The sequence below is a fragment of the Heptranchias perlo genome, unplaced genomic scaffold (assembly GCF_035084215.1).
Source record: "Heptranchias perlo isolate sHepPer1 unplaced genomic scaffold, sHepPer1.hap1 HAP1_SCAFFOLD_97, whole genome shotgun sequence".
NCBI lineage: Eukaryota > Metazoa > Chordata > Chondrichthyes > Hexanchiformes > Hexanchidae > Heptranchias > Heptranchias perlo.
This window is the reverse complement of record NW_027140014.1, coordinates 1000978-1073066: the sequence shown is the minus strand read 5'-3', so window position 1 is coordinate 1073066 and position 72089 is coordinate 1000978. Positions and strand designations below refer to the sequence as shown.

At 45.4% G+C, this 72089-nt stretch overlaps 2 protein-coding genes and 1 non-coding gene across 3 annotated transcripts; 2 read left to right on the top strand and 1 right to left on the bottom strand.

Annotated features, from left to right (window-relative positions):
- The first annotated feature begins 35685 nt into the window (after window positions 1–35685).
- Window positions 35686–35757, top strand: trnac-gca (transfer RNA cysteine (anticodon GCA)). Its single transcript has one exon. It is a non-coding gene; the product is annotated as a tRNA-Cys (tRNA).
- Window positions 35758–50948: 15191 nt separating this feature from the next.
- LOC137320054 (probable G-protein coupled receptor 139) lies at window positions 50949–52832 on the bottom strand. The gene is made up of 2 exons (XM_067981856.1): window positions 52763–52832; window positions 50949–51862 (listed from the first exon to the last, which is right to left on the bottom strand). Exons 1-2 carry the CDS (start codon window positions 52830–52832, stop codon window positions 50949–50951), a joined length of 984 nt encoding a protein of 327 aa, XP_067837957.1.
- A 6478-nt stretch (window positions 52833–59310) lies between these two features.
- On the top strand, window positions 59311–60216 carry LOC137320053 (probable G-protein coupled receptor 139). The gene has a single exon (XM_067981855.1). The coding sequence runs from the start codon at window positions 59311–59313 to the stop codon at window positions 60214–60216; it is 906 nt and encodes a 301-aa protein (XP_067837956.1).
- The last annotated feature ends 11873 nt before the right edge of the window (window positions 60217–72089 follow it).

The window sequence follows — 72089 nt, the reverse complement described above, 5'->3', positions numbered from 1 at the left end:
AATCTGTGTGTATCCAGTCTGTGTATTTCCAGTCTGTGTATTTCCAGTCTGTATGTTTCCAGTCTGTGTGTTTCCTGTCAGTGTGATTCCATTCTGTGTTTAACCAGTCTGTGTGTTTCCAGTCTGTGTGTATCCAGTCTGTGTGTATCCAGTCTGTGTGTATCCAGTCTGTGTGTTTCGAGTCTGTCCGTATCCAGTCTGTATGTTTCCAGTCTGTGTGTATTTAGTCTGTGTTTATCCAATCTGTCCGTATTCAATCTGTGTGTTTCCAGTCTGTGTGTATTCAGTCTGTGTGTATCCAGTCTGTGTGTATCCTGTCTGAGTGTTTCCACTCTGTACATATACAGTCTGTGTGTATCCAGGCTGTGTGTATCCTGTCTGTGTGTAAACAGTCTGTGTGTTTCCAGTCCGTGTGTATCCATTCTCTGGGTATCCAGTCTGTGTGTTTCAAGTCTGTGTGTTTCCAGTCTGTATGTTGCCAGTCTATGTGTATCCAGTCTGTGTGCATCCAGTCTGTCCGTGTTCAGTCTGTGCGTATCCAGTCTATGTGTATTCAGTCTGTGTGTAACAAGCCTTTGTACATCCCGTCCGTGTGTTTCCAGCCTGTGTTTATCCATTCTGTGTGTATCCAGTCAGTGTTTATCCAGTCTGCCCTTTTCCAGTCTGTGTATTTACAGTCTGTGTATATCCAGTCTGTGTGTTTCCAGTCTGTCCATATGCAGTCTGTGTGTTTCCAGTCTGTGTGTATCCAGTCTGTGTGTGTCTAGTCTGCGTGTAACCAGTCTGTGTGTTTCCAGTCTGTGTGTGTCCAGTCTGTGTGTTTCCTGTCTGTGTGTATCCAGTCTGTGTGTTTCAAGCCTGTGTGTATCCAGTCTGTGTTTGTCCAGTCTTTGTGTATCCAATCTGTGTGTTTCCAATCTGTGTGTATCCAATCTGTGAGTCTCCAGTCTGTCCGTATCCAGCCTGTGTGTATCCAGTCCGTGTATTTCCTGTCTGTGTGTTTCCAGTCTGTGTGTTTCCTGTCAGTGTGATTCTATTCTGTGCGTAACCAGTCTGTGTGTTTCCAGTCTGTGTGTATCCAGTCTGTGTGTATCCAATCTGTGCGTGAACGGTCTGGACGCATCCGGTCTTTGTGTATCCAGTCTGTCCGTATCCAGTCTGTGTGTATCCAGTCTGTCCGTATTCAATCTGTGTGTTTCCAGTCTGTGTGTATCCAGGCTGTGTGTATCCTGTCTGTGTGTAACCAGTCTGTGTGTTTCCAGTCTGTTTCTATCCATTCTCTCCGTATCCAGTCTGTGTGTTTCCAGTCTGTCCGTATCCAGTCTGTATGTTTTCAGTCTGTGTGTCTCCAGTCTGTATGCATCGAGTCTGTCCGAGTTCAATCTGTGTGTTTCCAATCTGTGTGTTTCCAGCCTGTGTATATCCAGTCTGTGTGTATTCAGTCTGTGTGTAAAAAGTCTGTGTGTATCCAGTCCGTGTGTTTCCAGCCTGTGTGTATCCAGCCTGTGTGTATCCAGTCAATGTTTATCCAGTCTGCCCTTTTCCAGTCTGTGTGTTTACAGTCTGTGTGTATCCAGTCTGTGTGTTTCCAGTCTGTGTGTATCCAGTCTGTATGTGTCTAGTCTGTGTGTAACCAGTCTGTGTGTTTCCAGTCTGTGAGTATCCAGTCTGTGTGTTTCCAGCCTGTGTGTATCCAATCTGTGTGTATCCAGTCTGTGTATTTCCAGTCTGTGTATTTCCAGTCTGTATGTTTCCAGTCTGTGTGTTTCCTGTCAGTGTGATTCCATTCTGTGTGTATCCAGTCTGTGTGTATCCAGTCAATGTTTATCCAGTCTGCCCTTTTCCAGTCTGTGTGTTTACAGTCTGTCCATATACAGTCTGTGTGTTTCCAGTCTGTGTATATCCAGTCTGTATGTGTCTAGTCTGTGTGTAACCAGTCTGTGTGTTTCCAGTCTGTGAGTATCCAGTCTGTGTGTTTCCAGCCTGTGTGTATCCAATCTGTGTGTATCCAGTCTGTGTATTTCCAGTCTGTGTATTTCCAGTCTGTATGTTTCCAGTCTGTGTGTTTCCTGTCAGTGTGATTCCATTCTGTGTTTAACCAGTCTGTGTGTTTCCAGTCTGTGTGTATCCAGTCTGTGTGTATCCAATCTGTGCGTGAACGGTCTGGACGCATCCGGTCTTTGTGTATCCAGTCTGTCCGTTTCCAGTCTGTGTGTATCCAGTCTGTCCGTATTCAATCTGTGTGTTTCCAGTCTGTGTGTATCCAGGCTGTGTGTATCCTGTCTGTGTGTAACCAGTCTGTGTGTTTGCAGTCTGTTTCTATCCATTCTCTCCGTATCCAGTCTGTGTGTTTCCAGTCTGTCCGTATCCAGTCTGTATGTTTTCAGTCTGTGTGTCTCCAGTCTGTGTGCATAGAGTCTGTCCGTGTTCAATCTGTGTGTTTCCAATCTGTGTGTTTCCAGCCTGTGTATATCCAGTCTGTGTGTATTCAGTCTGTGTGTAAAAAGTCTGTGTGTATCCAGTCCGTGTGTTTCCAGCCTGTGTGTATCCAGTCTGTGTGTATCCAGTCAATGTTTATCCAGTCTGCCCTTTTCCAGTCTGTGTGTTTACAGTCTGTGTGTATCCAGTCTGTGTGTTTCCAGTCTGTCCATATACAGTCTGTGTGTTTCCAGTCTGTGTATATCCAGTCTGTATGTGTCTAGTCTGTGTGTAACCAGTCTGTGTGTGTCCAGTCTGTGAGTATCCAGTCTGTGTGTTTCCTGTCTGTGTGTATCCAGTCTGTGTGTTTCCAGCCTGTGTGTATCCAATCTGTGTGTATCCAGTCTGTGTATTTCCAGTCTGTGTATTTCCAGTCTGTATGTTTCCAGTCTGTGTGTTTCCTGTCAGTGTGATTCCATTCTGTGTTTAACCAGTCTGTGTGTTTCCAGTCTGTGTGTATCCAGTCTGTGTTTCTCCAATCTGTGCGTGAACGGTCTGGACGTATCCAGTCTTTGTGTATCCAATCTGTCCGTATCCAGTCTGTGTGTTTCCAGTCTGTTTGTATCCAGTCTGTGTGTATCCAATCTGTGTGTTTCCAGTCTGTTCGTATCCAGTCTGTATGTTTCCAGTCTGTGTGTATCCAGTCTGTCCGTATCCAGTCTGTATGTTTCCAGTCTGTGTTTATCCAGTCTTTGTGTATCCTGTCTGTGTGTTTCCACTCTGTGTGTTTCCAGCCTGCGTGTATCCAGTCTGTGTGTATCCAATCTGTGTGTATCCAGTCTGTGTGTATCCAGTCTGTGTGTATCCAGTCTGTGTGTATCCAGTCTGTCCGTATCCAGTATGTGTGTTTCTCGTCTGTGTGTATCCAGCCTGTGTGTATCCAGTCTGTGTGTATCCAGGCTGTGTGTATCCAGTCTGTGTATTTCCTGTCTGTGAGTATCCAGTCTGTGTGTATCCAGTCTGTGTGTTTCCATTATCTGTGTTTCCAATCTGTGTGTATCCAGTCTGTCTATATCCAGTCTGTGTGTTTCCAGTCATGTCCATTATCACTATTTCCATTCTCGCTGTTTCCATTCTCGCTGTCTCCATTATCGTTGTGTCCATTATCGCTGTGTCCATTCTCGCTGTCTCCATTATCGTTGTGTCCATTATCGCTGTGTCCATTCTCGCTGCGTCCATTCTCGCTGTCTCCATTATCGTTGTGTCCATTATCGCTGTGTCCATTCTCGCTGCGTCCATTCTCGCTGTCTCCATTATCGCTGTGTCCATTATCACTGTGTCCACTCTGTGTGTATCCGGTATGTGTGTATCCAGTCTGTGTGTGTCCAGTCTGTGTGTCTCCAGCCTGTGAGTACCCAGTCTGTCATTCTCCAGTCTGTATGTCATTTTTGTTTGTGTTCAGCATATGTTTGCCTGTTCTGAGTGTCCACTCTGTTTTCGTCCTGTTTGTATGTGTCCAGTCTGTGCATGACCAGTCTGTGAGTGATCTGCCAGTGTATTTCCAATTCTTTTGAGACAAGTCTGTGTATCCATTATCGCTGTATCTATTCTCGCTGTTTCCATTCTCGCTGTGTCCATTCTCGCTGTGTCCATTATCGCTGTTCTTTTTTGCCTCTTCCGGTCTGTATTTTCGTGTCCAGTCTGTGCATGTCCACTCTGTGTACTTTCAGTCTGTGAGAGTCCATTCTGCGACATGCCCAGTCTGCGTGTGTCCAGTCTGTGTGTGTCCAATCTGTGCATGTCCAGTCTGCTCGTAACCTGTCTATGCGTTTTGAGCCTGAGTCTCTAGCCTTTGTTTGTCCAGGCTGTGTGAGTCCAGTCTCTCAGTATCCAGTCTGTGTGTATCCAGTTTGTGTGTGTCTAGTCTGTTTTTGTCCATTTGTAGCGTTACTAGTCTCTGCGTAATGAGTCTGTGCATGATCAGTTTCTCTGTGTCCACTTTATCTATATCCGGTCTGCTGTGTTCAGTTCCTTTCACAACCCCTCACATAATGAAGCAGTCCGTGCCCGCGTGCAGCAACTCCTGGACAACATCCAGGCTTGGGCTGATAAGTGGCAAGTGACATTCATGCCACACAAGTGACAGGGAATGATCATGTCCAACAAGAGCGAATCCACCCACCACCCCTTCGCATTCAACGGCATTACCATCGCCAGAACCCCCACCATGAACATCCTGGGGGTCACCATTGACCAGAAACTTAACTGGACCAGCCATATAAATACTGTCGCTACAATAGCAGGTCAGAGGCGGGGTATTCTGCGGCGAGTGACTCACCTCCTGACTCCCCAAATCATTTCCACCATCGACAAGGCACAAGTCAGGAGTGTGATAGAATACTCTCCACTTGCCTGGATGAGTGCAGCTCCAACAACACTCAAGAAGCTCGGCACCATCCAGGACAAAGCTGCCCTCATGATTGGAATCCCATCCAGCACCATAAACATTCACTCCCTTCACGACCGGCGCACAGTGGCTGCAGTGTGTACCATCCACAGAATGCACTTTTAGCAAGTTGCTACGGCTTCTTCGACAGAACCTCCCAAACCCGCGACCTCTACCACCTAGAAGGACAAGGGCAGCAGGCTGTGTCATTTCTCGCTGTTTCCATTCTCGCTGTCTCCATTATCGCTGTGTCCATTCTCGCTGTGTCCATTCTCGCTGTGTCCATTATCACTGTGTCCGTTATCACTGTGTCCATAATCGCTGCGTCCATTCTCACTGCGTTCCCCTCCTGCACGTTCCCCTCCAAGTCACACACCATCCCGACTTGGAAATATATCGCCGTTCCTTCATCGTTGCTGGGTCAAAATCCTGGAAATCCCTTCCCAACCGAACTGAGGGAGAACCTTCACCAAACGGACTGCAGAGGTTCCAGAAGGCGGCTCACCACCACCTTCTCAAGGGCAATTAGGGATGGGCAATGATATCTGGTCTGTGTATGTCCGGTCTGTGTGTGTCCAGTCTGTGTGTGTCCAGTCTTTGTGCCACCAGTCTGTGTGTGTCCAGCCTGTGTGTCCAGCCTGTGTTTTCAGTCTGTGTGTGTTCAGACTGTTCGTGTCTGGTGTGTGTGTGTCCAGTCTGTGTTTGCCCAGTCCTAGTGTCCAGTCTGTATGCGTCCTGTCTGTCTCTCCAGTCTACGTATATCCTGTCTGTTGGTGACCAGTCTGTGAGTGACCTGTCTGAGTGTGTCCAGTTTCTCTGCGTCCAGTTTATCTGTGCCAGTCTTTGTGTGTCCAGTCTGTGCCTGTCCATTCTCGGTGTGTCCAGTCTGTCTGTGTCCAGGGTCTGCGTGTTCAGACTGTACGAGTCCAGTCTGTCTATGTCCAGTCTATGTGTGTCCAGTATGTGCATTTCCAGTCTGTGCGCATCCAGTCCGTGTACACCCAGTCTGAGAGTGTTCATTCTGTTTTGTATCCAATCTGTGTATGTCAGTCCTGTATTTGTGCAGCCTGTGTGTGCCCCGTGTGTGCAGTTCGAACTGCGTGTTTCCAGTCTGTGCATGCCCAGTTTGTGTGTGTGCGTGTCAAGTCTGCGTTTGTGCAGTCAAAGTGTCCAGTCTGTGTGTGTCCAGTCTGCTAATGTCCATCGGATGCGTGACTAGTCTCTGTGTATCCAGTCTGTGTGTGTTCAGTTTATCATCATCCAGTTTATATGCATCCAGCCTGTGTAGATCCAGTCTGTGCATGTCATGCCTCTGCGTGTCCAGCCTGTGTTTGTTCAGACTGAGTGTCCATTCTCTCTGTGTCCAGCCTGTGAGTGTCTGCAATACCAGTACCGTCTGCGTATGTCCGGTCTGTATGTGTCCAATATGTGTGTGTCCAGTCTATGTGTGTGCTCTGTGTGTGTGTGTTCTCTGTGTGTCCAGTCTCTGTGTGTTCCCAGTCTCTCATTATCCAGTCTGTGTGTGTCCGGTCTATGTGAGTCCAGTCTGTGTGTCCAGTCTGTGTTTGTTCAGCCTGTTTGTGTCCAGTCTCTGTGTGCCCAGTCTCTCAGTATCCAGTCTGTGCGAGCTCAGACTGTGTGTGTCCATTCTCTGTGTCCAGTCTGTGTGTGTCCAGTCTCCGTCCGCCTATTCTCTCAGTATCCAGTCTGTGTGTGTCCAGTCTGTGTGTCTCCAGTCTGTATGTGTTCAGTCTGTCAGTCCTGCCTGTGAGTGTCCAGGCTGTGTGTCCAGTCTGTGTGAGTCCAGTCTCTGTGTGTCCAGTCTGTGTGTCCAGTCTATGTGAGTCCAGTCTTGTGTCCAGTCTGTGTGTGTTCAGTCTACGTGAGTCCAGTCTGTGTGTCCAATCTGTGTGTTCAGTCTGTTTGTGTCCAGTGTGTGTGAGTTCAGTCTGTGTGTGTTCAGACTATGTGTTTACAGCCTCTGTGTCCAGTCTGTGTGCGTCCAGTCTGCGTGCGCCCATTCTCTCAGTATCCAGTCTGTGTGTGTCTTTTCTGTGTGTCTCCAGTTTGTAGGTGTCCAGTCTGTGTGTCCTGTCTGTGAGTGTCCAGTCTGAGTGTGTTCAGTCTGTGCGTGCCCAGTCTATGAGTATCCAGTTTATGTGTACAGCAATTGGTTCTTGTCTACGTGTCCCCTCTGATTGTCTGTGTTTGTCCAGTCTGTGTGTGTCTAGGCTCTGTGTCCAGTCTGTGTGTGTCCAGTCTGTGTGTGAGCGGTCTGTGTATGTCCATTCTGTTTTGTTCGGCCTGTGTGTGGCCAGTCTGTGTGTGTCCCGTCTGTGTTTGTCCAGTCTGTGAGTGTCCAGTCTGTGACTGTTCAGTCTGTGTTTGTCCAGACTGCCTGTCTCCCATATGTGCGTGTCCAGTCTGTGTGTGCCCAGTCTGTGTTTGACCAGGCTTTGTGTGTCCAGTCTGTGTGTGTCCAGGCTGTGTGTGCCCAGTTGGTTTGTGTCCAGTCGGTGTTTGTCCAGTCTGTGTGTGTCCAGGCTCTGTGTCCAGTCTTTGTCTGTCCAGTCTTTGTGCGTCAAGTTTGTGTATGCCCAGTCTGTGCCTGACGGTCTGTCCGTATCCAGTCTGTGTCTGTCCAGTCTGTCATTGTCCAGTCTGTGTGTCAAGTCTGTGTCTGTCCAGCTTCTCTCAGTCCAGTCAGTATGTGAATTCTCGTTGTGTCCATTCTCACTGTGTCCAGCCTCTGTGTCTCCAGAATGTGAGTGTTATATTTTGCGTCATCCGGTCTGTGTCTGTCCAGTCTTTGCGTGTCCAGTCTGTGCATGTCCACTCTGTGTACATTGTGCATGTGAGAGTTCATTCTGTGACATGTTCAGTCTCTGTATGTTCAGTCTCTGCGTGTCCACTATATGCATGTCCACACAGTGTACATTCAGTTTGTGAGATTCCATTCTGTGATGTGCCCAGTCTGTGTGTCCCGTCTGTTTTTTTGTCCATTTGTTGTGTTATTGGTATCTGCATAATGAGTCTGTGCATGGCCAGTTTCTCTGTGTCCACTTTATCTATATCCGGCCTATTGTGTTCAGTTCCATTCTCAACCCCTCAGATAATGAAGCAGTCCGTGCCCGTATGCAGCAAGGTCGGAAAGTGGAGTTGATTTTGAAGATCAGCCATGATCTGATTGAATGGCAGAGCAGGATCAAGGGGCAGTATGGCCTACTCCTGCACCTATTTCTTATGTTCTTATGTTCATTTTTAGAGGGAGGCAGGGAGGACAGGCAGGAGCAATGAAATGATAAAAGGGAGACAGGCAGGAAGTCAGAGTGAAAGAAGTAGACACACAGACACAGACTCAATCAGGTGGAGCCAGAAAGAGAGGCAGGGAGAGACAGCTAAAGGCAGAGAGAGAGACATAAACACACAGACAGACATAGGGAGAGAGAAAATGAGCCACCATTCATATCCAGCTAAAATCGAGATTTTTCCAACAGTGTTGGAGAGCGAGAGGAGAGGTGAGAGTGGGCGCAAGCGAGCGAGAGCGAGCAGAAGATCAAGGGTCCATACACTTGCCCATTGGATTGGACTGGGCAGGCCTGGGTGGAAGGCAGGTGTTGAGACCAAAGCCACCCCACCTCCACCCCCACCCACCTCCCTCCCTGCACGCCATGACTTTGGTCCCAGCTTTGTTGAGGTGCAAGCCGCTCACATTGAACACAACCCTCCCTCTCTCACTCCTGCCCCACAACTGGACCCAATGCCCCAGAAATGAAGATCTCCCTCCCTCGCTACCTCCCTCTTGCTGCACCATGTCATCAGCATTAAACTGTCTTATCCTACTATTCCTTTACTCACTGGCCCATGGCACTGGGAGTAATCCACAGATTACTACTATTATTAACCTCTGCTGTAAATGTTATCCCCTTCTTACTTCATGATTTGATTCATTATTGACCCATTTTTGAAGATAGTTCTCCCTCAATCAACGATAAACCAGTACAATTAATATTGCAAATGTTACACTCTTGTTCAAAAAAGAATGTAAGGATAAACCCGGCAACGACAGGCCAGTCAATTTAACCTCTGTGGTGGGGAAACTTGTAGAAACGACAACCGGGGACAGAATTAACAGTCACTTGGATAACGGTGGATTAACAAAAGAAAGCCAGCACGGATTTGTTAAAGGCAAATCGTGTTTAGCTAACTTGATAGAGTTTTTTTGATGAGGTGGCAGACAGGGTCGATGAGGGCAATGAGTTTGACATTGAATGGCAGAGCAGGATCAAGGCGCCGAATGGCCGACTCCTGCTTCTATTTCTTATGTTCTTATCAGCACCATACAGGTACAATAAACAATGAGTAAATGGGAATGATTTACTCCCGTCTCATACTGTACGGCCCTTGTGTGTCTCAGTGTTAGCTCCTGTACTTGAACAGTGCACAGAGGAAAAAAGGGAACGATTCACTCTTGTCTTGTACTGTACGGCCCTTCGAGCCTGCTCTACCATTCCATCAGCGGCCTGAACTCCACTTTCCCTCCCGATCCCCATATCCCTTGTGTCCCCGATATTCCAAAAATCTATCGATCTCAGCTTTCAATATACTCAACGACTGAGCATCCACAGCGCTCTGGGGTAGAGAATTCCAAAGATTCAAAACCCTCTGAGTCAAGATATTGCTCCTCACCTCAGTCTTGAATGTCTGACCCCCTATCCTGAGACAATGCTCCCCTCGATCGAGACCCTCCTGCCAGGGGAAACACCCTCTCGGTGACAGCTCCTACACATGTACAGTACACAGCGGGTAAATGGGAACCCACCACCTCTGGGTAAAAAAAGTGTTTCCTCATGTCCCCTCTAATCCTTCCGCCAATCAGCTTAAATCTATGTCGTCTGGTTGTTGACCTCTCCGCAAGGGCAAACAGATACTTCCTGTCGACTGATCTGGGTCCCTCATAATTTTGTACACCTCAATCAAGTCTCCACTCAGCCGACTCAGCTCCCAGGCAAACAACCTCATCCTATCCAATCTCTCCTCGTAGCTGCAATTTTCAAGCCATGACAACGTTCTTGAAAATCTTCTCTGCATTCTCTCCAGATCAATTATGAACTTCCTGTAATGCTGCGACCAGAACTTCGCGCAATACTCCAGCTGTGGCCTTACCAGCGTTTTATACTGTCCCATCATTACATCCCTGCTTTTGTATTCGATACCTCGGCTAATAATGGCGAGCGTTCCGGATGCCTTCATCACAACCTTATCAACCTTGTCACCTTCAGGGACCTGTGCATATGCACTCCAAGGCTTCTCACGTCCTCGACCCCTCTCAATTCCAACCCCATTTACTGCGTATTCCCTTTTACTGTTTGCCCTCCCCAAGTGCATTACCTCACACTTCTCCAGTTTGAACTCCATCTGTCACTTTTCCACCCACTCCACCAACCTATTTATATCTTCTCGGAGTCTACAGCTCTCCTCTTAACTATCAACTGCACGCTCAATTTTTGTGTCGGTTGCAAATTTGCCAATCATGCCCCCTACATTCAAGTCCAAATCATTAATATATACGACAAACAGCAAAGGACCCAACACTGAGCCCTGTGGCACACCACTGGAAACGAATTTCCATTTGCAAAGACATCCATCGACTTTTACCCTTTGTTCACTGTGACTGAGCCAATTTTGGATCCAATTCGCCACATTTCCGAGTATAACATGGGATTTTACTTTTCCGACCAGTCTGCTACGTGGGACCTTGTCAAATGCCTTACTAAAATCCATGTAGATAACATACACTGCACTACCCTCATCAATCCTCCTTGTCACTTCCTCAAAGAATTCACTCAGATTTGTTAGGCATGACCGTCCCTGCACAAATCCTGAACAAATAATCGTGAGGTCGTGGAATTCACTTGTAGGGTTAGTGGTCGAGGCAGAAACTATCTCAACATTCTAGCCTGAGTTGGACAGGTGGATGAACAAACATCAGACATTGCTCCCATGATAAGTGGACAGTCGGAATCCAGCAACAGACATGATTCCAGGTGTGACGAATTGACGTCTCCAGAACACCTGAATGAGGCGCTCTCTCTGCCTTGGTAAAGGACAGACAGGCAGCGACCCAATTGCATTGTCCACAACCACAGAGGTGAGAATCAAGTTTATTCAATCAAAAATTATTCGATTTAAATTTCACTTTACAATTCGGAAATTTGCAAATTGGAAGTAAAATGGCAGATCAGGCCGGAAGACCCATTGGATAATCCACAATGTTAACACTTTGAAGAGTCCAGCTGGCAGTTTCAGCAGATGTGTGTTTCTGATGGGGAGGGGGAGGGAGGGGTTTGAGGGATATGTTCTGGAAACCAGTGTCCGGTTTAGACCGGTCAAAAGCAGCAGCTAAATTTGCATAATTGATTTGTTTCGATACTAAATAATCGCCATGTGTTTGTTCCAATCCGAGACCGCCTGGCTGAGATCATCGGCCAAGTTAATATTACCCCAAGTACCTTTGATCTCAAACAGTATGATGTCTGAAATGAGGACCAGATGGCCGCTACCATTGGAGATTCCGTGCACATGTCAAGTGGACAACCTCTGCGAGGTTCCCATAGATGGAATTACGTTTTAGTCCTGTGCGGTTACTTAACGGATTTGAATAAATTAATAATGAGGGTCACGGGACTCGTAATAAGATTCTTCAATTGCTCTCGGAACTTACTCTGGGACACTGCATAAATAAACGTGTTTGTGCATGAACTCAAATACCTGAGCATATAGCCGGTCTGCTCCATGATAGTGAAAGGAGCATTGTAATTTGTTTCGGTAAGTTGAGCGTCTGTAAAATTTACAAATATGAACATGACGAATATTACCGCCCATAAGATCATGAAACTAGCAGATATGGTCAGCAGCAAAACGATGGACTTCCTTCGATTTTCCACCTCTGGATCATGCTGATCCTCACTCTTATTTTTTCCACGGAGTCCCCTCCTCACTCTATTGGCCTGCACAATGTGCCTGATGGTTTGAACATTGAGCAGTAAAATCAAGAGAAATGGGAGAAATGGGGTAAGAATAATTTCAAAACACGTGAATGCTATCCATATGGTTAAGGTGTAGAAGCTTGGTTTTATACAGCAGTACCATGGAACATCGTTAATTATCTCACGAGGTTCGAATATAAAGTTGAATGGAGCGTTTTCTATAACACTAAAGGAACACACAACTGTTATAACCACAGCCGCAGTTTTCTCTGTGCAATATTTTTTGGAGAAAGTTTGGTGACAGATGGCCACGAATCGGTCAAATGTGAAAGCGACAGTTAACCAGACAGACCAATCGATGGACATGAAAAGTAGGGCAATATTGACGCTGCAAATAGGAGTGTAGTTCAGGAATGAAAATGGGAAATAAGAGTCCATAATTTCAGACATGACCACTCCAAATATCAGTACAAGTAGATCAGCCACCGCCATGCCCAACAGGTAACGGGTAATGCATTTGGAAAGGCCACAGTTTCCACGGAACAGAACCACAATCGTCATCAAATTAGCTGTAAATAATAGAAAGGGCAATTAATAACTGAAAATGTATTGCTTATTTTTTGGTCACTCGAAACTCTCTCTCTCTCTCGCTTTAAGTTTAGGATTTCTTAAAAGATAAATCCCTTTATGTTTATGGAATCACAGAAAGGTTACGGTACGGAGGGAGGCCATTCGGCCCATCGAGTCCGCGTTGGCTGTAAGCAGGAACAATCCAGCCTCTCCCATTCCCCCCCGTAACCCGCCTTCGCCGCCCGACCCCTGTCGCCGTGCATTTTTTTTTTCCCTTCAAGTATTTCTCCAATTCCCCTTTTGAAAGTTATTATTGAATCTGTTTCCACCGCCCTTTCAGGCAGTGGATTCCAGATCATCACAACTCGCTGCGTAACAGAATGATTCCTCATGTCCCCTCTGGTTCTTTTGCCAATTATCTGAAATCTGTGTCCTCTGGTTACCGAACCTCCTGCCAATGGAAACACTTTCTCCTTATTCACTCTATCAAAACCTTCATGATTTTGAACACCTCAATTAAATCTCCCCTTAACCTTCTCTGCTCTGAGGAGAACAAACCAGTTTCACCAGTCTCTACATGACTTTTGATCCTCATCTCTGGTACCATTCTAGTAAATCTCCTCTGCAGCCTCTGTAAGGCCTTGACATTTTCCTATAGTGTGGTGCCCAGAATTGTACAAAATACTCCAGATGAGCTCTAAACCAGCATTTTTAACGCTTTAACACAGCCTTCTTGCTTTTTTACTCTATGCCTCTCTTAATAAATTATATAAACAATTTTACAAAGCTTGTGAATTTCAAATAAAATTGCTGGACTATAACTTGGTGTTGTAAAATTGTTTACAATTGTCAACCCCAGTCCATCACCGGCATCTCCACATCATCTCTTAATAAAGACCATGTTTCCATATGCTGCAAATGAAACCCATCAAAGTAGACATGTGATGTTATCACACCGACGGCAGCAGCAGTGCTACAGATAAAGACTGTTAAAAATTAATAAGACCTGATTAGAACAGGCTTACCGGGAACACCTATCACTGCAAGGATAGGGTAGTAGTTTTTTTCAACCTCTCTGATCACTGGCAGTCCCATTTTCGGAGAGAAGTTACTTTGTTTGTTGCCGTTATAGACTGGTAGTTCTTCTGTTTTCAAAAGAGTCTTATTTATACCAGAGGGAAACCTCAATTGAGGCACAAGCATTAGTTACAGTCCAGATAACAAACAAATTAAGCCAAGCTACATTGACTTCTACTGCCCAGGGTGGAGGACGTTTTGCAGTGATATTTCCTCGTTGAAAGAGTAAGCAGTCCAGAATATTATTTGCAATGAAAAAATATTTCATATTACAACACAATAAGACAGAGAATGGAGAAGTCCAACTCCTGCATGAGTGAAATTGTGGATCAGGTACGGGAGGATATCTCTGAGATTCTGTCACAAGGACGTGAGGGCATCTCTGCGATAGCGTCATCGGGACTTGAGGGCATCTCTGAGATAGTGTTGCGGGCAAGTGCGGCAATGTCTGCGATGGAGAGAAGTCCAGCCTCCGTTGAGCTTCAAGCACGGCTCACAAATGATGCCATTCAGGCCCTGACAATGGCCGTTCAGACTCAGGGTGAACAAGATTGTCGCCTTAAATAGGCAGGCAGATACTCTCGCACTGGCCTGAAAAGGCTTCATACATGTCCTCCAAACTGATGTCCAGCAGGGTGGTAGTAGTGGTGTGGGCTTGACCCAGGGGAGGGATGATTGCGAAACGGGACGTGGAAGTGGGGACGCCAGTCAAAGCGCTCCCAAGTCTCAACCATTGCCCCCCAGACCGTCTCAACCAATACCACAATGCTGCCTCCTCCCCAGCTGGCCGAGTCTGCCCCTGCACAGGTGCAGATGGAGCAGTCTATTGGGGGCCCCTAACGGTCACCGAAATCCAGAGGGCTCAAGCCCAAAGCATCAAATCGGTCAGGGCATGAACAAGAGCAACCTGACACTACCTCTGCTGCAGCCAAAGGGGAGGCATCACGTAGGAGTAGTCGAGAGGGTAAGGCGAAGATTTTGTGTGCACAAAGGGGTTGCAGAATGTTGTTTGACAGTCGGTCATGGTTTTTTATTTATATTTGCTTTTTGTTAAACTCACATTAAATATTATTATTGTCACTACTACTGCCACTTCTTCGCCATGCTTGACTGGCTTGTGCAATAAGGCCCTTTCATGGGGTTCACCATGAACGCCAGCATTTGATTCCACCCATTGGGTCACTCTACAGTGGGTCCATGTGTCGTTGCTGGACTCTTTTGTGCAGGGACGGGTGGGGAGGTTCTGGGCTTTTATGGGCGCTCCTGTGTCCAGATGGTGAGGACTGGACTCTCCACACTGGCCCGATATTAGTGCAGCTCCAACAACACTCAAGAAGCTCGACACCATTCTGGACAAAGCAGCCAGCTTGATTAGCACCCCACCCACCACCCTAAACATTCACTCCGTTCACCACCAGCGCATAGTGGCTGCAGTGTGTACTATCCACAGGATGCACTGCAGCAACTCGCCAAGGCTTCTTCGACAGCACCTCCCAAACCCGCGACCTCTGCGACCTCGAAGGACAAGAGCAGCAGGTACATGGGAACAGCACCACCTGCACGTTCCCCTCCAAGTCACACACCATCCCGACTTGGAAATATATTGCCGTTCCTTCATCGTCGCTCGGTCTAAATCCTGGAACTCCCTTCCCAACAGCACTGTGGGAGAACCTTCACCACAGCGACTGCAGCGGTTCAAGAAGGCGGCTCACCACCACCTTCGCAAGGGAAATTAGGGATGGGCAATAAATGCCGGCCTCGCCAGTGACACTCACATCCCATGAACGAATAAAACATTTTTCGGGTATATCCACTCAGTTCTGGTATAACCTCTCAGTCCAGTATATCCTCTGACTGCTGGAACAAATCATGAGAAATGAAACGGATCAGATAAGCAAAGTAAGTTCAGTGGAACATCTCGGCAATAGCAATCATAATATAGTGAGGATTAAAATAATGATTGAGAAAAACGGCCACAAGATTGTCTCCAGCACTCTCTGCTTGCATCTGACGGCCATAAAGACGCTTCTCAGAAAGGCAGACAAGAGATGAATCGCAGCTGGACCTGCTGACGGGAAGTGAAACGGAGCAGATCAGAAATGTCAGCTGTCGGAGAACATCGAGGCAATAGTGATCATAACATAATAAGATTTAAAATAATGATTGAGAAAGACGGCCACACGCCTGTCGGCCCCAATTTATCCCTCTATCTGATGGACAAAAATAGATTTATTAGCATTTTCCACTTTCATTTGCTCGATAATTCACACTTTGGACACTCACACCCTCTTATTTCATGGCCAGGATGTGTATTCTGCAATTTACACACTTTTCCATTCGTTAAGACCCAATTCTGTACCGCAACCTGCAACTGAATATATTGACTGAACACATGTTAAAATCACTTCACACACTCACTCCTCCTGTCCGCACTTGCCTAATGCCTGCTGGGTGCTTATTTATTACATTGATGCGATACTCTGTCCACTTACATATGTGGCACTGATAGCATGACCTTGTGAACTGCACATTGATCCTGGTGTTTCTTGTGATGACTGCAAATATCGAAATAGCTGGGGGCAGAGCACAGTGAGAGAGCAGCAGAAATTCAGGTGTCGTTTGCCTGGTGCTTCTTGATCCACGTTCTGTGGTAAGGATACATCACATCATCTGTATTGCCCTCATCTTCCCTCTCTGTTACCTCCAGTTGCTGGGTTTATCCTTGCACCATTTTTTGAACAAGGGTTTAACATTTGCAATTCTCCAGGCCTCTGGCTCCAACCCCGTATCTATGAATGTTTGAAAGACTCGGGCCAATACTTCCGCAATGTCGACCCGAATTACTGATGAAGCTTTTGTTCAGGTTGGTTATGGCAACACTGGTGACTGCCAGGTACTGAGCTCCGTTACCTTGAATGTGCAAGAAATCGGCACAGATGTGTGGGTGTACCTCAGTGGTACAGCATTTAACTGCAGCTTAAGAGTTCTTTGGTTCAAATCCAGACGTTCCCTTTTAAGTTCTTATCTTGGGACTGAAACCGTCACTCTGCCTTCTCTGTAGCAGCAGGATTGATGTTTACATCGAATTTACAGCAGGGAAACAGGCCGACTAGTCTCGTTTGGCTCATGCCGTCCTTGATGCTCCACACGAGCATCCACCCTTTTACTTTTTAACTGCATCCTGTTGGGAGTAATACAGTGAGTATGCCTTCCTTGCAGAAGCAGGATTGTTGTTTACATTGAGTTTACAGCACAGATACAGACTGTTTGACCCAACTGGTCTGTGCCAGACTTCATGCTCCACACAAGTCTCCTCGCTCCCTAATTCACTTAACCCAAACTGCACAGTCTTCCATTCCTTTCTCCCCCGTGTGCTTATCGAGTTTCCCATTTAATGTATCGATGTTATTTGTCTCAACTACTACTTAGAGTAGCGAGTTCTACATTCTTGTAACTCTTTGGTAAAGAAGTTTCTCATGAATTCCCTATTGGATTTATGAGTGACTATCTAATATTGATAACCTCTAGTTTTGGAATGTGCTACGAGTGGAAACATTTTCTCCACGTCTTTTTTTTATTCTTTCGTGGACTGTGGGTGTCCTTGGCAAGGTCAGCATTTATTGCCCATCGCTAATTGCCCTTGAGATGGTGATGGTAAGCCGCCTTCTTGAAACGCTGCACTACACGTCGTGAAGGTTCGCCCATAGTGCTGTTAGGTGGAGAGTTCCAGAATTTTGACCCAGCGACGATGAAGGAACGGCGATATATTTCCAAGTTGGGATGGTGTGTGACTTGGAGGGGAACGTGCAGGTGGTGTTGTTCCCATAATTCATCCACCCGATCAAAGCTATTTATTATGCTAATACCACCACCATGTTAACCATCAGCCTTCTGTTTTCCAGAGAATAGAGCCCCAGCCTGTTCAATCTTTACTGATAGGTATTATTTTTCAGCTTTGGCATCATCCTGCTGAATTTTTTTGCACCTTCGCCAATTCCTCTATATCCTTTTTATAATAGGGAGAGCTGAACTGTTCGCAGCACACCAAGTGTGAGATGGAAACCAGAACTGTGCACAGTGCTCCAAGTGTGGTCTTACCAAGGTTCTATATATTCTTAACATAACTTCTTTGCTTTTCAATTCTTTCACCCAAGAAATGAACCCCAGTGTTTGGTTTGCATTTTTTATGGCGTGACTACTTTCAGCGATTTGTTTATCTGTAGTCCGAGATCCATTTGCTGCTCTGTCCCATTTCGACTCCTGTTATCCCAGTAATATGTGGTCCCCTTCGTCTTTCAACCAAAATGCAACATCTCACACTTAATCAGATTGAAATTCATTTGCCAATTACAGGCCCATTCTGCAAGTTTATAAATGTTTTCTTGCACTTTAACCCATTCTCCCTTTGCATTTACTCTCCTCCCCAATATCGTGCTGTGCGCAAATTTTGAAATTGTACTTCCGATTCCTGAGTCCAAATCGTTGACATAAATGGTGAATAACAGTGCTTCCAGCACAGATCACTGTGCAATACCACTTCACACGTTTGCCAACCTGTGTAGCCACGCTTAACCCCAACTCTCTTATTTTCTGTTTTGCAGCCAGCTTACTACCCATTCTGCCAGCTGTCCCCGAACTCCACACTCTCTGACCTTAGTCATGAGTCGACAATGCGATAACTGATCGAAGGTATTTTGAAAATTCCAAGAAATTACATCTACTACATTACCCTTGTCTACTTTTTCTGTTACTACTTCATATAATTCAGTAAAGTTGATCATGCATGCGTTTCGTTTGTGACATCCGTGCTGACTGCTCTTAGTTATATTTTTGTTATGTAGATTGTGTTCTTTTACCTCATTGAGTAAAGATTCCATTATCTTTCCCATCACTGTCGTTAAGCTACCTGCTCCGTTATTCCCTGGACTCGTTGCATCTTCCCTTTCTATTTTAGGACTCACGTTACCTGTCCACCAGTCCTCTGGCAATATTCATATTCTAATAATTTTTATATGAATGCAATAGTGCCTCTTCTATCTCTTCCCTAACTCCTTTTAACATGCAATCCATCCGGACAGGGGGTATTATTCACTCTAAGTTTGATTAGTTTATTAATGATCTCGCCCTTTCTTTCTAAACAGTCTTTATACCTTTTCTGATCTCTTCTTCTAATGTCTTAGTGAATGGAAATCCGTTTCCAGTGGTGTGCCACAGGGCTCAGTGTTGGGTCCCTTGCTGTTTGTGGTATATATTAATGATTTGCACTTAAATATAGGGGGAATCATTTGCAAATTTGCCAGACGACACAAAAAGTGGCTGTGCATTTGACAGTGAAGAGGATAGCTGTAGATTCCAAGAAGATATCAATGGGTTGGTGGAGTGGGTGCAAAAGTGGAAAATAGAGTTCAACCCGGTGGAGTGTGAGTTAATGCACTGAGGGAGGGCAAACAGTAAAAGGGAATACGCAGTAAACGGGAATAGATTGAGAGCGGGAGAGGAAGTGAGAGACCTTGGAGTGCATGGGCACAGGCCCCTCAAGTTGGCAGTACGGGTCGATAAGGTTGTCAAGAAGGCATACGGAATGCTCTCCTATTAGCCGAGGTATAGAATGCAAAAGCAGGGATGTAATGATGGAACTGTATAAAACTCTGGTAAGGTCACAGTTGGAGTATTATGCACAGTTCTGCTCACCACATTACAGGAATGATGTAATTGTCTGTAGAGAGTGCAGAGAAGATTTACAAGAATGTTGCCAGGGCTTGAAAATTGCAGCTACCAGGAGAGATTGGATGGGCTGGGGTTGTTTTCCTTGGAGCAGAGGAGGCTGAGGGGAGACTTGATTAAGGTGCACAACATTTTGAGGAACCTCGACAGAGTAGACAGGAAGTACCTGTTTCCCCTAGCGGAGAGTTCAAGAACTAGAAGGTATAGATTTAAGCTGATTGGCGGACGGATTGGAGGGGACATGAGAAAACAATTTTTTACCCCGAAGGTGATGAGTGTATGGAATTCGCTGCCCGAATTCGTGGTAGAGGCAGGGCCCGCCAACTCTTTTAAAAAGCACCTGCACCTGCACCTAATGTGCTGTAAGCTGCAGGACGACAGACTGGGTGCTGGAAGGTGGGATTCGTACGGTCATCTGGTTGTTCTTAGAGATGGTGCGGACTCGATGGGACGAATGGACACTATCTGTGCTGTATCTTTTCTATGGTTCTATGGTTCTATGTCCTGCCCACATTGTTCTCCTCCCTGGTAAATACTGTGGCAAAGTAATAATTCAATATCCCTGCCGTTTCATTGTCATTACCTGTGACTTTAGCTCGTCTATCCCCTGTTGGCCCCATCCCTATCCTTATTTTTTTTTGTTATTGATGAGTCTATAGAATAATTCACTATTTCTTATTATATTTCTTGGTAATTTAATTTTGTAGTTCCTTTCTGATTTCCTGATTGTTTTTTAGACATCCTTCCCAACCTCTTCGTTTTCCCCTTTGTCATCCTTTCCTTTAGTGTCCATGTACTTAGGATATGCCTTTGTTTAGTTTTAATTTTACCCTCATCTCTTTATTCATTCATGGTTTTCCATTATTGGCTTGTTTGTTCTTGTTTTTTAGAGGAATATATTTCTCTTGAACTCGAATGATCACCGTTTCAAATAATTCCCACTCCTGTTCGACATGTTTTCAATTAATTTTCCGAGTTCACCTTCCCGAGTTCCATTCTAGTCCCCTCAAATTTAGTGTGTTTCCAATCTATTAATTTGGGCTTTGTCTTTCTTCATACTTTCTCAATCTTTTACGGTGGAAGGATTGAAGGAATGAGTGTGTGAGTGAGTGATCGTGTGAGTGAGTGACTTCGAGAGGGCGACATAAAGAGCAGGCAGGTGCGATGAAATGACAAAAGTGAGGCAGGCAGACAAGAGAGGAATCACTGCTGGATCCAGTAATGGGAAATGAAACGGAGCAGATAAGAGAAGTTAAAGTAGGAGAATATCTTTGTTTGTGCATCGTATCTGTACACAGTAGTGTGACTCACTGCATTCATGAAACATTTCTGATTGCCGTAATTATTTGACTCCCAGAATAACTGATAAAGTATTATTTTTCGGTAGGTCCAATCAAAATTGATGACGGCCAGTTGCTGATATCCGTTACCTTGTGTGTGCAACAGTACTCGATAGTGGTGGGGGTGTAGCTCAGTGGTAGAGCATTTGATTGCAGATATAGAGGTCTTTGGTTCGAATCCAACCACGCCCTTGCATTTTTAAATGCTAATTTTGGGAATCAAAGATTCAGTCTGCCTTCCCTGCAGCAGCAGAATTGTTGTTTGCATCGTGTTGCATTGAATCCACAGCACATAAAGAAGCGACTCATCTCGATTTGACGTTCTCGGTTGCTAAGCACGAGCCTCCTCCCTCCCTATTTTATCTCACTCTCTCACCCTTCCCTTCCATTCCTTTCTCCTTCATCTGCATATCTCGCTTCCCCTTTAATGTATCTATGCCATTTGCTTCAACTATCCCTTTTGGTAGAGAGTTCTACATTCTTACCAAGCTTTGGATAAATAAATTTAGCCTCAATTCCCTATTGGATTTATGAGTGACTATCTTATATTTATGACCTCTAGTTTTGGACGCACCCACAATTGGAAATATTTTATCTACGTCAACCCTATCAAACCCTTTCATAATCTTAAAGATCTCTCTCAGGCCACCACTCAACATTCTCTTTTCGAGTGAAAACAGCTCCAACCTGTTTAGTATTATTGGTAAGTCTATCCTCAATTTCTACTATGATCTGTGGGAATCTTTTTTGTTCCTTTGCGAATTCCTCGCTTTTCTGCTTGAATCTCGAGAATAAGAACTGTTCGCATTACTCCAAGTGTAGTCTAACCAAGGTTATTTACCAATCTAAAATAACTTCTCTGCTTTTCAATTGCATTCTTTCGCAGTCCCAGCAGCGATCCTTTTGGAACACAACTTTTCATTTTTGCCAGTCTGAGTAACAACCCTTAACCCCTACTCTCTCTTTTCTGTTTTGCAGCCAGCTTGCTCTCCATTCTGCTACCTGTCATCTGACTCCACAGCCTCTGACCTTAGTCATGAGTCGACATTGAGGTAGCTCAGCAAAGGCCTTTTTAAAATCCAAATATATCACATCTACTACATTACCCTACTCTTTCTGTTACTTCTTCAAATGTATCAATAAGTTCGGTCAAGCGTCAATTTCCCTTCTGAAATTCATGCTGATTATTCTTTCTTATATTTTAGTTTTCTGGATATTTTTTGATTACATCTTTGAATGATGATTCCATTATCTTTACTAACACTTTAAGCTAACTGGTTTGTAGTTCCCTGGGTTTGTTGTATCTCCCCTTCTTATTTTCGAATAACATTAGCCGTCCGCCTATCCTCTGGCACTATTCCCTTTTTTATTGAATGTTTACAGATATGTAATAGTACCTCTGCTGTCTCTTCTCTAACTTCATTAAATGTGCGCGAGGACAATCGATCCTGATCGGGGCTCTTATCCTTTCTAAGTTTGATTCGTTTATCAATTATCTTTTATCTGTTGTATTGAAATTGCCAGCCTTTCTACTTCCTCATTTTTTACTGTGACTTGGGCAGCATCTTCTTCCTTGATAAAGACAAATGGAAATTACTCATTTAGTACCTCTGCCTCCATGTATAGATTTCCTTTTTGGTCCCGAATCGGCCCCATCCGTCCTCTGACCACTCGTCTACAATTTATATGCCTTTCAAAGACTTTTGGATTCCATTTTATATTCGTTACCAGTTTATTCTCAATCTCTCTCTTTGCCCCTCTTATTTCCATTGTCACTTCATAGAAACATCGAAATAATGGCTGATCCTCCATCTCAATACCATATTCTCGATCTTTCCCCATACCGCTTGATGCCTTTTGTATCGAGAAATCCATCCAGCTCCTTGTTAAATATAATCAGTGATTTGGAATCCACAGCCTTCTGTGGTGGAGAATTCCACAGGTTCACCACCCTCTGAGTGAAGAAATGTGTTCTCATCTCAGTCCTAAATGTCCTACCACGTATCCTGAGATTGTGACCCCTCGTTCTGGCCACCCCAGCCATGGGAAACGTCCTCCATGTATGTAGTTTGTCTAGCCCTGTCAGAATTTTGTATGTTTCAATGAGATCCCATCTCATTCTTCAAAACTAAAGCGAATACAGGAGGAGCCGATCTAATCTCTCCTCATAAAACAGTCCTGCCATTCCAGGAATCAGTCAGGTGAACCTTCGCTGCACCCCTCTCCATTGCAAGTATATCCTTTCTTAGGTAAGGAGACCAAAACTGCACACAATAGTCCAGGTGTGGTCTCAACAAGGCTCTGTATAAATGCAGGAAGATATCCTTGCTCCTGGAGTCAAATCCTCTTTCAAGTAAGGCCAAATTACCATTTGCCTTCCTAACTGCTTGCTGCACCTCCATGTTTGCTTTCAGTGACTGGTGTACAAGGCCACCCAGGTTCCTTTGTGTACAAACTTTTCCCAATCTATCACCATTTAAATAATTGTCTGCCTTTCTGATTTTCCTTACGAAGTGGATAACTTCACATTTATCCACATTAACCTGCATCTCCCACTCACTCATCTTGTCTGAATCCTCCTCACAACATAAAGTCCCACCGAGTTTTGTGTCGTCAAAAAAGTTGCAAATATTACATTTGGTTCTCTCATCCAAATCATTGATGTATACATATATATATATATATATATTGTGAATAAATGGGGCCCAAACACTGATCCCTGCGGTACCTCTCTAGTCACAACCTGCCACCCCGAAAACGATCCATTTATTACTACTCCCTGTTTCCAGTCTGTTAACCATTTCTCAATCCATGCCATTATATTACACCAATCCCATGTCCTTTAATTTTGCACACTAACCTCTTATGTGGGACTTTATCAAACCTCTAAACTTTCCGTACTCAGCCTGGTTCTCACTTGGATTAACAACCTGACATCTGTCAGGCGCCCCCTTTCTCTGCTTCATCATACTCTCTATCTCTTTCGTCATCCAAGGAGCTCTGGCTTTAGTTGCCCTACCTTTCCCGGTCGTGGGAATGTCCCCAGACTGTACCCGAACCATCAACTCCTCAAAGGCCGCCCATTGACTGATTACAGTTTTGATTCCAATTTCCCCGGGCCGGATCCCTTCTCAACGCATTGAAATTGACGCTCTTCCAATCAAGAATTTTGAATCTTGATTGCTCCTTCTCCTTTTCCATTGCTATTCAAAAAATTATGATACACTGATCACTGTTCCATAAATGTTACCCCAATGAATCTTGCACCATATTAACCACCTCATTCCCTCGAACCAGTTCACGCATTGCCTCCGAACTAACAGGTTACAGTTGCTTCACACACGAGCTCCTCCTGCCACACTTGCCTAATGCCTGCTGGCTGCATCTTTATTATATTCTGTACACTTACATATGTGGCACTGATAGCATGATCTTGGAAAACTAAACATCGATCCTGGCATTGCATTTATTGATTGCAAGTTTCTAAAGAGCTGGGGGCAGAGCACAGTGAGAGAGCATTTAACTGCAGCTGGAGAAACCTCTCGTTGAATTTCAGGTGTTGTTTGGCTGGTGCTTCCAGTTCCGCGTTCTGTGGTAAGGATGTGTTCAGTGAAGCTGAGTGACCAGGCTTTCCATGTGGGGTTGTGCATCACATCTGTACACAATAGTGTGACTAACTCCATTCATGAATCATTGCTGATTGCCTTAATTATTTGTCTCACACAATAACTGATGAAGCTACTTTTTATGTTGGTAATATCAACATTGGTGACTGCCAGCGACTGAATGCCATTACATTGTGTGTGAGTGTAGTTCATTGGCGGAGCGTTTACGTGCAGATTTTAGAGATCGTTGGTACAAATCTAAGCGCGGCCTTTTAAAGTGCATCTTTTGGGGAGTCAGACAGTCATTCTGCCTTCGCTACAGCTTTCGGATTGTTGTTTGTTTGAATTTGCCGCACAGATACAAGCCATTTGACCCAACGGGTCTGTTCCAGCCTTTATGCTTCACACAAGACTCCTCCCTCCCTACTTCACTTACCCCTATCCGCACACTCTCCCATTCCTTTCTCCCGCGTCAGCTTATCTAGTTTCCCATTTTATGTATCTGTATTATTTGCCTCAACTACTCCTTATGGCAGCGAGTTCCACATTCTTGCAACTCTTTGGGTAAATAATTTTCTCATGAATTCTCTATTGGGTTGATTAGTGACTATCTTATATTGATAAACTCGAGTCCCCGAAGAGTGGAAATATTTTCTCGACGTCTACCCGATCAAACCCTTTTGTTATCCACAGACCTCTATCATGTCAGCCATCAGCCTTCTCTTTTCCAGAGAAAAGAGCCCCAGCCTGTTTAATCTTTCCTGATTGGTATTATCTTTCAGTTCTGGCATCATCCTTATAAATATTTCTTGCAACTTCGCCAAATCCTCTATTTTCGTTTTATAATTGGGAGACCAGAACTGTTCACAGTACTCCAAGTGTGATATGGAGATGGGAACTGTGCACAGTACGACAAGTGTGGTGTAACCAAGGCGCTATACATGCGAAACATAACTTCTCTGTTTTCAATTCTATTGTTTTTTGTAGGAATATATTTCTGTTGAACTCTACTGATCACCGTTTCAAATATTTCCCACTCCTGTTCTACATTTTTGTCAACGTATTTTCCGAGTTCACCTTCCCGAGTTCCAGTCTAATCCCCTCAAAATTAATGTGTTTCAAATATATTAATTTAGTCTTTGTCTTTCTTAATACTTTCTCAATCTTTCACGGTGGAAGGATTGAGGGAGTGAGTGTGTGAGTGAGTGAGTGCGAGAGGGCGACATATGGAGCAGGCAGGAGCGATGAAATGACAAAGGGAGGCAGGCAGATAAGGGAGGACTCACTGTTGGATCGAGTAATGGGAAATGAAACGGTGCAGATAAGAAAAGTAAGTGTAGGAGAATATCGAGGCACAAGTGTTCAGGTTTAAAATAGTGATTGTGAAAGACGACCACAATCCTGTCGCCAGCACTTTCTGCTTGCATCTGACGGACGAAAGGAGACTTTTCAGCATTTTCCACTTTTATTTCCTGGAGGATTCACACTTTGGACACTCGCAGCCGCTTATATCATGGTCAGGATGTGAATTCTGCATTTTACACACTTTTCCATTCGTTAAAACCCACTTCTGTTCCGTAACCTGTAACTGAATGTATTGAGTTATCAAAGGTTACAGTCACTTCACACACCATCTCCTCCTTTCGGCACTTGACGAATGCCTGCTCGATGCTTATTTATTACAATGATTGGATATTCTGTGCACTTCCATATATGGCACTGAGAGTATGATATTTTGAAACTGCTCATTGAACACCGTGTTTCTTGTGTTGACTGCAAAGATCTAAGGAGCTGGGGCCAGAGCACAGTGAGAGAGCATTTGACAGCAGTTGGAGAATCCTCTGGTTAAATTCAGCTGTTCCTGGTGCTTCTCATTCCACGGTCTGTGGTAAGGATGTGTTCACTGAAGCTCAGTGACAAGGCTTTCCATGTTGGGTTGTGCATCGGATCTGTACACAACAGTGTGACTCACTCCATTCATGAAACATTTCTGATTGCCGTAATTATTTGACTCCCAGAATAACTGATGAAGTTTCTTTTTCGGTTGGTCCAATCAACATTGATGACGGCCAGTTGTTGAGATCTGTTAACTTTGAGTGCAAGAATATTAACCAGAAGTGGCAGAGCATTTGACTGCAAGATCAAGAGGTCTTTGGTTCAAATCCAAGCGCCCCTTTGCATTTTTAAATGCTTATTTTGGGAGTCGTACATTAATTCTGCCTTCCCTGCAGCAGCAGGATTGTTGTTGATATTTTGTTGCATTGAGTCCACAGCGGATTAAAAGGCGACTCATTTCGATTGGTCTTTCACGGTGTTTGTGCTGCACATAAGCCGACTTCATCTCACGCTATCACCCTTCCCTCCCATTCCTTTCTCCTTCGTCTGCTTATCCTGCTTCCCCTTGAAAGTATCTATGCCATTTGCATCAACTATTCCTTTTGGTAACGAGTTCCACATTCTTCCCAAGCTTTGATATATAAATTCATCCTCAATTCTCTATTGGATTTATTAGTGACTATCTTAAATTTATGACCTCTAGTTTTGGACGCACCCACAAGTGGAAACATTTCCTCTCCGTCTACCCTGTCAAACCGTTTCATTATCTGAGAGATCTCTGTCAGGTCACCCCACAGCCTTCTCTTTTCTGGAGAAAAGTTCTCCAACCTGTTTAGTATTGTTGATAAGTTAATCCTCAAATTCTACTATGACCTGTGTGAATCGTTTTTGCTGCTTTGCAAATTCTTCGCTATTCTTCTTATAATCTGGAGACCCCAGAAATGTTCACATTACTCGAAGTGTGGTCGAACCAAGGGACTAACGTCTCTGCTTCTCAATTATATTCCTTCGTGTTCTCAATCCCGGTTCTTGTGGAACGCCACTTTTCATTTTTGCCAGTCGAAGTAACTACCCTTAACCCATCCTCTCTCTATTTTGTTTTGTAGCCAGCTTTCGATCCATTCTGCTCCCTGTCATCTGACTCCACATTCTCCGACATTAGTCATGAGTCGACAATGAGGTAGCTTCTCGAAGGCCTTTTTAAAATCCAAATATATTACAACAACTACATTACCCTACGCTTTCTGTTACTTCTTCAAAGGATTCAATAGGTTTGGTTAAGCGTAAATTTCCCTTCTGAAATTTGTGCTGATTATTCTTTATTATATTTTATTTTTCGAGATATTTTTCCATTGCATCTTTGATTGAAGATTGCATTATCTTTGCTAACACTTTAAACTAACTGGTTTGTAGTTCGCTGGGCTTGTTGTATCTCCACTTTTTATTTCAGAATAACATTAGCCGTCCGCCTATCCTCTGTCATTATTCCCTTTTCCAATGATTGTTTACAGATATGTAATATTACCTCTGCTGTCTCATCTCTAACTTCATTAAATGAGCGCGAGTACAATCGATCCTGATCGAGGCTCTTATCCTTTCTAAGTTTGATTGGTTTATCAATTATCTTTTATCTGTTGTAGTGAAATTGACAGCATTTCTACTTCCTCCTTTTTTACGGTGACTTGGGCAGCATCTTCTTCCTTGATAAAGACAGATGGAAAGCACTGATTTAGTACCTCTGCCTCCATGTGTAGTTCTCCTTTTTGGTCCCTAATCGGCCCCATCCCTCCTCTTACCACTCGTTTACTATTTATATGCCTTTCAAACACTTTTGGATTCCATTTTATGTTCGTCACCAATTTATTCTCAATCTCTCTCTTTGCCCCTCTTATTTCCATTTTCACTTTCTGGAAACATAGAATCATGGAAAATTGGAGCAGGAGTAGGCCATTCGGCCCTTCGGGCCTGCTCCACCATTCAATTTGATCATTGCTGATTCTCCATTTCAATACCATATTCCCGCTCTCTCCCCATACCCCTTGATGTCTTTTGTGTGTTGAAATATATCTAGTTCCTTCTTAAATATATACAGTGACTTGGCCTCCACAGCCTTCAGTGATAGAGAATTCCACAGGTTCACCACCCTCTGAATGAAGAAATTTGATCTCATCTCAGTCCTAAATGTCCTACCCCGTATCCTGAGACTGTGACATATCATTCTGGTCCCCACAGCCAGGGGAACACCCTCCCTGCATGCAGTCTGTCTAGCCCTGTCAGAATTTTATATGTTTCAATGAGTTCCCATCTCATTCTTCTAAACTCGAGCGAATACAGGACGAGACGTTCCAATCTCTCCTCTTACGACAGTCATGCGATCCCAGGAATCAGTCTGGTGAACCTTGGTGCACTACCTCTATGGTAAGTATATACTTTCTTAGTTAAGGAGACCAAAACTGCACACAATACTGCAGGTGTGGTCTCACCAAGGCTCTGCATAACTGCAGTAAGACATTCCTTGCTCCTGTACTCAAATTCTCTTGAAATGAAGGCCAACATATCATTTGCCTTCCTAACTGCTTGTTCCCCCGGCTGTTTGCTTTCATTGACTGGTGTACAAGGCCACCCAGGTCACTTTGTACATCCACTTTTAACAATCTATCACCATTTACATCATTGTCTGCCTTTCAGTTTTTCCTTCCGAAGTGGATAACTTCACATTTTTCCACATTATACAGCATCTGCCATGTATTTGCCCATTCCCTCAACTTGTCCAAATAGTCTTGAAGTCTCTTTGCATCCTCCTCACAACTCACAATCCCACCTTGTTTTGTGTCGTTAGCAAACTTGGAAATATTACATTTGGTTCTCTCATCCAATTCATTGATATATATTGTGAATAGCTGGGACCCAACTACTGATCCTTGCGGTACCCGACCAATCATAGCCTGCCACCCCGTAAAAGACCCACTCATTCCTACTCTCTGTTTCCAGCCTGTTAACCAATTTTCAATCCAGGCCATTATATTACCCCAATCCCATGTGCTTTAATTTTGCACACTAACCTCTTATGTCGGACTTTATCAAACCTCTGAACTTTCTGTACTCAGCCTGGTTCTCACTTGTATTATCAACCTGACATCTGTCATTCGCCCCCTTCCTCTGCTTCATCTTACTCTCTGTCTCTTTCGTCATCCAGGGAGTTCTGGCTTTAGTTGCCCTACCTTTCCCCGTCGTGGGAATGCACCTCGTCTGTATCCGAACCATCTCCTCCTTACAGGCCGCCCATTGACTGATTACAGTTTAGATTCCAATTTACCCGGGCCGGATCCGTTCTCAACGCATTGAAATTGACCCTCTTCCAATTAAATATTTTTACTCTGGATTACTCCTTCTCCTTTTCCATTGCTATTCTAAACCTTTGATACTCTGATCACTGTTCCCTAAATGTTCCCCCAGTGACTCTTGCACCACATTAACGACCTCATTCCCGAGAACCAGATCCAGCATTGCCTCCTAACTAACAGGTTACAGTTGCTTCACAAACGAGCTCCTCATGCCACACTTGCATAATGCCTGCTGGATGCATCTTTATTATATTCTGTACACTTACATATGTGGACACTGATAGCATGATCTTGGAAAACGAAACATCGATCCTGGCATTGCATTTGTTGATTGCAAGTCTCTGAAGAGCTGGGGGCAGAGCACAGTGAGAGAGCATTTTACTGCAGCTGGAGAAACCTCTGTTTGAATTTCAGGTGTTGTTTGGCTGTTGCTTCCAGTTCACCGTTCTGTGGTAAGGATGTGTTCAGTGAAGCTGAGTGACAAGGCTTTCCATCTTAGGTTGTGCATCACATCTATACACAATAGTGTGACTCACTCCATTCATGAAACATTTCTGATTGCCTTAATTATTTGTCTCACAGAATAACTCATGAAGCTTCTTTTCAAGATGGTTCTATCTAAATTGGTGACTGTCAGGTACTGAACTCCATTGCATTGTGTGTGCAAGAATAATGGGGGGATGTGGGTGTGTAGTGCAGTAGCAGAGCAGTTCAATGCAGATCAAGAGGCCTTTGGTTCAAATCCTAGCGCCCCCTTGTACTTACTGAGTGCATCTTTTGGGGAGTCATACAGTCAATCTGCCTTCCCTGCAGCTGTCGGATTGTTGTTTCTGTGAATTTGCCGCACAGATACAGGCCATTTGACCAGACGGATCTGTGCCAGCCTTTATGCTTCACACAAGACTCCTCCCTCCCTCCTTCACTTACTCCTCTCCACACACTCTTCCATTCCATCTCTCGCGTGTGCTTATCTAGTTTTCCATTTAATGTATCTGTGTTATTTGCCTCAACTATTCCGTGTGGTAGCGAGTTCCACCTTCTTGCAACTCTTTGGGTAAAGAAGTTTCTCATGAATTCTCTATTGGATTCATAAGTAACTATCTTATATTGATAACCTCTCGTTTTGGACTCCCTTACAGGTGGAAATATTTTCTATACGTCTACCCGATCAAACCCTTTTATTATCCTAAGACCTACAATATATCAACCTTCAGAATTCTCTTTTCCAGAGAAAAGAGCCCCAGCCTGTTCAATCTTTCCTGATAGGTATTATCCTTCAGTTCTGGCATCATCCTTATGAATCTTTTTTTGCACCTTCGTTAATTCCTCGATATCCGTTTTATAAAAGGGAGACAAGAACTGTTCACAGTACTCCAAATGTGATATGGAAACCGGAACTATGCACAGTACGCCAAGTGTGCTGTAACCAAGGTTCTATACATGCTTGGCATAACTTCTCTGCTTTTCAATTCTATCCCCCTAGAAATGAACCCCAGTGCTTGGTTTGCTTTTTTTATGGCGTCACGACTTTCAGAGATTTGTGTACTATACCGGAGAGCCATTTGCTCCTCTATCTCATTTCAACTGCTGTTATCCACCAGTATGTGGCCCCCTTAATCTTTCAACCACAAAGCAATACCTCACACTTATCTATATTGATATTCATTTGGAAGTTGCAGGCCCATTCTGCAAGTTTATTAATGTCTTCTTATAATTTAACCCATTCTTTCTTTGCATGAACTGTAATCCTCAATATCACGCTCGCTACAAATTTGAAATTGTACTTCCGAATCCTGAGTCCAAATCGTTGATGTAAATGGTGAATAATAGTGGCCACAGCACCGATCATCTGTGGGGGCAGCACTTCCCGTCGTTTGACAGTCTGAGTAACCACGCTTAACCCCTACTCTCTGCTTTCTGGTTCGTAGCCAACTTGCTATCCATTCTGCTCCCTGTTCCCTAACTCCACACACACTGAACTTATTCATGAGTCCACAATGTCGTACCTTATCGAAGGCCTTTCGAAAATACAAATATATTACATCTTCGACATGATCCCTGCCTATCTTTATGTTACTTCTTCAAAGAAATCAATTAGGCTGAACAAGTGCGAGTTTCATTTCTGACATCCGTGTTGAATATTCTTAGTTATATTTTTGTGATGTACATGTTGTTCTATTACATCATTGAGTAAAGATTCCATCAGATTTCCTGTCACTGACGTTAAGCCAACTGCTCCGTTATTCCCTCGACTCGTTGTATCTCCCCTTCCTATTTTAAGAATCACATTATCTGTCCGCCTATCCTCTGGCAGTATTATCTTTTCTAATGAATGTTTATTTTTATGCTACAGTGCCTCGGCTATCTCTTCGCTAACTCATTTTAATATGCCAGAATGTAATCTGTCTGGACCGGGGGTCTTATCCTCTCTAAATTTGATTAGTTTATCAATTATCTCCACCCTTTCTATCTCTAAATACCTTTATACCTTTTTTGATCTCTTCTTCTAATCTCCTGCCCACCTTGTTCGTCTCCATGGAAAATACTGAGGCAAAGTAACTGCTCAATATTCCAGCCATTTCACTGTTATTACGTGTGCGTTTATCGTGTGTATCCTGTGTTGTCCTTATCCCTATCCTGATATTCATTTGTTATTGATATTTCAGCGTGAAAACTAACTATTTCTTGATATATTTCTTGATAATTTAATTTCGTAGCTCCTTTCTGCTTTCCTGATTGTTTTTTTTTCATCCTTCCTAACCTCTTCATTTTCCCCTTTGTCATCCTCTCCATTATTGTCCATTTACTTAGAATATGCCTTTGTTTATTTTCAATTTTACACTTGTCTCTTTATTCATCCACAATGTTTCATTATTGGCTATTTTGTCCTTGCTTTTTAGAGAAACATATTTCTATTGAACTCTATTGATCACCGTTTTAAATATTTCCCTCTCCTGTTCTATCTCTATATTGATATTTCCCCAAATTTACCTTCCCTAGTTCCATTTTCATCCCTTCAAAATGAGCTTGGACCCAATCTATTACTTTGGTCATTGTCTTACTTATGTATTTCTCAATCTTTTATGTTGGAGGGAGTGCGGGAGCAAGTGAGTAGGTGAGTGAATTTGTGAGTGAGTGAGTATGAGTGAGTGAGTAATTGAGTGAGTGAGTGAATGAGCGAGTGAGTAATTGAATGAGGGAGTGTATGAGTGATTGAGTGAGTGAGTGATTGAGTGAGTGAATGAGTGAATAAGTGAGTGAGTGGACGAATAAGTGAGAGCGAGAGGGAGGCGGGGAGAGCAGTCAGGAGCAATGAAATGACAAAACGGAGACAGGCAGACAAGAGAGGAATCATTGCTGGATCTAGTAATGGGAAGTGAAATGAAGCAGATACGAGAGTTAAAGGTAGGGGAACATTTAGGCACTAGCGACCATAACATAATAAGGTTTATAAATATAATTGAGATATACGGCCACAGGTCTGTCGACCGAACTTTCTGACTGCATTTGACGGCCAAAATGAGTTTTTAGAGAATTTCCATATTTATTTCCCGGAAATAACACACATTGGACACTCACAGCCTCACATTTGATGGCTAGGATGTAATTTCTGCAATATACACACTTCTCCATTCGTTCAGACCCACTTCTGTTCTGCAAACAACAATTGAATGTATTGAGTTAACACATCGAATTATAGAATCACAGAAAAGTGACAGCACAGAAGGAGATCATTCGGCCCATCTGGCCAGTGCCGGCTCCCTGCAAGTGCAACCCAGTGACACTCACCCCTCCTATCCCCGTAGCCCTGCACATTTTTCCCTTCAAGTACTTATCCAGTTCCCTTTTGAAGACCATTATTGAATCTGCTTCCACCACCTCCTCGGACAATGCATTCCAGATTCTAACCACTCAATGCATAAAACAATTTCTCTCTATCTACTCTGGCAAGAACCTTCATGGTTTTGAAAATCTCTATCAAATTTCATCTTAACCTTCTCTGCTCTGAGGAGAACAACCCCAGCTTCTCCAGTCTATCCACATAATTAAAGTCCCTCATCCCTGGAATCATTCTAGTAAATATTTCCCGCACCCTCTCTAAGGCCTTCACATCCTTCCTAAAGTGTGGTCCCTACAATTGGACATAATACTCCAGTTGAGGCCGAAACATTGTTTTATAAAGATTCATGATAACTTTCTGAATTTTGTACTCTATGCCTCTATTTATAAAGCCCAGGGTCCCGTATGTTTTTTGAACCACTTTCTCAACCTGTCCTGCCAACTTCAACGATTTGTGCACATAAACCCCCAGGTCTCTCTCTTCCTGTACCCTTTTTAGAATTGTTTCCTTTAGCTTATATTGCCTGTCCTCGTTCCTCCAAACCAAAATGTATCACTTTCCACTTCTCTGCGTTAAATGTCATCTGCCATGTTTTCGCCCATGCCACCAGCCTGTCTATATCCTCTTGAAGTCTTTCACTATCCTCCTTACTGTTGACTACACCACCCTCTAGTCCGAAAAACAACCTTCACCACCACTTTCTGTTTCCTTTCTCTTAGCCAATTCTGTATCCATGCTGCCACTGCCCTTTTATTCCATGGACTTCAAATTTGCTGTCAAGCCGATTCCGTGGCACTTTATCCAACGTCTTTTGAATGTCCATACACACCACATCAACTGCATTGCCCTCAACATCCCTCTCTGTCACCTCATCAAAAAACACAATCAAGTTAGCTAATTACGTTTTGCCTTTAACAAAATCCGTGCTGGCTTTCCCTATTTAATCCCTACTTGACCAAGTGACTGATAATGTTGTCCCAGATTATCGTTTCTGAGCGTTTCTCCACCACCGGTGTTAAACTGACAGGCCTGTATTTGCCGGTTTTATGCTTGCATCTTTTTCTGAAGAAGGGTATAACATTTTCAATTCTCCAGTCCTCTGGCACCACCCCATATCTAAGGATGATTGGAAGATTATGGCCAGTATCTCCTCAATGTCCACCCTTATTTCCCTCAACAACCTAGGAGACATCCCATCCGGACAGGAAGACTTATCGACTTAAAGTACAGCTGGTCTTTCCAGTACCTCCTCGTTATCAATTTTAAGCATATCCAGTATCTCAACAGTTTCTTCCTTTACTCCTTTACTATGACTCTGGCAGCATCTTCTTCCTTGATAAAGACAGATGCAAAGTACTCATTTAGTACTTCAGCCATGCTCTCTGCCTCGATGTGCATATCTCCTTTATGGTCCCTTATCGGCCCCATCCCTCCTCTTACTTCCCCCTTTACTATTTATATGCCTTTCGAAGGCTTTTGGATTCCATTTTATGTTAGTTACCAGTCTCTGATCTTACTCTCTCTTTGCCCCTCTTACTTCATTTTACACTTCCCCTCTGAAATTTCCATATTCAGCATGGTTCTCACTTGTATGATCAACTGGACATCTGTCATAAGCCGCCTTTCTCTGATTCATCATACTCACAATCTATTTCGTCATCCAGGGTGCTCTGGCTTTCGTTGCTCAACCTATCCCCCTCGTGGGAATGGACCTAGACTGTACCCGAACCATCTCCTCTTTGAAAGCCGCCGATTGTTCAATGACAGTTTTGATTGCAAATTACCCGGGCAAGATCCGTTCTCAACCCACTGAAATTGGCCTCCCTCCAATTAAGTATTTTTACCCTAGATTGCTCCTTCTCCTTTTCCATCGCTATTCTAAACCTTATGATTCTCTGATCGCTGTTCGCTAAATGTTCCCCCAATGACACTTGCTCCACATTAACGATCGTATTCTACAGAACCTGATCCAGCATTGGCTCCTAACTAACAGGTTACAGTTGCTTCACACACGAGCTCCTGCTGCCACACTTGCATAATGCCTGCTGGATGGTTCTTTATTATATTCTGTACACTGACATATATGGCACTGAGAGCATGATCTTGTGAAACTGCATATTGAACCTGGTGTTTCTTGTGTTGACTGCAACGATCTAAAGAACTGGGGGCAGAGCACAGTGAGTGAGTATTTGAATGCAGCTTGAGAAAACTCTGGCTTATATTCTTGTGTCGCTGGTTGGTGCTTCGAGTACCACGTTCTTTTGTAAGAATGTGTTCACTGAAGCTTAGTGACAAGGCTTTCAATGTTGGATTGTGCATCGCATCTGTACACAATAGTGTGACTCACTCAATTCATGAAACATTTCTGATTACCGTACTTATTTGACTCCAAGAATAACTGATGATGCTTCTTTTTCGGTTGGTGCAAGCAACATTGAAGTCGGCCAATTACTGACATCCGTTACCTTGTGTATGCAGGACGGCGAAGCATATGTGGGAGTGTAGCTCAGTGGCAGAGCATTTGACTGCAGATCAAGAGGTCCTTGGTTCAAATCCAAGCGCTCTCTTGCATTTTTAAAAGCAAATCGTGGGAGTCGGACTTTCAGTCTCGCTTCTCTGCAGCATCAGGATTGTTATTTCTGGTGTGTTCGATTGAGTCCACAGCAGATGAGAAAGCGACTCATCTCGATTGTTTTTTCTCGGTATTTATGTTGAACTTCCTCTCACCCTATCACCTTCCCTTCCATTCCTTTCTCCTTCATCTGCTTATCTAACTTCCCCTTTAAAGTATCCATGCCACTTGCCTCAACGATTCCATTTGGTAACGAGTTCGACATTCTTACCAAGCTTTGGGGAAAGCAATTTCGCCGGAATTCCCTCTTGGATTTATTAGTGACTATCTTATAATTATGACCTCTAGTTTTGGACGCACCCACAAGTGGAAACATTTTCTCTGCGTCTACCCTATCAAATCCTTTAATCATCTTAAAGACCTCTATCAGGTCAACCCTCAGCCTTCTCTTTTCCAGAGAAAAGAGCTCCAACCTGTTTAGTATTCTTGACTCCAAGTGCGTTGTAACCAAGCTTCTATACGAATTTAAAATAACTTCTCTGCTTTACAATTGTATTCCTTAGTCTTCTCAATCCCGATTCTTGTGGAACACCACTTTTCTTTTTTGCCAGTCTGAGTAACTACCCCTAAACCCGACTCTCTCTTTTGTGTTTTGTAGCCAGCTTGCTATCCATTCGGCTACCTGTCATCTGACTCCACATCCTCTGACCTTCGTCATGAGGCTACAATAAGGGAGCATATCAAAGGCCTTTTTGAAATCCAAATATATTACATCTACTACATTACCCTACTCTTTCTGTTACTTCTTCACAGGATTCAATAAGTTTGGTCAAGCGTAAATTTCCCTTCTGAAATTCATGCTGATTAATCTTTATTATATTTTAATTTTCTAGATATTTTTCTATTACATCTTTGAGTGAAGATTCCATTATCTTTCCTCACACTTTAAGCTAACTGATTTGTAGTTCCCTCGGATTGTTGTTTCTCCCCTTTTTAGTTTAGAATAATATTAGCCGTCCTCCTATCCCCTGGCATCATCCACTTTTCGAATGGAAGTTGACAGATATGTAATAGTACCTCTGCAATCTCTTCCCGAACTCCTTTAAATGTGCGTGAATACAATCGATCCTGATCGGGGCTCTTAACCTCTCTAAGTTTGATTCGTTTATCAATTATCTTTTACCTGTTGTCGTGAAATTGCCAGCCTTTCTAATTCCTCCTTTTTTACTGTGACTTAGGCAGCATCTTCTTCCTTGATAAAGGCAGATGGAAAGTATTCATTTAGTACCTCTGCCTCCATGTGTGGATCTCCATTTTGGTCCCAAATCGGCCCCACCCCTCCTCTTACCACTCGTTTACTATTTACATGCTTTTAAAAGACTTTTGGATTCCATTTTATGCTGGTTACCAGTTTATTCTCAATGTCTCTCTTTGCCCCTCTTATTTCCATTTTCACTTCATAGAAACATTGTAAGATTCTCAAAATTCACAAATTCCCCCAAAACTCGGAGAAAAACCCTAATAAAACCCTGAGTATGGGAATACTTTAGCCATTGACGATAATCCTAAAATGGAAGGATAGGTGAGAGGTCACCAGACGAAATCCACAACACACACACCGTGGAACCTCGGAGAATTAATGCTTCAGACATGTCTCTGTTTAAATACAAAACCAACAGCAGGTGGTCGACACTCAGCACGAATTCGAAAGGCAGTCAGCCATTGAAAGAGGCAACTGCTCCAGACATGGTGGGGCCATGTTATTTTTTTCATTGCAAAACCTATCAAGGCCGAGGTCGTTCGATACAAAAGGAAGCCTGGAGATCAGGTGATCAGCAAATCGGAATTAACAATGACCCATCGGGAGAAGCAATGGCAACATGATGAGGCACCATCAAAAAGTCATCAAAGATTCTTAAGGACTTTGTAAGAACTGTTTAAACAGACATGAAGTGTTCTTTTTTAAAGTGTCGAAGACCAATTGTAAGAGAGACAACCACAAGTGGAAACTCGAAACCTCTCTCTCTGGCTTGCTGGCTCTGGTGGGCTGCTTGTCTTGGTTCTGCCTGTGTCTGGAAAGAAGAGCAGCTTCCAGCAAAACAACAAGGCGAGGGGAAGGCAGTTCGACAGGGAAGGTCAGCAGCTCTAGAAGAAGACCGACACACACGAAGAAACCAGAGCATCAGCCCCAGTGACCATCAGACACCTTGCGGCAACAAGGGCCTTACGAAACAAACAACCGAATATGACCACCAACCAACCGGATAATATTGAGCCACCGCGACCAAAGTAAACCAACTCGGGAGAAAATCGAAGATCCGCAAAGTTTCCACTCTATAATCTATTTCTGACTTACCTCTGGGTGAATTATTGTCAAGGATTCGTTTGGTGAGCATTCTCTCTGGCCCTTTGGAGTCCAACTTAGCTAGTACAGTGGGATTGGGAGCGGTGAGGTATCTTTCCACTTTAATTTCCCTCGTGTGTACCGAAGTGTTCCCCATTTTATTAGAGTGTTAAGATTGTTGAGTTGTATTTCCTTTCTTGAATTTTGGTCAAAGTTTCTTGCACCAAAACCAGTTATCTGCTGCACTTTGTCACGCCACCCAAATAAGTCCAAGGTCTAGTACCCAGGGAGTGGGTGCTATTCGGACCGCTCAGAAGTCAGAAGTGAAGATGACACACACCACCACCCCCGACAACAGAGAAACATGGAAAATTGCAGCAGGAGGAGGCCTTTCGGCCCTTCGGACCTGCTCCGCCATTCAATATGATCAAGGCTGATCCTCTATCTCAATACCATATTCCCGCTCTCTCCCCTTACCCCTTGGTGTCTTTTGCGACTAGAAATACATATAGCTCCTTCTTAAATATATTCAGTGACTTGTCCTCCACAGCCTTCTGTGGTAAAAAATTCGACAGGTTCACCACCCTCTGAATGAAGAAATTTGTACTCATCAAACTCCTAAATGTCCTACCCCGTATTCTGAGACTGTGACCTCTCGTTCAGGATCCCCCAGCCAAGGGAAACATCCTCCCTGCATCCAGTCTATCTAGCCCTGTCAGAATTTCATATGTTTCAATGAGATCCCCTCTCATTCTTCTAAACTCGAGTGAATAGAGTCCGAGTCGACCCAATCTCTCCTCATACGACAGTCCTGCCATTCCAGGGATCAATCTGGTGCACCTTCGCTGCACTCCCTCAATGGCAAGTATATCCGTTCTTAGGTAAGGAGACCAAAACTGCACACAATACTCCAGATGTGGTCTCAACAATACCCTGTATAACTGCAGGAAGTCATTCTTGCTCCTGTACTCAAATCATCTTGAAATGAAGGCCAACATATAATTTGCCTTCCGAACTGCTTGCTGCACCTGCATGTTTGCTTTCAGTGACTGGTGTGCAAGGACACCCAGGTCCCTTATACACCAATACTTCACAATCTATCACCATTTAAGTAATACTCTGCCTTTCTGTTTTTCCTTCCGAAGTGGATAACTTCACATTTATTCACATTATACGGCATCTGCCATGTATTTGCCCAATCACTCAACTTGTCGAAATCGCATTGAAGTGTCTTTGCATCCTCATCGAAACTTACAACCCCACCTAGTTTTGTGTCTTCAGAAAACTTGCAAATATTACATCCAAATCATTGATATATATTGTGAATAGCTGAGACCCAAGCACTGATCCCTGCTGTACCCCACTTGTCACTGCCTGCCATCTCGAAAAAGACCCATTTATTCCGAATCTCTGTTTCCAGTCTGTTAACCAATTTTCAACCCATGCCAGTATGCTACTCCAAATCCCATGTGCTTTAATTTTGCACACTAACCTCTTTTGTTGGACTTTATCAAACCTCTGAACTTTCTGTACTCAGCCTGGTTCTCACTTGGATTATCAACCTGACATCTGTCGTACTCCCCCTCTCTCTGCTTCATCTTACTCTCTATCTTTTTCGTCATCCAGGGAGCTCTGGCTTTAGTTTCCCTCCCTTTCCCCGTCGTGGGAATGTACCTGGACTGTACCCCAACCACCTCCTCCTTGAAGGCCGCCTATAGACTGATTACAGTTTTGATTCCAATTTACCCGGGCCGGATCCGTTCTCAACGCATTGAAATTGACCCTCTTCCAATCAAGAATTTTTACTCCAGATTGCTCCTTCTCATTTTCTATAGCTATTCTAAACCTTATGATAATCTGATCACTGTTCCTTAAATGTTCCCGCAATGACACTTGCATCATATTAACCACCTCATTCCCTCGAACAAGTTCCTTGTGTGTAGTACCAAACAGAACACTTGTCGGGGGGAAGCTTAGTGGTCGAGCATTTCACGATAGATGAAGAGGTCTTAGGATCAAATCCAAACGCTACCTCTCACTTTGAAATGGCTATTTTTTTAACTTCATTCCAAGGATTTGGGCATCGCTGGCATGGCCAGAATTTATTGCCCAACCCTAATTGCTCATCACAAGGTGCGGATGAGCCACTTTCTTGAACCGCTGCAGTCCGTGTGGTGAAGTTTCTCGCACAGTGCTGATAAGTAGTGAGTTCCAGGATTTTGACCCAACGACGATGAAGGAACGGCCTTTTCATTCCAGGTCGGGTTGGTGTGTGACTTGGAGGGGAGTGTGCAGGTTGTGCCGTTCTGAAGCGCATGCTGCCCTTGCCCATCTCGGTGGTAGAGGTTGCGGGTTTGGGAGGTGCTTTTAAAGAAGTTTTGGCACATAAAATTCGGACAGGGCTAGACATGCTGGATGCAGGGAAGATGTTTGCCCTGGCTGGGTTTCCAGAACGAGGGGGAACAGTCTCAGGATACGGGTTATGTCATTTAGCAGTTAGATGAGTAGAATTTCTTCATTCAGAGGGTGGAGAACCTGTGGAATTCTCTACCACAGGTGGCTGTGGAGGACAAGTCACTGAACATATTTAAGAAGGAGCCAGGTAGATTTCGAGACACAAAAGGCTTCAATGGGCATGGGGAGAGAATGGGAATATGGGATTGAGATGGAGGATCAGCCATGATCATATTGAATGGCAGAGCAGGTTCAAACGGCTGAGTGGCCTACGACTGTTCCTATTTTTGATGTTTCTATGTTTCAAGTTGCTCCACTGCATCATGTGCATGGTACACACTGCAGCCGCGGTGCAGCGGTGGAGGAGGGAGTGAATGTTTAATGCAGTGGATGGGGTGCCAATCAAGTGAGCTGTTTTGTCGTGGATGGAGTCGAGCCTCTTGAGTGCTATTGGAGCTGCACTCATCCAGTGGAGAGTATTCAGTCACACCCTTGACTTGTGCCTTGTCGATGGTGGAAAGGCTTTTGGGGGTCAGGAGAGGAGTCACTCGCGGCAGGATACCCAGCGTCTGACCTGCTCTGGTAGAATCCTAGCATCATTGAAAGGTTACAAAACGGAAGGAGCCCATTTGGACCATCCAGCCCATGCCGGCTCGATGCAAGAGCAGTCTAGTTAGCACAAAATCTCCACCCTCCCTCCGCTTCTCCCGATAGCTCTGCAAATTTCGTCTTTGCAAATACTTATTCAGTTCCCTTTTGAAGCCCATGATTGAATCTGCCTCCACCACCCCCTCGGGCAGTGCATTTCAGATCCTAACCATTCGCTGTGTTATAAAGTTTTTCCTCATGTTACCTTTGGTTATTTTGCCAATCACCTTAAATCTAGGTCCTCTGCTTCTTGACCCTTCCGCCATTGGGAACAGTTACTCTCCATCTACTCTGTCTGGATCCCTCATTATTTTGAACACCTCCATCAAATCTCCTCTCAAACGACTCTGTTCCAAGGAGAACAACCCCAGCTTCTCCAGCCTATCCACGTAAATGAAGTCTTTCATCCCTGGAATAATTTTACGAAATCTCTTCTGCACCCTCTCAAAGGCCTTCACATATTTCCTAAAGTGCGGTGCCCAGAACTGGACACAATACTCATGTTGTGGCCGAACCAGTGTTTTGTAAAGGTTAATCATAACTTCCTTGCTTTTGTACTCTATGCCTCTATTTATAAAGCCCAGGATCCCGTATGCTTTGTGAACCACTTTCTCAACCTGCCCTGCCACCTTCAACGACTTGTGCACATTCACCCCCAGATCTCTGGACTGCTGTACCACTTTTAGAGTTGTGCCCTCTCGTTTATTGTGCCTTCTGAACGAAATTTATCATTTCTTATTTTTCTGTGTTAAATTTCATCTGCCACGTATCCGCCAATGTCTTCAGCCTGTCTGTATCCTCTTGAAATATATCACTATCTTCCTCACTGTTTTTGACACTTCCAAGTTTTTATCGCATGCAAATTTTGAAATTGTGCCCTGTAGACCCAAGTCCAAATCATTAATAGATGTCAAGAAAATCAGTGGTCCCAGCACCGACCCCTGGGGAACACTACTGTACACCTCCCTTCAGTCCGAAAAATAACCGTTCACCACTACTCTCTTTTTCCTGTCCCTTAGCCAATTCTGCATCTATGTTGCTACTGCCGGCTTGATTCCATGGGCCGCAATATTGATAAAAATCCTGAAATGCGGCACTTTATCAAACGCCATTTGAAAGTCCATATACACCAACTCAACCGCATTGCCCTCATCTATCCTCTCTGTTACCTCATCAAAAAACTCTATCAGATTATTTAAACATGAATTGCCTTTAACAATCCGTGCTGGCTTCCCCCAATCAATTCACACTCGACCAAGTGACTATTAATTCTGTCCTGGATTATCGTTTCTAAAAGTTTCCCCACCACTGAGGTTAAACTGACTGGCTTGTAGTTGCTCGTTTATGCTTACAACTTTTTTGAACAAGGGTGTAACTTTTGCAATTTTCCGGCAGCACCCCCGTATCTATGGATGTTTGGAAGATTATGGCCAGTACCTCCTTAATTTCCACCCTTACTTCACTCAGCAACCAAGGATGCATCCCATCTGCACCGTGTGACTTGTCTACGTTAAATACAGCTAGCCTTTCAATTACCTCTTCTTTATAAGACCATAAGACCATCAGAGATAGGAGCAGGAGTTGGCCATTCGGCCCCTCGAGCATGCTCCGCCATTGAAATAGATCATGCCTGATCCGATTTTTACCGCTAGTCCAATTTCCCGCCCTTTCCCCATACCCTTTGACTCCCTTGCTGATCAAAAATTTACCCAACTCAGCCTTGAATGTATTCAATGACTCAGCCTCCACAGCTTTTTGAGGTAAAGAATTCCAAAGATTCACGACCCTCTGGGAGAAGAAATCCATCCTCATTTCCGTCTTAAACGGGCGATCCCTGATTCTGAGACTATGCCCCCGAGTTTTAGATTCCCCCATGAGGGGTAAGATTCTCTCAGCATCTACCCTATCGGATCCCCTCTGAATCTTGTATGTTTCAATAAGATCTCCTCTCATTCTTCTAAACTCCAGTGAGTATAGACCCAACCTGTTCAATCTTTCCTCATAAGACAACACTTCCACACCCGGGATCAGCCGAGTGAAACTTCTCTGAACTGCCTTCACTGCAAGTATGTCCTACCTTAAATAAGGGTATCCGAACTGTACGCAGTACTCCAGGTGTGGTCTCACAAGCAGTCTGTACAGTCGTAGCATGACTTCCCTGCTTTTATACTCCATCGCCCTCAAAATAAAGGCCAATATTCCGTTTGCCTTCCGGATTATCTGCTGTACCTGTATGTTGACTTCTTAATTTAAATTTTCATCAATTTCTAGTCCTTGCAGCAACTCAAATGTATCTTCTTTCACTGAGTATCTGGCAGCATCTTCTTCCTTGTTAAGGACAGATGCAAAGTTTTCGTTTCGTACCTCGGCCATTCTCTCTGCCTCCATAAGTAGATCTCCTTTATGGTCCCGAATCGGCCCCTGCTCTCATCTTACTACCCATTTACTGTTTACATGCCTGTGGAAGAGATTTGGATTCGCTTTTATGTTGGCTGCCAGTCCTTTCTCATACTCTCTTTTGCCCCTCTTACTTGCATTTTCACTTCCTCTCTGAACTTTCTAGCTGGTTCTTCCTTTTGTTATCAACCTGACATCAGTCATATGCCCCTTTCTTCCGTGTCATCTTACTCACTATCTCATTTGTCATCCAGGGAGCTCTGGCTTTCGTTGTCCTACCTTTCTCCCTCGGGGGATAATGCCTAGACTGTATCCAAACCATCTCGTCTTTAAAGGACGCCCACTGTTCAATTACAGTTTTGACTGCCAATCTTTGATTCCAATTTACCCGGGCCAGAACTGTTCTCATCCCATTGAAATTGGCGATCCTCCAATTGAGTATTTTTACTTTGGAGTGGGCCGTGCCCTTTTCCATAGCGATTCGAAACCTTACGATACTCTGGTCGCTGCTCACTAAATGCTCCCCCACTGACACTTGCTCCACTTGGTCCATGATTTCCCTGCACATTTTCTCCTCGAGCTCCTTCCCACGAGTTGGTAGCCGATAGTATACACCCAGTAGTGTAATGGCACCTTATTTATTTCTTAACCCGAACCAAAGAGATTCTATCCTTGACCCCTCAAGGACATCCTCTCTCTCTCCAGTTCTGCAATATTCTCCTTGATCAATACTGCCACCCCTTCCCATCTTTCCTTGCCTATCTTTCCTGAACACCTCGTATCCAGGAATATTTAGTACCCAACCCGAATGATTTTTGAGCCTGATCCCCGTTATTGCGACAACATCGTATTCACATGTGGCTATTTGGGCCTGCAGCTCACCAACCTTATTTACCATGCTTCGTGCGTTTACACACATGCACTGCAATGAGTATAACCTCTCAGTTCTATGACATCCTCTCAGTTCAAGTATATCCTCTCAGTTCTTGTATATCCTCTTACTACTGGATCGAGTAATGGGAATTGAAACGGAGCGAATAGAAGCAGTTTTGGGGAACATCGAGGCAATAGTGATCATAACATAATTAGGCTTAAAATAATGATTGAGAAAGACAGCCACAAGCCTGTCGCCAGCAATTTCTGCTTGCCTCTGACGAGGAAAAAGACGCTTTTTAGCATTTTCCACTTTCATTTCATGGTGAACTCACACTTTGGGCACACACGGTCTCTTATTTCATGGTCAGGATGTGAATTCTGGAATTTACACACGTTTCCATTGGTTAAGACTCACTTCCGTTCCGTGACCTGAAACTGAATATATTGACTTCAAACATTTGACTGCAGCTGGAGAAACCTCTGGTTGAAATTCAGGTGTTGTTTGGCTGCTGCTTCTAGTTCCACGTCCTGTGGTAAGGATGTGTTCACTGAAGCTCATTGACAAGGCTTTCCATGTTGGGTTGTGCAAATTAGTGTGACTCACGGTATTCATGAATGTACAGTTCACGGTGTACCGTTCTGGTCACCCTATTATAGAAAGGATATGATTAAACTGGAAAGAGTGCAGAAAAGATTTACTAGGATGCTACCGGGACTTGATGGTTTGACTTATAGGGAGAGGTTGGATAGACTGAGACTTTTTTTCCCTGGAGAGTAGGAGGTTTAGGGGTGATCTTATAGAAGTCTATAAAAAAATGAGGGGCATAGAAAAGGTAGATAGTCAAAATCTTTTCCCAAAGGTAGGGGGGTCTGTAACGAGGGGGCATAGATTTAAGGTCAGAGGGGAGAGATACAAAAGGGTCCAGAGGGGCAATTTTTTCACTCAAAGTGTGGTGTGTGTCTGGAACAAGCTGCCAGAGGCAGTAGTAGAGGCGGGTGCAATTTTGTCTTTCAAAAAGCATTTGGATAGTTACATGGATAAGATGGGAAAAGAGGGATATTGGCCAAGTGCAGGCAATTGGGACCAGCTTAGTGGTATAAACTGGGCGACATGGACATGTTGGGCCGAAAGGCCTGTTTCCATGTTGTAATCTTCTATGATTCTATTCTATTCCTGATTACCGGAGTTATTTGTCTCCCAGATTAACTGATGAACGTTGTATTCACGTTGGACCTGTCAATGGTGATAACTGCCAGTTACTGAAACTTGTGTGTAGCATAAATAGCAACAGATGTGGCGATGTAGATCAGTGGTAGAGCATTTGACCACAGATCAAGAAGTCTTTGGTACAACTCCAAATGCCGACTCTAATTTTTGAATGCTTCCCTTTATTAAAATTCATTCCGAGGATGTGGGCATCGCTGGCCTGGCCAGCATTTATTGCCCATCCCTAATTGCTCATGATAAGGTGGTGATGAGTCACTTTCTTGAAGCGCTGCAGTCCGTGTGCTGAAGGTTCTCCCACAGTGCTGTTAGGTAGGGAGTTCGAGGATTTTGATCCAGCGACGATGAAGGAACGGCGATATAATTCCAGATCGGGATAGTGTGTGACTTGGAGGGGAGCGTGCACGTTGTGTTGTTCCGAAATGCCTGCTGACATTGTCCTTCTAGGTGGTAGAGGTCGCGGGTTTGGGAGATGCTTTCATAGAAGTCTTGGCATGTAAAATTGTGACACGGCTCGACAGGCTGGATGCAGGGACGATGTTCCCGATGGCTGGGGAATCCAGAACGAGGGGTCACAGTCTCAGAATACGAGGTATGAAATTTACGACTTAGATGAGGAGAAATTTATTCATTCAGAGGGTGATGAACCTCTGGAATTCTCTGCCACAGAAGGCTGTGGAGTTCATTCACTGAATATATTCAAGAAGGAGCGAGATAGATTTCTAGACACAAAAGGCATCAATGGGTAACGGTAGAGAATGGGAATATGTTACTGAGATAAAGAATCATCCATGATCATATTGAATGACGTAGAAGGATCGATGGGCCGAATGGCCGACTCCTGCTCATATTTTGATGCTTTTGTATGTTTCTATGTTTCAAATTGCTGCAGTGCATCCTGTGGATGGTAAACACTGCAGCCACGGTGCGGCGGTGGAGGAGGCAGTGAATGTTTAATGCAGTGGATGGGGTGCCAATCAAGCGAGCTGTTTTGTCCTGGATGGAAGCGACCCTCTTGAGTGCTGTTGAAGCTGCACTCATCCAGTGGGGAGTATTCAGTCACACCCTTGGATTGTGCCTTGTAGATGGTGGAAAGGCTTTGTGGGGACAGGAGATGAGTCATTCGCGGCAGCATACCCAGCCACAGACCTGCTCTTGTAGAATCAAAGCATCATAGAAAGGTTACAGCAAGGAAGGATCCCATTTTGTCCATCCAGCCCAAGCTGGCTCTGTGCAAGAGCAGTCCAGTTAGTCGAAAACCCCCCACCCCACCCGCCACCCGCCCTCTGCTTCTCCCTGTAGCCCTGCAAATTTCTTGTTTTCAAATGCTTATCCAGTTCACTTTTTAATGCCATGATTGAATCTGCCTCCACCACCCCCGCCCCGGGCAGTACATTCCAGATCCTAACCACTTGCTGCGATAAAAAAGTTTTTCCTCATGTCACCTCTGGTTCTTTTGCCAAAGACTTTAAATCTGTGTCCACTGCATCTTGACCCTTCCGCCAATGGGAACAGTTTCTCTCCGTCTACTCTGAATACACCCTTCATGATTTGGAACACATCTGTCAAATCTCCTCTCAACTTTCTCTGTTCCAAGGAGAACAACCCCAGCTTCTTCAGTCTCTCCACGTAACTGAATTCCCTCATCCCTGGAATCATTCTATTAATCTCTTTTGCACCCTCACTGAGGTCTTCAAATATTTCCTAAAGTGCGGTGCCCAGAACTGGACACAATACTCAGTTTTTCGCCAAACCAAGTTTATTATTAAGGTTCATCATGACTTCCTTGCTTTTGTAATCTGTGCCTCTATTTATAAAGCCCAGGATCCCGTATCCTTTTTTAACCACTTTCTCAACCTGCCCTGCCACCTTCAACGATTAGTCGCATACACCTCCAGTTTTCTCTGTTCCTGTACCCCCTTTTAGAGTTGAGCCCTCTATTTTATATTGCCTCTCCTCGTTCTTTCTAACGAAATGTATCACTTCACGTTTTTCTGCCTTAAATTTCATCTGCCAAGTGTCCGCCCGTGCCAACAGCCTGTTGAAGTCTATCACTTGCCGCTTGACAGCACTGTCGGCGACACCTTCCATCACTTTGCTGATGATTGAGAGTAGACTGATTTGGCGGTAATTGGCCGGATTGGATTGGTCCTGCTTTTTGTGGATGGAAATAACTGGGTAATTTTCCACATTGTCGGGGAGATACCGGTGTTGCAGCTGTGCTGGAACAGTTTGGCTAGAGACGCGGCTAATTTTGGACCACAATTCGTCAGCACGACAGCCGGAATGTAAGTAATGGGTGGGTTCGAATCACCTCCCCCTTACACAGTCCTGGATGACGGGAATTACAGTGAACAGAATTGACTCACAGACAATTTTTTCGCACAGTGTTTATTCAGGATAACACACACGGCCGTCGACCATATATTAAAAAAAAACGGCGGCGTAAGACAATACAGTACACTACATCACTACCCAGAGAAGAGTATACGCTATATCCAACGCCACAGGACCTTCCCACCAAACACCTATGGCCTGGTTGGGAACACAGAACACCCACTCACACAATACCGGTGGTCTCAAAGATGTGGACTTGGACAGTGCTCAACCTGATTGTCCCTTGACTTTATCTCTGCTTTCCCTTGGAGAAAACGAATCTCCTGGTTCTGTACCGCCAGTATTCAAGTCTCAGTTAGAAGTTCGTCCATACAGATGAAGAGCGAGGCTCTGATTTTCGTTGTGATTTCTTCTCTCCGTCCCAGGCAGAGTGTTCGGTTCTTGTTGTGAAGATGACGACAAGCGAAGATGAGAGCCGGCAGGAAGCAAGAGAGCGAAAAGTCCCAATACTGCATCCTCTTATACTCCCCAAAGTTCCAAACTTCTTCGTGAATCAGAGGCGATCTCATTGAAAAATAGAAGATTCTGAGGTGTCTTGACAGGGTAAATGCTGAGAGGATGTTTCCCCTGGCTGCAGAGTCTGGAACTTGGCGGCATAGTCTCAGGATAAGGGGTCGGCAATTCAAGACTGAGGTGAGGAGGAATTTCTTCACTCGGAGGGTTGTCAATCTTTCGAATTCTCTACTGCAGAGGGCTGTGGATACTGAGTCGTTGAATGTATTCTAAGCTGAATTCGATAGATTTTAGGACGATCGGTGAATCAAGGGATATGAGCATCGGGAGGGAAAATGGAGTTGAGCCCTCTGGTGGAATGGTATAGCAGGCTCGAGGGACCGAATGGCCTACTCCTGCTTCTATTTCTTATGTTCTTATCAGCACCATACAGGTACAATAGACAACGAGTAAAAGGGAACGATTCTCTCCTCCTGGCATGTACTGTAAGGCCCGTGTGTTTCTCGGTGTCAGTTCCTGTACATATACAGTACATAGCGGGTAAAAGGGAACCCACCACCCTCTGGGTAAAAAAGGTTTTCATCATGTTCCCTCGAATCCTTCCACCAATCAACTTAAAGCTCTGTCCTCGAGTTCTTGAACTCTCCGCAAGGGCAAACAGGTCCTTCCTCTCGACTCTATCGAAGTCCTTCATAACTTTGTATACATCAATCAAGTCTCCCCTCAGCCTCCCCTGCTGCAAGGAAAACAACCCCAGCCGATCCATTCTGTCCTCCCAGCTGCAATTTTCATGCCCCAGCAACGTTCTTGTAAATCTTCTCTGCACTCTCTCCAGAGCAATTATGTCCTTCCTGTAATGTGGTGACCAGAACTGCGCACAATACTCCAGGTGTGGCCTTACCAGCGTTTTATACAGTTCCATCATTACATCCCTGCTTTTGTATTCTCAGCCTCGGCTGAGAATTGCCAGCGTTCCGTCTGCCTTCTTCAAAACCCAATCTACCTCTACTGCCACCTTCAGGGACCTGTGCATATGGACTCCAACGTCTCTCACTTCATCGAACGCTCTCAATTGAAACCCGTTGGCTGCGTATTTCCTTTTATTGCTTGCCCTCCCTAAGTGCATTACCTCACACTTCTCCGGGTTGAACTCCATTTGCCACTTTTACACCCACTCCGCCAACCCATTGATATCTTCTTGGAGTCCACAGTGATCCTCTTCACGATCAACAAAACGCGCAATTTTTGTGTCGCTTGCAAATATGCCAATCATGCCCTCGACATTCAAGTCAAAATCATCAATATATACCATAAACAGCAATGGGCCTAACACTGTGCCCTATGGTACAACACTGGAAACGGATTTCCATTCGCAAAGACATCCATCGACTTTTACCCTTTGTTTTCTGTGACTGAGCCAATGTTGGATCCAATTCGCCACATTTCCCAATATAACATGGGTTTTTACCTTTCTGACCAGTCTGCCATGTGGGACCTTGTCAAATGTCTTACTAAAATCCATGTTGGTAACATCCACTGCACTACCCTCATCAATCCTCCTTGTCACTTCCTCAAATAATTCAATCAGATTTGGAAGGCATGACCTTTCCTGAACAAATCCTGAGCAAATAATCGTGAGTCCGTGGAATTCACTTGTAGGGTTAGTGGTCGAGGCAGAATCTATCGCAACATTCGAGCCTGATTTGGACAGGTGGATGAAGAAACATCAGACATTGCTCCCATGACAAGTGGACATTCGGAATCCAGCAACAGAAATGATTCCAGGCGTGATGAATTTACGTCTCCAGACCACCTGAAGGGGGCGCTCTCTCTGCCTTGGAGAAGTGCAGATTGGCAGCGACCCAATTGCAGTGCCCACAACCACGGAGATGAGAAGCAAGTTTATTCAACCAAAATTATTCCTATTATATTTCACTTTGCAAGTCGGAAATTTGCAACTTGAAGCAAAATGGCAGATCAGACAAAACGAACCAATGGATAATTCACAAGGTTAACCAGTTGAAAAGACGAGCGAGCAGTTTCAGCAGATATGTGTTTCTAACGGGAGGAGGAGGGAGGGGGTTGAGGGATATGCTCGGGCAACCAGTGTCGGGTTTTCATCGGTCAAAAGCAGCAGCAAATTTTGCATAATTGATTTGTTTCAGTGCTAAAAAGTCGTCATGTGTTTGTTCCAATCCGATACCGTTTGGCTTACAGTGTAGGCCAAGTTAATATTACCCCAAGTATCTTTGATCTCACACAGCATGACGTCTGATATGAGGACCAGATGGCATCTCCCATTGGAGATTCCTTTACGTACTGTCCAGAGGTTGTCAACTGGACAACCTGTGCTTGGTTCCGATGGATGGAATTACGTTTTAGTCCAGTGCGGTTACTTAAAGTATTTGAATAAATTAATAATGAGGGTCACGGGACTCGAAATAAGATTCTTCAATTGCTCTCGGAACTTACTCTGGGACACTGCATAAATAAACGTGTTTCTGCATGAACTCAAATTCCTAAGCATGTAGCCGGTCTGCTCCATGATTGTGAAAGGCGCATTGTAACTTGGTTCGGAAATTTGAGCGTCTGTAAAATTTACAAATATGAAAAAGACGAACATTACCGCCCATAAGAGCATGAAACTAGCAGATATGGTCAGCAGTAAAATGATGGACTTCCTTCGATTCTCCACCTCTGGATCATTGTGATCCTCACTGTTATTTTTTCCACGGAGTCCCCTCCTCACTCTATTGGCCTGCACAATGTGCCTGATGGTTTGAGCATTGAACAGTAAAATCAAGAGAAATGGGACACATGGGGTAAGAATAATTTCCAACCACAGGAATGCTATCCATACGGTTAAGGTATAGAAGCTTGGTATCACATAGCAGGACCATGGAACATCGTTAATTATCGCCCGAGGTTCTAATATAAAGTTGATTGGAGCGTTTTGTACAATACTTAAGGAAAACACAACTGTTATAACGATAGCCGCAGTTCTTTCTGTGCAATATTTTTTGCTGAAAGTTTGGTGACAGATGGCCACGAATCGGTCAAAGCTGAAAGCGACAGTTAACCAGACAGACCAATCGATGGACATGAAAAGCAGGGCGATATTGAGGCTGCAAATAGGAGTGTAGTTCAGGAATGAAAATGGGAAATAAGAGTCCTTAATTTCATACAAGACCACTCCAAATATCAGGACCAGTAGATCAGCCACCGCCATGCCCAACAAGTAACGGGAAATGCATTTGGAGAGGCCGCAGTTTCCGCGGAACAGAACCACAATCGTCATCAAATTAGCTGAAAAAATAGAAAGGGCAATTACTAACTGAAAATTAATTGATTATTTTTGGTCACTCGAACCTCGCTCTCTCTCTCTCCATCTTAGCTTACGAATTCTGAATAGATAAATCCTTTTTTGTTTATGGAATCAGAGAAAGGTTACGGAACGGAGGGTGGCCATTCGGTCCATCGAGTCCGCGCTGGCTGTATGCCTGATCAATCCAGCCAGTCCCATTCACACCCCTACCCCGCAACCTGCCTTCGCCGCCCTATCCCTGCAGCCGTGCATTTTTTTTCCCTTCAAGTATTTCTCCAATTCCCCTTTTGAAAGTTATTATTGAATCTGTTTCCACCGCCCTTTCAGGCTGTGAATTCCAGATCATCACAACTCGCTGCATAAAGGACTGATTCCTCATGTCCCCTCTGGTTCTTTTGTCAATTATCTTAAATCTGTGTCCTCCGGTTACCGAACATCCTGCCACTGGAAACACTTTCTCCTTGTTTACTCCATCAAACCCGTCATGATTTTGTGGAGCCTAGAATTGAACAAAATACTCCAGATGAGTTCTAAACCAGCATTTTATATCGCTTTAGCAGAACTTCCTTGCTTTTTTACTCCATGGCCTCTATTAATTAATTTTAAAATCACAAGCTGACGAAGGGGATAATCTCCGAAAGCTTGTGATTTTAAAATAAATTTGTTGGACTATAACCTGGTGTTGTAAGATTCCTTACATTTGTCCACCCCAGTCCATCACCGGCATCTCCACATCATGTCTATTAATTAAGACCAGGATTCCATATGCTACAAATGAAACCCATCAAAGTAGACAGGTGATGTTATCACACCGACGGCAGCAGCAGTGCTACAGATAAAGACTGTTAAAAATTAATAAGACCTGATTAGAACAGGCTTACCGGGAACACCTATCACTGCAAGGATAGGGTAGTAAATGTTTTCTATCTCTACGATTACTGGCATTCCCATTTTCGGAGAGAAGTGACTTTGTTTGTTGACGTGAAAGAAAGGTCGTTCTTCTGTTTTCAACAGAGTCTTATTTATACCAAAGGGAAACCTCAAGTGAGGCAAGACATTAATTACAGTCCAGGTAACAAAAAATTAAGCCAAGCTGCGTTGACTCCTACTGCCCAGGCTGGAGGACGCTTTGCATTGATATTTCCTCGTTGAAAGAATAAGCGGTCCAGAATAATATTTTCAGAAGAAAATATTTCCTACTTTCACACAATAAGACAGAGAATGGAGGAGTCCAACTCGTGCATGAGTGAAATTGTGAATCAGCGATGGGAGGGTATCTCTGAGATACTGTCACAAGGAGGTGAGGTCATCCCGGCGATAGCGTCACAGGGACATGAGGGCATCTCTGAGATCGTGTCTCGGGCAAGTGCGGGAATGTCTGCGATGGAGAGAAGTCCAGCCTCCGTTGAGCTTCAAGCACGGCTCACAAACAAGTCCATTCAGGCCCTGACAATGGCCGGCCAGACGCAGGGTGAACAACAGTCTGTGGCCTTAAAGAGGCAGGCAGATACTCTCGCACTGGACTGAAAAGGCTTCATACATGTTCTCCAAACTGATGTCCAGCAGCGTGGTAGGAGTGGTCTGGACCTGAGCCAGGTGTGGGATGATGACGAAAGGGGACATGGAAGTGGGGACGCCACTCAATGCGCTCCTACATCTCACCTATTGCCCACCCCCGGCCCCCGCTCTCAACCAATACCCGAAATGCTGCCTCCTCTCCAGGTGACCGAGTCTGCCCCTGCACAGTTGCAGGTGAGCAATCTTTGGAGGGACCCTCACGGGCACCGAAATCCAGAGGGCGTAGGCCCAAAGCATGTAATCGGTCTGGGCATGAACAAGAGCAACCTGACACAACCTCTGCTACAGCCACAGGGGAGGCACCACGTAGGAGTAGTCAGATGTGAAAGGCGAAGGTTTTGTGAGCAAAAAGGGGATACACAAGTGTGTTTGACGTTTGGTCATGTTTTATATTTGTATTTGCTTTTTGTTAAACTCACGTTAAATATTATTATTGTCACCACTACTGCGACGTCTTGGCCATGCTTGACTGGTTTGTGTAATAAGGCCCTTTCATGAGGATCACCATGAACGCCCACACTTGATGCCACCCATTGGGTCACTCTACAGTGGGCCTTTGTGTCGTTGCAGGACTGTTTTGTGCAGGGACGTGTGGGGAGGTTCTGGGCTGGTGTGGGCGCTGCTCAATCCAAGTGGTGAGGACTGGACTCTCCACACTGGCCCGATATTAGGAGGGAGGCGGGTTGCCAGCGGGGGGTCGACTGGGCCCGGTGAAATCGGTGGTTGCCCCACGTGATTCTAAATAAATTGAAGCCACTTAACTTGGCTTCCCAGTTTCACGCTGGATAGCTGTGCAGCGGGCGGACTGCGCCCCCGCATCATCGGCTGTCAGCTGGAGGAGCCCTATTTAAAGGGGCAGTCCTCCGCTGACTGATGCTGCAGAAAGGAGCCAAAATTACAGCATTGAGCAGCCCATGGTTAAAGGCTGCTCCCAGGTTTAATGATGCCTCACTCCTGGTCTTACTGGATGGGGTGAGGAGGAGGAGGAGGAGGAGGGAGATTTTCCACCCGGCGGACGGGAAGAATTGGCCTCCGTCTGCCACCACGAAGGCCCGGCTCGAGGTGGCCCAGGAGGTCACCAGCACCACCAGCACATCACGGACCAGCATACACTCCGCCTGCAACATCACCGCCCCCACCCCACATCTCCTTCTGCTGTGCCAACACTACTCTATCACATCACTCCTCGCACCCACTCAAAGGTCATCCTCATCTGACTCACTTACTCACCTCGCCAGTGCTCATTCCACCACTAACACTCAACCCAATTCTCATACAATCTCATGGCTCTGTCTCATACTCATCCTCTCATGCATCTCTTTAACGGTCAGCCTCACCCCATCTGCCACTACCTGCGCTGCAGCCACAAGGCATTCATCACATATGTGTCGTAGGAAGCGTAAGGCAAACGTGTGAGCATGAAGAGGATGCACAAGGGTGTTTGAGGGTATGTCATGGTTTTTACTTCTGTTTGATTTCTGATCAACTCACATAACATATTGTATTGTCACCGCTTCTGCCACGTCTTGGCCATTCTTGACTGGCTTGTGTAATAATGCCCTTTCATGAGGTTATCCATGAACACCATTGATGCCACCCATTGTGTCACCCGACATTGGTTGTATGTGTAGTTGCATGACTGCTTTGAGCAGGTGCCTGTTGCGTAGCACTGTGTTGTTTAGCTCCATGTGGCGGAGTTGGACGGCGTGCCTGGCAAGGCTGGTGATGTTGCTCATCCTCCAATGGAGTGATTAATGCAGCTATGGAACCCACACACCCCAAACTGATCCTGACGGTTTGAGAGTGAGGGGATCCGCAAAGTAGGTAAATGTGTTTGGAAAGCAGAGTTTAGGGCATGATGTAATAATTTTGAGTGTGGAGACAACGGTATGACAGTCACAACTTTGTCTGAGTTGACAGAGTGCCTTGCAGCAATGAATGAGGTATTCCCCACAACTGTCATGGAATGCTTTGCATCCCCCAATGGCTGCTGACTGAAACACGTCTGCAACAACAGGGAGTGCTTCCCACAGCATGGGAAACACGCCGAGGAGAGTCCAAAATCACATCCCAGCTAAAATCTCTTCCCAATGAGGTCTGTCAATGACCTCAAGTACCTCCCCAGCGATCCAAACTGTCATCCCGCCGGCTTTAATTGCCGTTGGGAGACCTGCATGCAGGGGCTGCGTGCGCACCAATTCGCGTCATTGGGGAACCCGGAAGAGGGCGGGTCCGAGCCAGGCTCTGGACTCGCTCCGGTGTTCTCCAATTTTATTCACCCCCCCACCCCCCGCCGACCCCCGCCATGGATGCACCTGTTCGGTCTTCCGAAAATTGACCCCATTATATTCGCCTGTTGTCCCCTGGCACAACAGAGAGGGGGCTGTTTGAGGAGGCCCCATCCACATCTGCCATCCACATTGAGGAGGAGGAAGAGGAGCAGGAGCAACGCCTGGGCAGAACAGCGCCTCACCTCGGTAATACTGAGGCCAGGGAGTCACTGATACGTGAACGGTTCTCCGAACATCAGACAGTGTGAAGAGTCCAGTCCTCACCACCTGGACAGAGCAGCGCTGACATCAGCACCCCACCATCCCTCCCTGCACAAAACAGTCCTGCAACTACATATAGACCCACTGTCGAGTGACTCAATGGGAGGCATCAAGTGTGGGCGTTGATGGTGAAACTCATGAAAGGGCTTTATTACACAAACCAGTCAAGCATGGCCAAGAGACGTGCGAGTAGTGGTGACAATCATAATATTGAATGTGAGTTTAACGAAAAGCAAATATAAGTAAAAAAAAAACATGACCAACGGCCAAACACCGTTCTGCATCCCATTTTTGCTCAGGAAACCTTCGCCTTTCACTTCCGACTTCTCCTACGTGATGCCTCCCCTGTGGCTGCTGCAGAGGTAGTCGCAGGTTGCTATTGTTCATGCCCTGACCGATTAAATGCTTTGGGTCTACGCCCTCTGGGTTTCAGTGCCCGTGAGTGTCCCTCCAAAGACTGCTCCAACTGCACCTGTGCAGTGGCAGACTCGGCCACCTGGAGTGGAGAGGGGGGCAATGGGTGAGACGTGGGAGCGCTTTGAGATGCGTCCCCAATTCAATGTCCCCTTTCACCATCATCCCTCCCCCGGGCCAGGCCCACACCACTCCAACTACTCTGCTGGACAAAAGTTTGGAGGACATGTTTGAAGCCTTGTCAGGCCGGTGCCAGAGTATCTGCCTGCCTCTTTCAGGCGGCAGACTGTTGTTCACCCTGAGTCTCAAAGGCCATTGTCAGGGCCTGAATGGACTGATTTGTGATCCGTGCCTGAAGCTCAATGGAGCCTAGCCTTCTCTCCATTGCAGACATTCCCGCAATTGCACACGACATTATCTCAGAGATGCTCTCACGTCCCTGTGACACAATCTCAGAGATTCCCTCCAGTATATATTTTTTTATTTCGTTCATGGGATGTGGGCACCGCTAGCGAGGCCAGCATTTATTGTCCATCCCTAATTGCCCTTGGGAAGGTGGTGGTGAGCCGCCTTCGTGAACCGCTGCAGTCCATGTGGTGAAGGTTCTCCCACAGTTCTGTTACGAAGGGAGTTCCAGGATTTTGACCCAACGACGATGAAGGAACCGCGATATATTTCCAAGTCGGGATGGTGTGTGACTTGAAGGGGAAAGTGCAGGTGGTGTTCATCCCCCTGTACCTGCTGCCCTTGTCCTTCGAGGTGGTAGAGGTCCCGGGGTTGAGAGGTGCTGTCGAAGAAGCCTTGGCGAGTTGGTGCAGTGCATCCTGCAGCCACTGTGCGCTGGTGGTGTAGGGAATGAATGTTTAAGGTGGTGGAGTGGTGCCAAACAAGCGGGCTGCATTGTCCTGGATGGTGTCGAGCTTCTTGAGTGTTGGAGCTGCACTCAACCAGTCAAGTGGAGATTATTCCATCACACTTCTGACTTGTGCCTTGTAAATGGTGGAAAGGCTTTGTGGAGTCAGGAGGTGAGTCACTCACCGCAGAATTTCCAGCCTCTGACCTGTTCTTGTAGTCACAGTATCGATGTGGCTGTTCGAATTAAGTTTCTAGTCAGTAGTGACCCCAGGATGTTGATGGTGCGTGACTCGGCGATGGTAATGCCGTTGAATGTCAAGGGGAGGTGGTTTGACTCACTCTTGTTGGAAATGGTCATTGCCTGGCACTTGTTTGGCGCGAATGTCACTTGCCACTTATCAGCCCAAGCCTGGATGTTGTCCAGGTATTGCTGCATTTGGGCTCGGACTGTTTCATTATTTGAGGGGTTGCGAATGGAACTGAACACCGTGCAATCTTCAGCGAACATCCCCATTTCTGACCTTATGATGGAGGGAAGGTCATTGATGAAGCAGCTGAAGATGCTTGGGCCTAGGACACGACCCAAAGGAACTCCTGCAGCAATGCCCTGCGGCTGAGATGATTGGCCTCCAAAAACCACTACCATCTTCCTTTCTTATAGGTATGACTCCAGCCACTGGAGAGTTTTCCCCTTGATTCACATTGACGTCAATTTTACGAGGGCTCCTTGATGCCACACTCAGTCAAATGCCACCTTTCCAGTCATGCAGGAGATGGACTCCTCCATCCTCTGCGCTATTGTTTTATAATATGAAATACTATGTCTGGAAATAATATTCTAAACCCCTTACTCTTTCAACGATGAAATATCACTGCAAAACGACCAACACCCTGGGCAGTTAGAGTCAACGCAGCATGGCTAAATTTTTTGTTAAATGGATTGTAACTAATGCTCGTGCCCCACTTGAGGTTTCCCTCTGGTATAAATAAGACTGTTTTGAAATCAGAAGAACTACCTGTCTATAACGGCAACAAACAAAGTCACTTCTCTCCGAAAATGGGAGCGCCAGTCATCGTAGAGGTAAAAAAAATATACTACCCTATCCTTGCAGTGATAGGTGTTCCCGGTAAGTCTGTTCCAATCAGGTCTCATTAATTATTAACAGTGTTTAACTGTATCACTGCTGCTGCCGTCGGTGTGATAACATCACCCGTCCACTTGGACGGGTTTCTTTCGCAGCCAATGGGGTCCTGGTCTTTCTTAATTGAGGCACGGAGAACAAAATCAAGGAATTCATGCTAAAGCTTCATAAAACGTTGGTTTAGACCTCAGCTATAGTGTTGTGATCAATTCTGGGCACCACACTTTCGGAAGGATGTCTATGCCTTAGGGAAGGTCCAGAGGAGATTTACCAGAATGGTACCAGGGATGACGGACTTCCATCATGTGGAGAGTCTGAAGAAGCTGGGATTGTTCTCCTTAGAGCAGAGAATGTTCGGGGAGATTTAACAGAGGTGTTCAAAATCATGAAGGGTTTTGATAGAGTAAAGAAGGAGAAAGTGTTTCCTGTGGCAGGAGGGTCGGTAACCAGAGGACACAGATGTAAGATAATTGGCAAAAGAACCAGAGGCGACATGAGGAGACATGTTTTTATGTAGCGAGTTGTGATGATCTGGAATTCACTGCCTGAAAGGGCGGTGGGAGCAGATTCAATAATAACTTTTATAAGTGGGAATTGGAGAAATAGTTGAAGGGAAACAATTTGCAGGGCTACGGGGATCGGGCGGAGAGTGCGTGTTGTGGGGTGGGAATGGGACTGGCTGGATTGCTCCTGCATCGAACCAGAGCGGACTCGATGGGCTGAATGGCCTCCCTCCGTGCTGTAACCTTTCTGTGATTCTGTAAACATAAAGGGATTTATCCTTTCAGAATTCCGAAGCTTAGAGAGAGAGAGAGATTCGAGTGACGAAAAAGTAATCAATACATTCGCAGTTAGTAATTGCCCTTTTTATTATTTGCAGCTAATTTGATGACGATTGTGGTTCTCTCCCGCGGAAACTGCGGCCTCTCCAAATGCATTACGCGTTACCTGTTGGGCATGGCGGTGGCTGATCTACTTGTCCTGATATTTGAAGTGGTCCTGTATGAAATTAAGGATTCTTATTTCCCATTTTCATTCCTGAACTACACTCCTATTTGCAGCCTCAATATCGCCCTGCTTTTCATGTCCATCGATTGGTCTGTCTGGTTAACTGTCGCTTTCACCTTTGACCGATTCGTGGCCATCTGTCACCAAACTTTCAGCAAAAAATATTGCACCGAGAAAACTGCGGCTGTGGTTATAACAGTTGTGTGTTCCTTAAGTCTTATAGAAAACGCTCCAATCAACTTTGCATTTGAACCTCGGGCGATAATTAACGATGTTCCATGGTCCTGCTATGTAATACCAAGCTTCTATACCTTAACCATATGGATAGCATTCACGTGGTTTGAAATTATTCTTACCCCATTTGTCCCGTTTCTCTTGATTTTACTGTTCAATGCTCAAACCATCAGGCACATTGTGCAGGCCAATAGAATGAGAAGGGGACTCCGTGCAAAAAATAACCGTGAGAATCACAATGATCCAGAGGTGGAGAGCCGACGGAAGTCCATCGTTTTACTGCTGATCATATCTGCTAGTTTCATGATCTTATGGGCGGTAATATTCATCTTTTTCATGTTGGTATATTTTACAGAGGCTCAAATTTCCGAAACAAGTTACAATGCCCCTTTCACTATCATGGAGCAGACCGGCTACATGCTTCGGTCTTTGAGTTCATGCACAAACACGTTTATTTATGCAGTGTCCCAGAGTAAGTTCAGAGAGCAATTGAAGAATCTTATTACGAGTCCCGTGACACTCATTATAAATTTATTCAAATCAGTTAAGTAACCGCACTGGACTGAAACGTAATTCCAACCATCGGAACCGAGAAGAGGTTGTCCAGTTGACATGTACGTACAGGATTCTCCAATGGGAGCTTCCATCTTGTCCTCATCTCAGAAATCATACCGTGTGAGATCTAAGGTTCGTGGCTTGATATTAACTTGGCCGATAATGGAAGCCAAGCGGTCTCGGATTGGAGCAAACACTTGGGAACCATTTAGGATCGAAACAAATCAATTATGCAAATTTATCTGCTGCTTTTGACCAATCTAAAGCCGACACTGGTTACCCGAACATATCCCTCAACCCCCTCCCTCGCCCTCCCGTCAGAAACACATACCTGCTGAAACTGCGAGCTTGTCTCTTCAACGTGTTAACCTTTTGGATTATCTAATGGGCCTGCCTTCCTGATCTGCCATTTTATTATGCGAAATTTAAGATGAATAATTTTGGTTCAATAAACTTGATTCTCTCATCCGTGTTTGTGGACAATGCAAATGGGTCGCTGCCTATCTGTCCTTTTCCAAGGCAGAGAAGGCGCCTCCTTCAGGTGTTCTGGAGATGTAAATTCGTCACACCTGGAATCATGTCTGTTGCTGGATTCCGACTGTCCACTTATCATGTGAGCAATGTCTGATATTTCTACATCCACCTGTCCAAATCAGGCTCGAATGTTGAGATAGTTTCAGTAGTTTCAGCCTCGACCACTAACCCTACAAGCGAATTCCACGGCCTCACGACTATTTGTTGAGGATTTGTTCAGGGAAGGGCATGCCTAACAAATCTGAGTGAATTCTTTGAGGAACTGACAAGGAGGATTGATGAGGGTAGTGCAGTGCATGTTGTCTGCATGGATTTCAGTAAGGCATTTGACAAGGTCGCACATGGCAGACTGGTCCGAAAGGTAAAAGCTCACGGGACACTGGGAAATGTTGCGAATTGGATCCAAAATTGGCTCAGTCACAGTCAACAAAGAGCAAAAGTCGATGGATGTCTTTGCGAATGGAAATTCTTTTCCAATGTTATGCCAACGGGCTCAGTGTTGGGTCCCTTGCTGTTTGTGGGAGATATTAATGATCTGGACTTGAATGTAGGGTGCATGATTGGCAAATTGGAAGACGACACAAAAATTGGGCATGTAGTTTATAGTGAAGATGATAGCTGCAGACTCCGAGAAGATAGCAATGGGTTGTTGGATTGGGCGGAAAAGTGGCAAATGGAGTTCAACCCGGCGAAGTGTGAGGTAATGCAATTTGGGAGGGCAAACGGTAAAAGGGAATGCTCGGTAAACGGGGTGAGATTGAGAGGGGTGGAGGAAGTGAGAGATCTTTGAGTGCATGTGCACAGGTCCCTGAAGGTGGCAGTACAGGGAGATCAGGTTTTGAAGCAGGCATGCGGAACGCTCTCCGTTATTAGCCGAGGTATGGAATACAAAATCAGGGATGCAATGATGGAACTGTATAAAACGCTGGTAATTCCACAGCTGGAATTTTGTATGCAGTATTGTGCACCACATTACAGAAAGGACATAATTGCTCTGGAGAGAGTGCATAGAAGATTTACAAGAATGTTGCCAGGGCTTGAAAATTGCAGCTCCGAGGAGAGATTGGATTGGCAGGGGTTGTTTTCCTGGGAGCAGAGGAGGCTGAGGAGAGACTTGATTGGGGTGTACAAAATTATGAGGGGCCGAGATAGAGTAGACAGGAAGTACCTGTTTGCCCGAGTGGAGAGTTCGAGAACGAGAGGACAGAGATCTCAGCTGATTGGCGGAAGGATTAGAGGGGACATGTGGAAAAACTTTTTTACCGAGATGGTGGGGGTTTTGCTTTTACCCACTGTGTACTGTACATGTACAGGAGCTGACACCGAGACACACACCGGCCGTACAGTACAAGACAGGAGTGAATCGTTCCATTTTACCCACTGTTTACTGTTCATGTGCAAGAGCTGACACCGAGACACACACGGGCCGTACAGTTCAAGACAGGAGTGAATCGTTCCATTTTACCCACTGTTTCCTGTTCATGTACGGGGGCTGACACTGAGATACACATGGGCCGTACAGTGTGAAACGGGAGTAAGTCATTCCCTTTTACTCGTTGTCTATTGTACCTGTATGGTGCTCATAAGAACATAAGAAATGGAAGCAGGAGTTGTCCATTCGGCCCATCCAGCCTGCTCTACCATTCTATCAGCGGCCTCAACTCCACTTTCCCGCCCGATCCCCATATCCCTTCGTTCCACGATAGTCCAAAAATCTATCGATCTCAGCTTTGAATATACTCAACGACTGAGCATCCATAGCCCTCTGGGACAGATAATTCCAAAGATTCACATCCCTCAGAGTGAAGAAATTCCTCCTTCTCAGTCTTGGACGGCCGACCCGTTATCCTGAGAATATGCGCCCTAGTTCTAGACTCTCCAGCCAGGGGAAACACCCTCTCAGCATCCACCCCGTCAATCCCCCTCAGAATCTTACATTTTACAGTGAGATCACCTCTCATTCTTCTCAACTCCAGAGAGTATAGGCCCATTCTACTCAATCTCTCCTCATCGGTCAACCCTCTCATCCCAGGAATTAATCTTTTGAACCTTCATTGCACCGCCTCTGAGGCAATTTGTCCATAAGGAGACCAAAACTGAACACAGAACTCCAGGTGAGGTCTCACCAAAGTCCTTTGCAATTGTAGTGAGACTTCCTTACTCTTGTACTCCAACCGCCTTTCATTAAAGACCAACATATCATTTGCTTTGCTTATTACCTGCTGCACATGCATTTTAAAGCAGAAGGAGCAGGACCAGTGACCGAGAGCAGAGCTGGTATATAACGGATAGGGAGGAGTAACAGAGAACAGAGCAGGGATATAAAGGAGAGGGACCAGTAACCGATACCAGGACGGGAATATGAAGGAGAGGGATCAGTGACCGAGAGCAGTGCGGGGACATAAAGGAGAGGGACCAGGAATCGAGAGCAGGGCGGGGATTAAAAGGAAAGAGAGGAGTGACCGAGAGCAGAGCGGGGATATCACGGAGAGGGACCAGTGATCGAGAGCAGAGCGGGGGATAAAAGGTGATTGACTAGTGACCGAGAGCAGAGCGGGGATATAACGGAGAGGGACCAGTGATCGAGAGCAGGACGGGGATATAAAGGAAAGTGACCAGTGACCCAGAGCAGAGCGGGGATATAAAGGTGAGGGACTAGTGACCGAGAGCAGAGCGGGGATATAAAGGAGAGCGACCAGTGACCGAGAGCAGGACAGTGATATAACGGAGAGGGACCAGTGACCGATAGCAGGACAGTGATATAACGGAGAGGGTCCAGTGACCGAGAGCAGGGCGGGGATATAACGGATAGGCAGGAGTTACAGAGAGCAGAGAATGGATATGAAGGAGAGGGACCAGTAACCGATACCAGGACGGGGAAATAAAAGAGAGGGACCAGTGACCGAGAGCAGGGCAGTGAGAAAACGGAGAGTTTCCAGTGACCGAGAGCAGAGCGGGGATATGAATTATTGGTCCCTCTCATTTATATCCCCGCCCTGCTCTCAGTCTCTGGTCCCTCTCCCTTATATCCCCGCTCTGTTCTCGGTCTCTGGTCCCTCTCCTTTATATCCCCGCCCTGCTCTCGGTCACTCCTCCCTCTCCAATATATTCCCCACTGCTCAAGGTCACTGGCCCCTTTACTTTATATCCCCGCACTGGTCTAGGTCACTCCTCCCTTTGCTTTATGTCCCAACCCTGCTCTCGAACACTCCTCTCTCTCACTCTTTCCCCGCCCTGCTCTCGGTCACAGGTCCCTCTCCTTTATAAACCAGCTCTGCTCTTGGTCTCGGGTCTCTCTCCGTTTTATCCCCGCCCTGCTCTCGGTCACTGGTCCCTCTCCTTTATATCCCCGCTCTGCTCTCGGTCACTGGTCCCTCTCCTTCATATCCCCACTCTGCTCTAGGTCTCTGGTGCCTCTCCTTTATATCCCCTCCCTGCTCTCGGTCTCTGGTCCCTCTCCCTTATATCCCCGCTCTGCTCTCGGTCACTGGTCCCTCTCCTTTATATCCCCTCCCTGCTCTCGGTCTCTGGTCCCTCTCCCTTATATCCCCGCTCTGCTCTCGGTCATTGGTGCCTCTCCTTTATATCCCCGCCCTGCTCTCGGTCTCTGGTCCCTCTCCCTTATATCCCCGCTCTGCTCTCGGTCACTGGTCCCTCTCCTTTATATCCCCGCTCTGCTCTCGGTCACTGGTGCCTCTCCTTTATATCCCCGCCCTGCTCGCGGTCTCTAGTCCCTCTCCCTTATATCCCCGCTCTGCTCTCGGTCACTGGTCCCTCTCCTTTATAAACCAGCTGTGCTCTCGGTCACTGGTCCCTCTGATTTGTATTGTCGAATTGTGTTCCAGCACAATCTGTGACCTCATGGCCCGATATATTACTCACTCTACCATTGCCAAAAAGCCAGGGGTTCAACCCTTGTTCAATGAGGATTGTAGAAGAGCATGCCGGGAGCAGCACCAAGTGTACCTAAAAATGTGGTGCCAACCTGGTGAAGTAACAACTCAGGATTACATGCATGCCAAACAGTGGAAGCGACATGCTGTGGACAGAGCTAAGCGATTCCAACAACGGATCAGATCAAAGCTTTGCAGTCCTGCCACATCCAGTTGTGAATGGTGGTGCACAATTAAACAACTGAAGGGAGGAGGAGGATCTGTAAACATCCCCATCGTGAATGATGGCGGAGTCCAACATGTGAGTGCAGAAGACAAGGCTGAAGCGTTTACAACCATCTTCAGGCAGAAGTGCCGAGTGGATGATCCATCTGGGCCTCCTCCCAATATCCCCGCCATCACAGAAGCCAGTCTTCAGCCAATTGGATTCACTCAACGTGATAACAAGAAACGGCTGAGTGCACTGGGTACAGGAAAGTCCATGGGCCCCGACAACATCCCGGCTTTCGTCCTGAAGTCTTGTGCTCCAAAACTGGCCGCGCCACGAGCCAAGCTGTTCCAGTACAGCTGCAACACTGGCATGCAACCGACAATGTGGAAAATTGCCCAGGTGTGTCCTGTCCACAAAAAGCAGGACAAATCCAATCCAGCCAATTACTGCCCCATCAGACTACTCTCAATCATCAGCAAAGTAGTGGATGGTGTCGTCCACAGTGCTATCAAGCGGCACTTACTCACCAATAACCTGCTCACCGATGCTCACTTTGGGTTCCGCCAGGACCACTCGGCTCCAGACCTCATTACAGCCTTGATCCAAACATGGACAAAAGAGCTGAATTCCAGAGGTGAGGTGAGAGTGACTGCCCTTGACATCAAGGCAGCATTTGACCGAGTGTGGCACCAAGGAGCCCGAGAAAAATTGAAGTCAATTGGAATCAGGAGAAAACTCTCCAGTGGCTGGAGTCACACCTCGCACAAAGGTAGATGTTCGTGGTTGTTGGAGGTCAGTTATCTCAGCCCCAGGACATTGTTGCAGGAGTTCGTCAGGGCAGTGTCCTCGGCCAAAACATCTTCAACTGCTTCATCAATGAACATCAGTCAGTCTATAAGGTCAGAAATGGGGATGTTCACTGCTGATTGCACTGTGTTTATTTCCATTCGCAACCCCTCAGAGAATGAAATTGTCCATGCCCGCATGCAGCATTGGCTGGACAACATCCAGGCTTGGGCTGATAAGTAGCAAGTAACATTCGCGCCAGGCAACTGCAAGACAATGACCATCTCCAACAAGAGAGAGTCTAACCACCTCCCCTTGTCATTCAACGGCAATACCAGCGCCAAATTCCGCACCATCAATATCCTGGGGGGTCACCATTAACCAGAAACTTTACTGGACCAGATACATCAATACTGTGGCTCCAAGAGCAGATCAGAGGTGGGTATACTGCGGCGAGTCACACACCACCTGACTCCGCAAACGCTTTCCACCATCTACAAGGCACCAGTCAGGAGTGTGATGGAATATTCTCCACTTTCCCGGATGAATGCAGCTCCAACAACACTCAATAAGCTCGACACCATCCACGACAAAGCAGCCCGTTTGATTGGCACCCCATGCACCACCCTAAACATTCACTCCATTGACAACCGGCGCACAGAGGCTGCAGTGTGGACCATCCACAGGATGCACTGCAGCAACTCGCCAAGGCTTTTACGACAGCACCTCCCAAACCGGCGACCTCTACCAACTGGAAGGACAAGGGCAGAGGGCACATGGGGACAACACCACCTGCACGTCTCCATCCAAGTCACACACCATCCCGACTTGGAAATATATCGCCGTTCCTTCATCGTCGCTTCGTCAAAATCCTTGAACTCCCTTCCTCTCAGCACCGTGGGAGAACCTTCACCACACGGACTGCAGCGGTTCAAGAAGGTGACTCGCCACCACCTTCTCAAGGGGCAATTAGGGATGGGAGTAAATTCTGGCCTTGCCAGCGACACCTGCATCCCATGAAAGCATTTTTAAAGGGAAGCAATTGAAAAGGAGGAATCTGGATTTGAAATAAAGACCTTTTAATCTATAGTCAAATGCTCTACCACTGACCTACACACCCACGTACACGCAAGCTAATGGAGCTCTGTCCCGGGCAGTCATAACCATTGATAGGTCCAACGTGAATACAACGTTCATCACCTATTCTGGGAGACAAATAACTGCGGCAATCAGAAATGTTTCATGAATGGAGTGAGTCACACTATTGTGTACAGATACGATGCACAGTCCAACATGGAAAGCATTGTCACTGAGCTTCAGTGAACACATCCTCACCACAGGACGCGGAACTAGAAGCACCAGCCAATCGACACCTGAATTTGAAGCAGTTTTCTCCAGCTGCTCTTTCAAAACTGAGATGAGGAGAAACTTCTTCACTCAGAGGGTGGTAGGTCTGTGGAATTTGCTGCCCCAGGAAGCTGTGGAAGCTACATCATTAGATAAATTTAAAACAGAAATAGACAGTTTCCTAGAAGTAAAGGGAATTAGGGGTTATGGGGAGCGGGCAGGAAATTGGACATGAAGCTGAGCTCGGATCGGTCAATGCCCTGTGGGTAGCGGAGAGGGCCCAGGGGCTATGTGGCCGGGTCCTGCTCCGACTTCTTGTGTTCTTTAGATTTGTGGTTGGGATCAGATCAGCCATGATCTTATTGAATGGCGGAGCAGGCTCGAGGGGCCAATTGGCCTACTCCTGCTCCAATTTCTTATGTTCTTATGTTCTTAATGCTCTCTCACTGTGCTCTGCCCCCAGCTCTTCAGATCGTTGCAGGAAACACAAGAAACACCAGGTTCAGTGAGCAGTTTCACAAGATCATGCTCTCATTGCCATATATGGAAGTGTACAGAATATCCCATCAATATAATAAATAAGCATCCAGCAGGCATTAGGCAAGAATGGACAGGTGGAGATCGTGTGTGAAGTGACAGCAACAAGTGTTAATTCAATACAGTTGCAGGTTACAGAATAGTCGTGGGTCTTAACGAATGGAAACGTGTGTAAATTGTAGAATTCACATCCTGATCATGTCAGAAGAGACTGTGAGTGCACTTGCCAGGTAAAGCAGGAGTCCCGTTGGGCCGTCTCCCTCTCAAACCGATAATTCGCTTTGAATATTGTTGGGGGAGATGGCCCATTGGGGGATTGCAGCAAGAGCCAAGACCGTGGCACCACTAGTGACTCAGCTGCACAGGAAGGGAGGAAAAAGAATGGGAGAGCAATAGTGATGGGGGATTCCATCGAATGGGGAACAGATAGACGTTTCTGCGGCCGTAGACGTGACTCCAGGATGGTATGTTGCCTCCCTGGTGCAAGGGTCAAGGATGTCACGGAGCGGCTGCAGGACATTCTGAAGGGGGAGTGTGAACAACCAAATGTCATAATCCATATCGTTACCAACGACATCAGTAAAAAAAAAGGGAATGAGGCCCTGCAAGCAAAAACAAGGGAGTTAGGAAATAAATTAAAAAGCAGGACCTCTGAGATAGTAATCTCAGGATTACTCCCAGCACCACGAGCGAGCGAGACAAGAAATAGGACAACAGACCAGATGAATGCATGGCTTGAGAGATGGTGTCGGAGGGAGGGGTTTAAATTCCTGAGGCATTGGGACCGATTCTGGGAATGGCGGGGCCTGTACAAGCTGGACCGGTTGCACCAAAGCAAAACCGAGACCAATATCCTCGCGGGTGCATTTGCTATTTCTGTTGGGAAGGGTTTAAACTAATATGGCAGGAGGATGGGAACCAAAGGGCATTCATGGATAGGACAAATTCAGACCAGGAAACGGGAAGTAGAAAAGCAGTTAATGGCGGAGTTAGCGACATGAGAAAGGCAAAAGAAGCGAAGGTTAAACAGCGTTCAGCACATGAATTTGATGTGGGTTAAAGGGTATATACATCAATGCAATGAGTATTACAAACAAAGCAGATGAGCTGAGGGCACAGATAGACACATGGCAGCATGATTTCATTGCTATAACGGAAACCTGGCTTAAAGAGGGGGATAATTGGCAGCTCAATATCACTCGATATAGAGTTTTCAGGCAGGATTGAGTGGGTGATTAAAAAAGGAGGGGGGTAGCATTATTGGTTAAAGAATTAATTACAGTTCTGAGAAGGGATGATATGCTAAATGGATCATCAATCGAGGCCATGTGGGTTGAGCTAAGAAATAAAAAAGGGAAGTCACACTACTAGGAGTGAACTATAGGCCCCCGGATCGCGAAAGCGAGATAGAAGAACAAATATGTAGGCAAATTTCTGAGTGCAAAAATAAGAGGGAAATAATAGTCGGGGACTTCAACTACCCGAACATCAACTGGGATTCAAACAGTGTGAGGGGCACAGAAGGCGCAAAATTCTTGATCGGTGTCCAGGAGAACTTTTTTAGCAAGTACATGTCAAGCCCAACAAGAGGGGATGCAATTCTAGATTTAGTCCTGGGAAATGAAGATGTGCAAGTGGCTGAAGTGACAATGGGTGACCATATTGGGGATAGTGACCACAATTCAGTTCGTTTTAGCATTATTATGGAAAAGGACAAAGTTAAATCTGAAGTAAACGTTTTAAATTGGGGGAAGACAAAATTGACAGAACGAAGAGGTGATATGGCCGAAGTGGACTGGACATAACTGCTTGAGGAGAAATCAGTGGCAAGCCAGTAGGAGGCACTAAAAAGTGAAATTCTATGGGAACAATGCAGACACGTCCCCTCAAAGAAAAAAGGGTGGCACTGCCAAATTTAGAGCCCCCTGGTTGTCGAAAAGTATACAGGGCAAGATAAAGCAGAAAAATAAAGCTTATGACGGTCACAGAAAACTAAATATTGCAGAAAGCCTAGAGGTGTATAGAAAGGCTAAAGATGACGGAAAAAAAGGAAATGTAAAAAACAACGAGAGGGCACGAACAAATATTTGCAAATAAGATTAATGAAAACCCAAAGATGTTTTATCAGTACATTAAGAATAAGAGGATAGCAAAGGAAAAGGTGGGACCTATCAGGGATGATAAGGGTAACTTGTGTGCAGAAGCAGAGGATGTGGGTAGGATTTTACATGAATATTTTGTCTCCGTATTCACAAAGGAAAGGGATGATCCGGACGTAGTCGTTAAAGAGGAGGCGTGTGAAATATTGGATGAGGTAAACTTAACGATAGAGTAACTATGAGAGGGACTGGAATCCTTCAAAGTTGATAAGTCACCAGGGCCGGATGGATTGTTTCCGAGGCTATTGATGGAAGCCAGGGAGAAAATATTGGATGCTCTGAGGATCATTTTCGAATCCTCACTAGATATAGGCGAGGTACCGGAGGACTGGAAGACTGCAAACGTAGTACCATTGTTTAAAAAGGGTACAAGGCAAAGGCCGAACAATTATACGCCAGTCAGTCTTTCCTTCGTGGTGGGCGAACTATTCGAATCAATACTGAGAGATAGGATAAACTGTCACTGCGAAAGTCATGGTTCAATCAGGGTTAGTCAGCATGGATTTGTTCAGGGACGGCCATGCCTTACAGAAATACTGTGGCTGCAAGAGCAGGTCAGAGGCCGGGTATTCTGCGGCGAGAGACTCACCTCCTGACTCCACAAAGCCTTTCCACCACCTCAAAGGCACAAGTCAGGAGTTTGATGGAATGCTCTCCACTTGCGTAGATGAGTGCAGCTCCAACAACACTCAGGGTGCTCGACACCATCCAGGACAAAGCAGCCCGCTTGATTGGCACCCCATCCCCTACCCTAAATATTCACTCACTTCACCACCGGCTCACTGTGGCTGCAGTGTGTACCATCCACAGGATGCACTGCAGCAACTCGCCAAGGCTTCTTCGACAGCACCTCCCAAACCCGCGAACTCTACCACCGAGAAGGACAAGAGCAGCAGGCACATGGGAACAACACCACCTGCATGTTCCCCTCCAAGTCACACACCATCACGACTTGGAAATATATCGCCGTTCCTTCATCGTCGCTGGGTCAAAATCCTGGAACTGCTTCCGAACAGCACTGTGGGAGAACCTTCACCACACGGACCGCAGTGGTTCAAGAAGGTGGTTCACCACCACCTTCTCAAGGGGAATTAGGGATGGGCAATAAATGCTGGCCTTGCCAGCGACGCCCAAATCCCATGAACGAATAAAAAAAATCTGATTGATTTCTTTGAGGAAGTGACAAGGAGGATTGATGAGGGGAGTACAGTGGATGCAGTCTACACGGATTTTAATAAGGCATTTGACAAGGTCCCACATGGCAAACTGGTCAAAAAGGTAAACGCCCATGGGATACAGGGAAATGCGGCGAATTGGATCTAAAAACAATTGGCTCAGTAACAGGAACGAAAGGGTAAAAGTTGATAGGTGTCTTTGCGAATAGAAATCCGTTTGCAGTGGTGTGCCACAGGGCTCAGTGTTGTGTCCCTTGCTGTTTGTGGTATATATTAATGATTTGGACTTGAATGTAGGGGCATAATTGGCAAATTTGCAGACGACACATAAATTGGGCATGTAGTTGATAGTGAAGAGAATCGCTGTAGATTCCAATAAGATATCAATGGGTTGGTGGAGTGGGCTGAAAAGTGGCAAATGGAGTTCAACCCGGAGAAGTATGAGGTGATGCACTTCGTGAGGGCAAACAGTAAAAGGGAACAGGTGGTGAACGGGAATATATTGAGAGGGGTAGTGGAAGTGAGAGACCTTGGAGTGCATGTGGACAGGTCCCAGAAAGTGGCAGTACAGGCAGATAAGGTTGTGAAGAAAGCATACGGAATGCTCTCCATTATTAGCCGAGGTACAGAATACAAAAGCAGGGATTTAATGATGGAACTGTATAAAACGCTGGTAAGGCCACAGCTGGAGTATTGTGCACAGTTCTGGTCACCACATTACAGGAAGGATATAATTGTTCTGGAGAGAGTGCAGAGAAGATTTTACAATAGTGTTGGCAGGGCTTGAAAATTGCAGCTACGAGGAGAGATTGGATAGGCTGGGGTTGCTTTCCTTGGAGCAGAGGAGGCTGAGGGGAGATTTGATTGAGGTGATCCAAATTATGAGGGGTCTTCCAGTGCAGACAGGAAGTTCCTGTTTCCCCTAGCGGAGAGTTCAAGAAATGGAGGACATTGTTTGAAGCTGATTGGTGGAATGATAAGAGGGGGACATGAGGAAACACCTTTTTAACCAGAGGGTGGTGGGTGCATGGAATTCGCTGCCAGAATTGATGGTAGAGGCAGGGACCCTCATATTTTAAAAAGTACCTTGAGATGCGCCTAAAGTGGTGTAAGCTGCAGGGCAACGGACCGGGTGCTGGAAGGTGGGATCAGAATGGGCACCTGGTTGTTCTTCGAGCCGGCGCGGACACGATGGGCCGAATGGCCCCATTCTGTGCTGTATCTTTTC

Excerpts from the sequence above, each read along its gene's own strand:
- LOC137320054 (XM_067981856.1), bottom strand. The coding sequence starts at position 52,832 with ATGGGAATGCCAGTAATCGTAGAGATAGAAAACATTTACTACCCTATC. Across the intron at positions 51,863-52,762 it reads TGCAGTGATAGGTGTTCCCG|CTAATTTGATGACGATTGTG; the intron begins GTAAGCCTGTTC and ends CTATTTTTTCAG.
- LOC137320053 (XM_067981855.1), top strand. The coding sequence starts at position 59,311 with ATGACGATTGTGGTTCTCTCCCGCGGAAACTGCGGCCTCTCCAAATGC.